At 39.1% G+C, this 72,089-nt stretch overlaps 1 protein-coding gene and 1 pseudogene across 3 annotated transcripts; both read left to right on the forward strand.

Annotated features, from left to right (window-relative positions):
* Positions 1-11,921: 11,921 nt before the first annotated feature.
* On the forward strand, positions 11,922-33,792 carry SERTM1 (serine rich and transmembrane domain containing 1). 2 transcript variants are annotated; one of them, XM_081304349.1, is made up of 2 exons: positions 11,922-12,146; positions 30,890-33,792. In XM_081304349.1, the coding sequence occupies exon 2, from the start codon at positions 31,077-31,079 to the stop codon at positions 31,398-31,400; it is 324 nt and encodes a 107-aa protein (XP_081160475.1). In that variant the 5' UTR covers positions 11,922-12,146; positions 30,890-31,076; the 3' UTR covers positions 31,401-33,792. The 2 variants fall into 2 exon arrangements, with proteins under 2 accessions (XP_081160475.1, XP_081160476.1); XM_081304350.1 differs by having other exon boundaries at positions 11,922-12,122.
* A 22,953-nt stretch (positions 33,793-56,745) lies between these two features.
* On the forward strand, positions 56,746-59,423 carry LOC308630406 (proteasome subunit alpha type-2-like; annotated as a pseudogene). The gene is made up of 2 exons: positions 56,746-56,848; positions 58,723-59,423. The product of its transcript is annotated as a proteasome subunit alpha type-2-like (transcript).
* The last annotated feature ends 12,666 nt before the right edge of the window (positions 59,424-72,089 follow it).

A 72,089-nucleotide genomic window follows, 5' to 3' on the forward strand; every position in this document is an offset into this window, starting at 1 on the left:
AACAGCTTTCTCAAGGAAGTACGAGGGTAGAATTTTAAGCTGCAAGTTGAGATGTGGAAGAAGTAGTATAGGATTTTTTGAGGAGAGAAAACAAGGTGTGAAATAGTTGTTTGGAGGTGAGAGCTTGAATTTGTCAGGGAGGACTGGAGGATTGCTAGGCAGCATGGCGTGCCTTCTATGTGTTATGATCATGGCTAGAACATGAAATCCATCCGTCTGGTGTCACTCCAGCAACCTTGAACTGCTGGGCGCAGGCATGGGGTCAGGGAATATTTTGATGTAACCGAGGTTGGGTTGCTGCGTTGATTGTCTGATGAGCACAAGGACAGGACAGAGGGACAAAAGACTTGAAGGTGTTTGGAAAGAAGTGACTACCATGTCTTCAAACTCTTTTGCTGGCATAGCCCCTAAAAATAGTTTTGAAAAACTGTGTGCCCTCCACACATTTTTAAGGTAACATCTACACTTTTCATTGTAAATTTAAATGTGGTAGACTTTTTGACATATAGTGTACTTTTATGTGTCACTTTTTAAGAAATGTAACCAATGAATTTAAATACCATATAATTTTGGTACCCACCATCATCCATTTAAAAATACATCTCAAAGAGCTTCTTAAATTGAAATTTTACATCTTTTTCTTTCTATTTGAGCCTGTACTTTCAGTCCACTCCCTTCACACCCACCCCCTCAACTGAATTTTATAATATATTTTTGTACTCATAAGATTTTTATTTATCACCCTCACACATTCCTCTGCAACAAAAATATGTATATAAACTAAAGTTGAATGTGATTTTTATATTTGCCATGAGCATAAGGTTCTAAGTCCTAGAAATTTTCTTCTAGACCAAGTTACTATTATAATTATTATTAAGTGCTGATGATGTTGTTTACACATCTGAATCTTTTGTCAAAACATTAAAATAATAATTTTTAATAAGTAGCTGTCAAACATAAAAACTAAGATTTTATTTAAAGTTCTTTTAATAAGAACTAGGATAGTTAAGATTAGTGAGGATACTTTTTGCCAATTATTTCATCCATGGGTACATGTTACACTTTTTGGATTAAATTACAGAAAATATAAACTAGTAACAATATTTTTGCATTGTATTTACACATATGTGCTGAGAAACCACTTTCTCATACCTAAGTGGATAGGAATGGAAGATGCCACCTGGCTCTGAATTCCTTATGAGTTGAAAGTTAAAAAAAAGTGATATAAGGAATATGTTAATAATCTATCAGTTGACAACTCAACTTATTAACTGTAAAGAATTAGAAGTCTAATTTGCACAATAATTTGTTATTCAGTTATTAGTATCATTTATTTTCTCAATTCCTGAGATGTATACCAAAAACTTTACCAAGACTTATCTGAATATAAATTTATACCAGCTATTCTGTCACTTAGAGGTACTTTCTTTAATCCAATCCTTATGTGGAGGTGTGGAAAACAAAGGAAAGGTATGTGAGTTCTCCCTGTATTGTTTCTTACAACTGCATGTGAATTTTATCTCAAAATAAGCCTTTTAATGTAAAAAATTTGATTAAAACATTCATCAAACTTACTGTATTGACAGAGTGAAAATGATTATTTTGCCCACTCAGCCAGGTGGTCAGAGTTAGTCTCTAGTAGCCATCATATTAATGTCATGTACCTAGATACGATGTGACAACAGCACTTTCCCTTGGGGTCTTTCTCCCTGAAGCTATAACCTCAGCCTAATCATGAGAAAAACTTCAAACAAATCCCAACAAGGGACATTCTACAAAATACCTAGGCAGTACTCCTTTAACTTGACAAGGTCATCAAAACCAAGAAAGTCTGAGAAGTTATCTGGGCCAAGAACAGACTAAGGAGATAAGGTGACTAACTGCAAGGTGGTCTTCTGCATGGGCTTGTAGAACAAAAAACAAACAAACAAACAAAAATGTTAGGTAAAAACGGAGAAAATTTGAATCCACTATGGCCTTTGGTTAAGAATAGTACATCAATATTGGAACATTAATTTGTTCATGAATTGTGACAAACATACCCTAACAATGTAAGTTGTTACTAATAGGAGAGCTGGGTATACAATATAGGAGAAATGCTGTACTGTCTTTGCAACTTTTCTGTAAACCTATAATTTTTCTCAAATTTCAGTTTTTATTGTATGTAAAGTCCTATGGCTAAGGACTTTGAAGAGCTGAGGTAAAATTTCCAAATATGTAAAAACATGTATTTAATTTTCAGCATTTCTTGAAGATACCACCTTTGCTTTGCTCTCATATGAGTTTCTCTCAGAGCAATACTTTCATTGATAACAGACTGCAGATAAGAGTCAAAGTCATTAAACAAAAACTGTTATGTTTTCTTCTACCATACCACTTCATATCTGAATTCAGAACATACCAACATGGGGAAAATATACTACTTATGAGACCATGTTGCTCTTTAACTAAAATATATAGAGGACAGGGAAATGAGGAAAATCCTGAGCTTTAATTAATTAATCATCAAGAAAAATGCCCCCCCAATAATATTTTGACATCACTTTATTTGGCACCCTGAAGATGCCATAGTCCGGTTGAATACATAATGGTAAGATCTGGGATGGGGAGGTCTGTACCTTTCTCTGTTAAAGCAGGAGAAGGACACTGTAAATGACTGAGTTCTCAGGTGGATCAATTTAAGAAAAATACTTGACATGAAGGTTGAGAGTTTTCCTTACAACTGTCTTTGCACAAGTCCTTCCTTGGCCAAGTCTCCCCATACCTATGGGTAACTAGTTTGAGGACCACTGAGATGATGAACCCTGGAATCTAATTTTGGTAAGGAGGGAAGTGGAGATGCAAGGAGATTATCAATTGAGAAAAGCCATAGGGTCACTGGATTGGTGGGTCTAATGAAGTGGAAGAAGCACTGGTATGAAAGTACCTGGGGAAGTAGGTAAACAAGGAAAGAGAACAAGAAGAGCAAGAAGATGAAAAATTAGATTTTTAATTTTTTTAAGAAAGGGAGAAAATAAGAAAAGGCAAGACCAACTTAGGTATCTGCATGCTACCTGGGGTGGGGGCACACTGGGAAAGTACTACATACCATATCATTTTCAGGAAGGTCTGAAGTGTTCATGATGACCACATGTCCCCTCAGCAAGCCTATCTTGTTCTTGACTGTGTCCCCTAAACCAAGAACAGTTCCTGACATGTGAAAGGTGCTCCATAAATATTTTTTTATTAAAGAACTGTATTTATAAAATATAGACCACAAAGCACATTTGGGGATAATTTTCTCCACCTACCTGCCTTGCATATCAAAGCAAGAAGTGAAAATGTCATTATCACTGGGTCTACTTTTATTGCATCACTTCCCCAAACATTTTAATTACATGCACTTTGCATGGAAAGACCTCCTTGAACTTTTTTAAGAACATTTTTAACATGTGAAAAACATAGTCCAATATGCAATCATAAATCTCTGAGGTATACAGCTCCCTCCTTCCCCTCCCCTGCAGTGTTTGTGAAAACGGCATGCTCTCTTATTCTGCACACACAATACACTGCTAATATTTACCGACTGAAAGAGTCAGTGTCCAATTCTGTTTTCTTCTTTCCTAGAGGTTGAGCACATTGGCGCAACATGCATATTTTCCCAGGCTACTGATAATTCATTCATTTTTACCTCTGCATCCAGGAGGAGCTACCTGTACACCAGCTCCCCATTTGAAAATCAATGCCATTTAAATACGCACTTCTGGTGAGAATCCCTTCATGAAAAGCCACAAAATAAGGCAAAGAATAAAGCAGAGATGATGAACATTTTTTCATATATTTGTTGATTGATTTTATATCCTCTTCTGAGAAGTGTCTGCTCAGGTCCTTGGCCCATTTATTGATTTGTTTTAGTGATGCTTAGCTTTTTGAGTTCTTTATATAACTAGAGATTAGTGCTCTATATGATGTGTGAGGAATAAAAATTTTCTCCCAAGATGTAGGCTCTCTATTCACCTCACAGATTGTTTCTTTTGCTGAGAAGAAACTTTTTAGTTTAAGTCCATCCCATTTATTGATTCTTGGTTTTAATTCTTGCACCATAGGAGTCTTATTAAGGAAGTTGGAGCCTAATCCCACATGATAAAGATTAGGGCCTACTTTTTCTTCTAATTGATACAGTGTCTCTGGTTTAGTTCCTAGGTCCTTGATCTACTTTGAGTTGAGTTTTGTGCATGGTGAGAGATAGGGGTTTAATTTCATTTTGTTGCATATGGATTTCCAGTTTTCCCAGCACCATTTGTTGAAGAGGCTATCTTTTCTCCAATGCATGTTTTTGGCACCTTTGTCTAATATGATACTTGTAATTTTGTGGGTTAGTCTCTGTGTCCTCTAAGATATCATCTCACTCCAGTTAGAATGGCAGCTATTTTGAAGACAAACAACAATAAGTGTTGTCGAGGATGTGGGGGGAAAGGCACACTCATACATTACTGATGGGACTGCAAATTAGTGCAGCCAATATGGAAAGCAGTATGGAGGTTCCTTGGAAAACTGGGAATGAAATCACCATTTAACACAGCTATCCCCACTCCTAGGTCTATACTCAAAGGACTTAAAAACAGCATACTACAGGGACACAACCACATCAATGTTTATAACAGCACAATTCACAATAGCTAAACTGTGGAACCAACCTAGATGCCCTTCAGTAGATGAATGGATTAAAAAATGTGGCATATATATGCAATGGAATATTACTCAGCAATAAAAGAGAATAAAATCATAGCATTTGCAGGTAAGCGGGTGGCGTTGGAGAAGATAATGCTAAGTGAAGTTAGCCAATCCCCCCAAAAAACAAATGCGGAATATTTTCTCTGATATAAGAAGTCTGACTTATAGTGGGGTATGAAGGGGGAGCATAGGAGAAATAGATGAACTCTGGATAGGGCAGAGGGATGGGAGGGGAAGGGAATGGGCAAGGGGTTAGCAATGATGGTGGAATGTGATGGACATCATTATCCAAAGTACATGTATGAAGACATGAATTGGTGTGAACATACTTTATATACAGAGATATAAAAAATTGTGCTCTATATGTGTAATAAGAATTGTAATGCATTTCACTGTCATGTATTTAAAAATAAAGTCAATTAAAAAAATAGAGCAGATGTGCTCAGCTCCTAACCATCTCTCCGACACTCTTCCATTTTCATATAGATCAACTCTACTATCATTAAACTTTTGGGTTTTTAACATCTTTCCACAAGAGAATACATTTTTGTCACACTGAAGACTCTAAGTACATTTCTCAGTAGTATTTGAGGGTTAAACGGAGGAATCCATAGCAAAGCTATTGTCAGATGATGGAAATTCTGAGTGCACACATTTTGGAGAATTCAGCTTGAAGATCTCAACCCCTTTAGCTTTCACTTTGTCACTTGACCCCATATTTCCTGCTAATTCTTTCAAAGTTGTTTTTTTCTATCCCAACACCCCAAGTTTCCCTTTTGCTTTATGAAATTGTAAACCACATCAAAGAAAACCTATCTTTGAGAAGTACCTAAGTGGCACATTATGAACTGCAAAGCTCCCACAGAGCAATTTAAAATGATGAATATCCTTTTCAAACATCCTTTTCAAAATTGCACATGGACTTCAGCCAGTCACAAGACAGTGATGTGGAGGATGCATTAGAGTCCCCATCTGCTCTTCACATTGCTCATCATTGATTTATAATCCACAGTAAGTCATCTGGCCACACAGGCATTGCGGAGACTGTTACCTTTGAGAAGATTTGTCCGTGCCTTTAGTAATTTTCTCCTACCTGCACCCTGATGTGACTCATTGCTATTCCAGGAACAGTTCTTCCCACTATTCTCAAAGAAGAAGAAGAAGGGGGAAAAAACCTGTGGTACATTTTAAACTTTGAGAAAATAAATAAAGCTCTTTAGGGATAACTTCAGACTACTGTTTTCATTAAAGGAGCTTCGACTCATCTTCACTCCTTTCAAAAGCAGCAGTCCCTTTCTGCTTGAATTCTCATTAACAAAACCACCAATATTTTTCCTAGATCAGCTATCATTTGCTCACTGGGTGACATATATAGATATTTCCTTTTTCACAAGCCACAAGAGAACACACTGTTGCAGGAGATAAAAATAAAGATTAGAGTTTCAAGTAAGTGACCCCAAGCCACAACTACTGCTGTATAATGCCAAGCAGAATCTCAAAGTGGACAGATGTGATGTCCACCGGAACTCTGACCAATTTAGCCCAGCTTTCTCTCCTGTAAGAGCTGAAGGGTAAAGGGAATTCATGCAAGTTCATGCTCTGAAGCTGGTACAAGGCAGGTTGAAAGGTAAGACTGTCTGGCATCGGTGTCCATCATGCTACAGCCACCATCTTGGCCATGTTGGACCCTGGCACTCTTCATACTGGGATGACTACCCATATACCTTATGGGAATATTCCATAAGACATTCCCTTAGAATGTCCCAAAGACCTCTTTTCTTTTATCTACTCTATACCCTCACCTGCCATGTGCCCAATTTTCCTGCCCTCTAACTAGATTCATCTGCTAAGTATCAGACATCTGGTAGTTAAAGAATCAAGTCACATGATCTGCTTAGATGCTAATGATCAGAGAGAAATATCTTTGACTCTTCATCCCCTTCAGGAATGCACTTTAAATAGAGCTCTCTTACAAAACATTAACTTTTCAGCTTAGATGAGGGGCCCCACCTGCTGGGAATTGGAAGAGAAGTAATATCTTGGGAAAGGCAGGCCAGTGATTCCCGAGTTACACTATTTGATGGTCATTTACTAGTTCTCAGTAATCACTGTAATCTTTGGGATCATATAGAATAAATCTTTGGTCACATACAATAAAGATTGAGCTGGTTGCCTCAAATAACAGGAAGCAGTATGAAGATGACATATCCAAATAAGAGCCACTGGAATTTCCAAGGAACCTATGAATAGCTAAGGTCATTTAACTTCATAGAAATGAAAATATAGTTTGTATATATGAAAATAGTTTAGTCTTCAAGGCAGAGCTAGTGAGTGTGTTGGCTTTGTGTTCCTGAAGAGCATGAATTCATTACCTCTCCTGCCATGATGTTCCTCTTGGTTTCTATGTGCCTGATGCTATTGGCCAATCACCATGCCCTCTCTCTGCTCTGCATGGACTCTGATTTCTGCTTACTCATAATTTCAGCCTTTGCACAGCTCCCATGGTCTCTGTCTTTAGCTTAGCAAATGCCCCTAAAAGAGAAGTTACTTATCTGTTAATTAGCCATCTTCTTGTTGGAGAAGAAACATTTCCAGGCTTCAGCTAAAGTATTCTTCATTGCCAGCAGCAGAAATCAATTTGGCTGGACTAAGCAAAAAATAAATTTATTGAAATGATTAGAGAGATACTCAGAAAATGAATGTAAACAAATGGAGGCAGAGAAGCCAAACCACACCACTAAATCGGCTGAGGGAGAACTCTTTGCCATCAACCAACTGTAGGAGTTGTGACTTGTAACTTACACCTGAACACTGGAAACCAGTATTACTGCTTGTCCCTCTGACCACGCTGAGTCCTGGAAATTGAACATTGCTGCAAATTACCACCGCAAAGACCTCTCCCCATCTGAGCTTCCCTGTATCACCAATCACCTCCCAACTCCACAGACTTGATTGCCAAGTCTGTATCACAAGCTAAGGTGAGAGGTAAAGAGTATATGGCCTTTGGAGTTTCATCAGCAGGAAATGGACTCTGCCTGCCTTTGAGTCTCAAACGGTAGAGAATATGGTAAGAGGGCTAGTTGATATAAAATCAAGAAGAAAATGCAGGAAATGATTGCACTAACTCATGATCGGCTGCACTCCCATTACAAATCCATCTGAGCCAATACTCCCTGCTTAGGAAGTCAGGATGTGGCTGCTCACTTAGAAGGACCATAGGAAGGGTGATGATCTTGACTGGCCAGTGTAAAACTACAACATAACCAACAAAGTATGGGAAATTCTTTCATGTACATATTGATTTCAAGGCTTAATTTTTCAAAATATGAATTTATCTATGTCAGTTTTCTTTATTGGACTGTACATATTTTAGGGCAGGGACTTTGTCTTATTTGTTTTTATATCCCCAGTGCTTAAGACACTGCCCAGCAGATAGCAGATACCTATTAAATAAGATTTGTGGCCGAGAAATTTTTCTGTACCATTGGATAACATAAATTTCTCCGAGCTTTTTGAAGGATCATAATTATTCTTATTAACACATCAAGAAAGAGTTAAAAAAGCAAAAATGTTTTGATTTATACTCTTCCAGAGTAATTTTCTTGGAGTTCCTCTACAGAGCACAGATCTTTGAAATTGTGGCTGATAGAATGAGGGAATTGCTTGATAGAAAAGAGGTTGAAGAAGAAACGAGAAGGTAGATATTGAAAAGGGAACATCAAAAGGAGGGCAGAGATGAAGGAATAAAGAAAATGAGAGAAGAGTTAGTCCAAGGAGTATTAGCAACAGAAGTTTCCTGATAATCTAGAAGAAAATTAATAAATGCAAAAAGGATTCTGAATACTGCTTTGAGAGCAGCGAAGTGACACTAATATTTTAAAGTACATACCACATGCAAACATTTACTAGAAACTGGATGGTGTGTGTGTGTGTGTGTGTGTGTGTGTGTGTGTGTGTGTTTAACATTTCTGGCAACCACTAATATATATGGTGGACAAAATCATTTACACTTTGTAGATGAGGAGAATGAGGCTCAAAAATATTATATGATGGGTTTCAGGCACACAGATATTAAGCATCAGAATTTATTGATTCTCTATATGAATCCAAATTCCACACTTTTTTCAACAACCTATTTCTCCCTGAGTAAGACTGAAGGTGGGTGGGGAGGAATAATCCTGCTCACTAGAAACTCTGACTTCAAATTCCCCAGCCTTTGAATGGTGTCTGAGCTGCCTTTATACATTCTATAAAAGAAAATCTGACATTTAAAAATATTTAGATGTTTGGATATGAAATTTTTAAAGGTAACAGGAACTTTGTTTCTGATATCAGCCTAACTGACCTCAATTCCTCATTGTTCTTGGAAGCAATAAAGAAATTTCATATAGTCTCAAATAGAAGATGACATTATTATTCCACTCTTAATAATAAGAGGAGTTTGATTTAATCTCTGAATTTACCAAGATCTCAAAACACATTTACATGCTTTCCCTATGCCACATCTGAGTGATAATTTTTTTAATTTTTTTAATAGTTGCAGAATGACACTGCTGACTTTGACACTACCCAAAAGCCTAACATCACTAAAGTTTACCAGTGGTCATGCTGGGGAAGTAGAATACCCTGACTCAAGAGCAGAAGGATTGCACAAATGCTAACACTACATCAGGTTGAATGGTCCAAAATGTATGTGTACGTAGAACCTATTAATGTGGACCTGGTGGGGAGAGAGGTCTTTGAAGATATAACTAAGAATCTCAAAATGAGATCCTGTTGGATTAGGGTGCACCTTAACTATAATGAAAGTGTCCTTAAAAGAAAAGGGAAGAAGAAACACATCACGAGATGATTTGAAGAGAAAGGACCTGGGCAATGCATCTACCTACAGCCAAAGGGCACCAATGACTGCTAAAATCTATGGAAAGGTATATAATGGAATCTCTCAGAGCCTCCAAAAGGAACAAAGTGATGTTTTGATTTCTGCTCTAAGTCACCTAGTAATGGTTTAAATGGTCATTTGTTACAGAAGCCCTAGGAAACTAATACACTAACAGAGTTCAGGAAAATGTCAAGAAAATTCTTGCAGAACAGATATCAAAGACAAGGAAAAGAAAACTCACTTACCTTGTCTCCAAAGGTAAGACAAGGAAAATGAAACTGCTTTATATCAATCTGAATGAAAAGTCTTGCCAGGCAATGAATAGTTCTCTTTCCCTCTCTGAAACTTGCAAGACATCTGCAGGGTTTCTCTATAGACAAAATGCATTAGCATTACATAGAGTGTGAATGAACCAGACCTTGGGACTGAGGCTAGGAATTTTTTTTTGGGGGGGGGGGCGGTTTCCAGGGGGGGGATTGAACTCAGGGGCACTTAAACAGCAAGCCACATACCCAAGCCCTTTTTGTATTTTTTTAGAGACAGGGTTTCATTGAGTTACTTAGGGCCTCACTAAGTTCCTGAGGCTGGCTTTGAATTCTCTATCCTCCTGCCTCAGCCACCTGAGCCACTGGGATTACAGGCATGTGCCACTGTGCCTGGTTGAGGCTAGGAATCTTAAGCAAAAAGAAGTCTGAGGGGCTGAGTTGTGGCTCAGTGGCAAAGCATTGCCTTGCATGTGTGAGGCACTGGGTTTGATCCTCAGCACCACATGAAAGAATAAATAAATAAATTGAAGTTATTTTAAAAAGTTCCAATTCATTTAAAAAAGAAGAAGTTTGAGGACCACTGTCTTCAAGGTCAACAGGTCGAACTGTCCTTTCATATTTCCCAGGGTTTCTCAGGCGAGGTGTGACAACAACCAGTACTCTACATGATTTGGGGTTGCATAGAGGACTTACGATTTTATTGTAGGTTGAAATACAACTGGTATCTAAAAAACCAATGATTTCATGGGTATTGCTTACAAAGAGGATAAGTAAAAATTCAAGGTAAATTTTATTAAGTATGTAACAGAGAAGGAGGTAGTTGGAACAAACCTCATGGGAACAGCACAGGTGGGGCTTAGGATGCAAATGCAAGGGTGTTGGGAGAGGAGCAGCTCTCTGAATCTAGACCTCTTGATGATATAGCTCATTCCACCCTCCTGCATTTTAGATCATGCAAAGAAAGTTACACATAGAAATGATGCATACACACACACACACACACACACACACACACGCATGCTCAACTGCGCTAAAGAAGGAATGAAGAGACACATCCTTTATTTAACAGGGTGCCTCAAAGTTAAGCCACATGTCCTTGCCTGTCTCTACCAGGAAAACAATTGATGGGCCCAAGTAACAGGAGTGGATAGTGGTGAATGACAATCTGTGTGCAAGTGTAAATGGTCACTGAGATTTGGGCAGCATGGTTTTACATTGATTTGCTTTCCTGCCACAGGTAGATAGGTCTTAGGGTGAAGACAGCAAGGAAGGTAAACTAGAGGATCAAGGAAAAGAAAACCACACTAATATTTCCCAGGGGCTCAGGTCACTTAGGCCACAGAGCCAACAGGATTATGGAATTTCAGAGAGAAAGAGACTTCAGACATCAAATGAGCCAAGACTAACATTTAAGATAAAAAACAGTAATAGAGAGACATAGAGTGTGGGGTGAAAGAGGTGATGGTCACCAAAGTGAGGCACAGTAGTTAAGGGCTTCTTTTCCAAAGGTTCCTTTATGATATGAGATTCTCTATGCCAGTTACTCATAGGGACTTTTATCACTGGCAGCCATAGAAACTGCAATCCTATTCATTCATTTGACGTTTTGGTCGAGGAATCAGAGGGTAGCGAGAGGGGCGCTGAATGAGGGAGGACTCAGATGAAGCTCATCATGGAATAAGGTGATGCCCCCACGCTGCACAGTCAGAGCTGGGCTTGTGATGATGCACTGTCGTTGTTTGAGGGTGGGGGCTGCACAGGACTCATAAAAGATGCAAGAGAAGAAACTTGGCAAGAAGTGAATGTTTTCGCCTGCAGAGAGGCCCCTGAGTCCCCAAGAAGCTGCACCCCCACCCCATAAACCCCCACAAAAGTTCAGCGCAGCACACCTGTCCTCCCCAGATGGGGTTCCCTGCGCAAACGCCTCCTCGCCCTCCGGGATTTTCCAGCCGTGGCGCGAGCTCCTCCCTCGCCAGAGCGGGGTGCTGTCCTAGCGCCAAGCGCCCGCCAGAGCAGCGGCTGGGGGGCGGCGGGGGTGGGCCTCGCTCACAGCCATTGGTCTAGGGGCCGGGAGGGGCGGAGGGACACGGTGAGGGCCGTGCAGAGCTAGCAGCCGCGGGCCCACTCGCGCTGCGCCCGCTGCCCGTGCGCTCCGGCCGCGCTCTGTGTCCCTGCGCTCAGCATTCCCGGGGACAGCTTTGCGGGCACGAATCTCTGAGACAGGGGCGCCGCCCCACCCGAAGCAACAAAGCCCGGCGCAGGTGGGCTCGCGTCGCGACCAGCAGGTCAGTGAGAGCCTCCCGACCCGGCCAGTGAGCTCAGGCAGAGTGGGGAACCCGAGACGCACTGGGTGCCAGAGCACGAGGGGCTCCCGACTCCTCACCTTAGGACGGCCTTGAGTCCATTGGCCTCCGGAGACTCCTCCCAGACTCTCTCCAGGCTCCTTGAGATTTTGCACCTTTCTGGGAAACACCTCCCGAATCTATCCTTTCCGTAGCTGACTGCGTTCTTAGGGTTCCGGAGCAGCCTCTGCAGCCCAACTCTACGGGTCTCTGGGAGACTCCTCCGGTTACAGCCAGAGCCCCCGAGGGGGGCCGGCACGCAGTGTCCTTGGCCCCGGGATGACCCACCTCCTTCTCAGACGCAGGGATCAGGAAGGTCTGCTTTGAGTCTGCCGCTACAAAAGGTTGATTTCTGTGAGCAAGTGTAGTTTTACACTTTGCGCAGTGTATTTCTAGCTGCATTTTGTTTGGCCTTTGTGATGTGTGTGGTCATTATTTTTGTGTTTGTTTTACGCTTATCTGAATTTTTAGGGTCTTCTGTCCCTTCCCTGAGAATCGCCACACTCACCACTGGCCGCTGACTTTGCGCCTTAGGGGTTAGTGTAAGGATTTTCACCAGTCTTCCAAGTGGCTCCAGATTCAGAGAAGTTTTTCCCAGCTTTCGTTCCCCAGCTGTGGTTTCCCCGAGTTCCCGTGAAAACCCAGAAGTAACTGCACCAGCTATCTATCCCCTTTTCCAGGTCTGATGAGACGCTGAAATCCGCAGAGGTGCGCGGATTATGGGCAATTGTTAAATTCTTATTAAGACAGGGTATATTATGTGCTCTCCGCCAAGGAGCACAAAGACCCATTCATTCACAGAAACATCTTGTTGAGTACCAGGTTTGAGAACTGTGCCTGTGCGTTTTGCACAGCCAGATGCCCCGAGAGCTCGGGTTTGGTGTCAGATTCCAGATACGGGGTCTGTTTCTTAATGTCCTTCATTTCCTCTGCCGGTTAATTTTCCTTCAGAAAATTTTCTGCTAAAGTAAGTACTTCGTTGGTTCTTTGTGCTGGGTCATGAGATCCGATGGCTAGAGGACGTCTCAAAGCCTTCACATTTTTTTTTTTTTAATGGCCACACTACAGGTGAAGAGTATGGGGAAATGGGCAATGGTTACTGTCCTGCGACTGACCAGAGGACCACTCCCCAAGATGTTTCTCCTAGGGTGCGCTTCACTTTAGATTTCCCAGATTCATTGTTCAGACAACAGCCTGTCCAGAGGGAAAGAAGCATGATAAGAGATTGGCTTTTCGTAAAAGATTTGCCTCTTAATGCAGTTTTGCTGCTCAATGCATCCTCCTTAAAAAAAAATAAAATAAAAGATAATATTTTAAGTTGCTTAATTATGCAGCTAGTCTGGGCGTTTTGCATTATTTATGATCTGGCTCATAGTGGTTCTTAAATACCTTTTTGCGATTAAATATGCTTCATTTGGCTAAACAGAGAATCATCATGTCCTGTATCCCCACCATACGTAGGGCAGGACAGCACCCTTTATAATCAGCAATTGTTGTTGATCAGTAGTGCAAGTGACTTTTTGTAAAGTGCATGTGAATGAAGCTGCTTTGTCACAGGCAGCATTGACAGCACGCCCTCAGGGCATGCCCTAGTCACCTTCAAAAGGTGTACATGGTGGAGATAGCAACCCATCTGCCAACCAAAGAAATGATCCGGAAATCCTGAGTTCCAGAAAGTGAGTGGATTATTGTGTTTGTGTGTTTTAAGTATGGATATCTTACTTATTATTCCTCTAAATCAGACAAGTGCTTTAAGAAGCTCAATGCACATTCATGGTTGTCATTAAAGAAACCTGATGTAAGGTGAGGTCCATTCTCTTCACTTTGCTTCTGGTTAGTTCAATTCACCAGATTTTACTAGATGTTTATGTATGATATGATCACGCATATCAGGAGTTGAGAGACAAATGATGTGTGAACGCGTGTGGCAGTAAATCCATCAGAGATTTATTTGCAGGTTTCTTGAATTTCTTTTTCTCTCTCTCTTTTTTTTTTCTTTTTTAATGAGGGCAGATGAAGGATGGCAGAGATGATTGGTAAGCATGATTAAGCATACTCGTCATTAAGTAAACCTGGAGTTATACATTCATTATAACAATGAAAAATTAACCCATCACAGGCAAAATTCTCTGATTCAGCCTGTGTTCTAAGTCAAGTCTGAGCTCATTTAATGATAACTCTTCTCTCTGGGATTACTTTTCTCCCACACTTGTATTTTAATACTCTTTTTATATAATGATTTTATGTTTAATTCATTATTAGGGAGAAGAGACAAACGTGGAATATATTGTATTATTATATTACTATATAAATATAAGTTATCACAGGCCTGATTTTCATACACTATTATTACTGTTCATAATGACAGCTAAAAGAAAAAAAATAATAAAGCCTTTAATGGAATGGGCAATCCAACAAAGAAGTAGCTCAAACCGTAAGTGCATGAGTTTGCAGGATTCCTTTTAGCCAATGTATGTACCTAGAAGATTGATTCAAGGCAGAGGTTTAAATGAAGAAGTCCTTGGTATGCATTTGTGGCTTAGCCTTTAATTTGGTTTCGGAAAATTTATCTGTGCATCCACTAGCCATTTCAGGTGTAGAATATAGGAGACTGAGCCAAATTCTGTGATCCCTTCACCTCTGATTCTGATTTTTGAGATGTGTCTGCAGAATATAGTATTCTCAAAGGCTCAGTCTCCTGACACAGACTGCCTCATTCAGGAGTTTCCTAGGTATATGGCCACACTATGTTCACACTCAGAATCAGGATATAGCCATTATTTATCCTTTGCTAAGTTTGGAAATTAAAGGGAGATAGAGAAATTCTGAGCATTCAAGTAGCCATATACACTTTAACACCGATCTCTGAGCATGAAATGGCACAATTCAGCCAAAACAGTGCCAATGTTTCAAAGCTGTCAGTTCATATCAGGAACAGTATATGCCATTAATATTTCCTGAGTTCCTAACTCTTAAATTCCCACCTATTAGTTTATATTTAGATGGAAAAGTAGTCAGTCCAGGTTTACTATTTTTCTTATGGGTTTGGTTGTTGATGCTGATATTGTTATAGACAATAGTGAAAGGATCTGGAAAACGCAAGCCTAGAATAGTTGTTAAATGAGTCACTTAAGAAGGTAACAGACCTGTATCCAACCTCTGATGGGGAACAAAAAGAGGAGTGGCTGAAAGAACTGGCTCCAAATTCAGAAACATAGGAAGACGACTTACTTACCCATAGTTAAAACATTAACTCCTGTCATGCTGGGAGCTCCCAAGGGAAGCCAAATTAGCAGCTTTCCTGATTAATTTGCTACAGTAGTCTGGTAATTTATCAACTGCTACCCATTAAACTGGTTTTGGTTCTTACTCACTTTCAGTTTCCCAGAGATCAGGATTGTAGCACCCAGATATACTCTTCTTGTCTTTTAAATCGAATGTACAAACCCCCCTATAAAATGTAGCTTTAACTCAAAGCACAATAAGTTCTATTGGAAAAACTTTCTGGCCTTAGACTGAGAGTCTTAAACTTTGAAAGAAATGGTGCAAACGAGCCATTTCAAAGGTTTGTGTTAAGTATTGACAGTATAGAAGGAGAAGCAAGTGGAGGAGGAAGAGGAGGAGGAGGAGGATCACAGAGAAGGAGAGGAAAGAGTTCTGGGCTTAAAAACCAGGAGCATTTCACTGTGTATGCCATAATTAAATTTTATTTCTATTTCTTAATGAAATACCTTTATTATTTTTCTGATTATAAAACAGTACATGTTCTTTGTATCAAAATTTAAGTACAGAAACACACAAAACAGAATATTGACATATCCATAATACTAGGTTCTAACAAAAACATACGTTAATTAAAGCTTAGTGCATAGGCTCTTATTTTGTTTTTACATCCACAATTGTGCATGTATATGTAGTAGGAACTATAGTAGTCTTACAAAAGTATAATTATGCTATGCAATATTCTAAAACTTACATTGTTTACCTAGCCACAAGACAACAATATGTGTTAGGCATCTTTCCATAATAGAAAAATATAATCCTTTGATGCTAGTATCAGAATACTCCATTGTATGATTCTTCCAGCATTTATTTAACCAATTCACCTTCAGTATTTAGTTGCAAATACGTTGTATTTTTTACCTGTAAAAAACTTTTATTGCCAATTAACATTCATGTATAAAAGTATACAAATCATAAGGACATAAGCAGTGATTTTTATGTTCAATTTGAACACATCCAAGTCATTAGGATCCAGCTAAAACAGAAAATATTTACCAATACCTCTGTCTTGCCCTTCATATGCCTTGGCCACCTGTCATTTCTAATAATCCTGTATGAGCTTTTTGACTTTGGTGTCCATGCTACAGGTGCTAAGTTAAGGGCACTAACTTAACGTAATATTGACTTGGAAAGGGTTCTCAGACTTTGGGAAAAACTACTTACCAGCAAAGATGGTCTAGTACAACTAGTTGGTCAAAGTTGTTCTAGTCCAAGATATTTCACTTTTCCCCCTTATTGCTTTATTATCCTTGTCAGATTTGATCTTAAATTAGCCCCTTGGGCCCTGATTTGCATATATTTTAATGGTACTAATCATCCAAATAGAGGAAAAATTCCTGGATAACAGAAGAAACTGAATAACTTGGTTTTCATCTACTTTCCTCTTGTTGGCTATCCAATTTGCCTATGAGTATAGAGTGGAATTGAGTTTGGAGAAGGGTTATTTGGCTTCCATTTTATAAGTTTCTGACCAACTCGAGTCTTCTGCAAATCTTTTTCAAAAGCAGACAAGGCATTAACAGTGATCTTCAAAATACACTAAACTTTTTTGGCCCCTATGTCCTGCTTTTGGAGTGGATACTGGGGCTGAAAATCAAGGGATTCCACATGCTAGACAAGCAGTGAGCTTCATTCTCAGCCTTTATTTTGACTCAGGGCCTCACCAAGTTGCCCAAGCTGTCCTTGAACTTGTGATCCTCCTGCCTTGGCCTCCTCAGTAGCTGGGCTTACAGGTGTGTACCACCACATCCAGCTACAGTTTCCTGAATTTTAAGGATTTCTAGCTCTCTGATTTCATGAAAACTTTTTTCCTTTGGTTACTATTTTGTTTAGTTTACTTTTTGTTTTGTTTAAGTGGAGGAAAGTTAAGATTGAGAAAGACTATAAAGAAAGAAAGAATAAATTAGATATACAACAAATGTTTGATGTTAGCAACACCATAAATGATAAGAGAAAAATACTTCTTTTGTACTCATCTGTCTTAATGTGTATTACTCTTTTTCTAAGAAGCTGAGATTTTTGTATGCATTCCCTAGCACAGAACTGCTAAGTATTCCTGTTTATACCACTGTGGCTATGATCTTCCTATAGTGCTACTCAAAGCATGGTCAATACCCAGTGCTCTTAAGATGCTGAATTTGTGTCAGAATTGAAATCAAATAAGTCAGTGAGCACACTTTAGTTAATTTTATTTTTGGTAGTGAGATTTTTAAAACTTTTATTGGTGTCTATCAATTACACAGAATAGTGGGTTTCATTGTGGGATATTCATACATATATATAACATAATTGATTCTTGATGCAGGAAACAGTGTGTGCATTGCAAGTTACTGGACTCACAAGGACTTATGACCAACATGTCACTGAGGGAGCCAAGTGGCTACTTCTGGTGGCATTAGTCTCAGAAGTGACAATTTGTAGTCAAATTGAAAAAATGTACAAAAATGCAAACATTTTTTTTTTCTGTGCTGAATTTCTGTTGAATATTTCAGTTGTTTCTGGTTGGGTTAGTCTTAAGATAGAATGGCTGACATTACTGTGGCTTATGATATTCCTCAGTGTAGTGAATTACAGTGAACCTCCCCTACAGTGATTGTGAAGTAGGTTTTTTTTTTTATCTCCACAGATAAGCATAGTGCCATAGGTTGTGATTATAAATGATTTGTAATTTTCAAAGGATGGGATTATAATGGAGCTTAACTTAAAGAATATTTTTCAATGCATTTCATTGCATACCCAGTCAGAGCTTTACTGATTCACTATGGTAAACTCTTAATATTTATTGTGCTCTTCGAAATACATTTTTGACAATCCTCTAGCCATGTTCACAAGTATGTATTTCAGAACTGACAGCTGACTCTTGCATGTCTTCCTCAAGGGTCCTGAATGCTTGTCCTAATAAAATCCCAGCTTTGTTAGATATTGTTAAAAGACACAACTGGTTGATAAGAAAGTATGAGCAGAACTTTCTCTGGAAACTATTAATTTTATTTCTATAGCTAAAATATTTATAAAATTTATGGAAGGTCCATTAATATTTTCTTATTGAATATTTACCTTTATGATTAATTTCCATGATTTTATGCAAGATAATTCATTCATTCATTCATTCATTCACTCAATGAATATTCTTTTACTTATCAAAACAGACCAAATACAGGATTTCTCTCCAAGAAGCTTCAAGTTTCTCCATTATTTTGTTATTTCACTCATGCAACCATCCAACAAATGCTCATTGCTTATCCTTATGCTGTAGTCTGTTCTGGTCTATGGAGAGAAACCCTAACCCTAACCCTTTCCTAGGAGTTCAGTCTATCAAAGTAGACAGACAGGTAAATACATATAATAAGTATAATGAAATGCCAGAAATGCTAGTGTTGAAAGGTATGGAGTCCTGAGAATACAGAAGAGGGAGCTAACAATTTGCATGGAGAAAATAGGTGAAGATTATAAGATTAAATGTAAGTATTTAAAAATGATTAGGATATTAAACTTTTAACAGCTTAATATGCCTGGAACATCATTCTTAAATGCAATGATAAAAATGAGATTGGAAAAGGAGCCTATAACCAGATAATAAAAGACACATAACAGAGGTCATATAGTGTAGGAGAAGTCTTCTAGATTTCTTACTCAATATGGCGACTGTAAAACTTACATGTATAGACTTATGCATAAAATGACAATATTTTACTCCTCTGGGTGGTACATAGTTAACAAGTATTTATTGAATGCATGAATGCATGAATCAAAGAACATAGCTCTTCTTAACCAAAGGCAATAGCATTGGCCCTTAATTGTACAATGAGCTGTTTTTTCCACTGGGGTCATGAGGTAGTATCTTTATTGTTGGTCACCTATTTCCACTTGAAAGCATTATGTGCATGTTTAAGTGACATTTGGTCAAGATTATCCTTATACAGTAGCAGTTCATCATATTCCAGTTTATCAGAGAATATTTTTTGTTCCATCAGTAGCTTTATCTCTTTAAACCTAATTCTCATATAAAGTGAAAATTAACCAAACATTATTTCAAACCTTCTTTCTCACCAATGTCACAAGACATTTTATATACAATTTATGCAGCTCTCAGCTTTTCAGAATTTGACTTCTTTACAAATACTTGAAGACTCATCATAAATTCTGCTGTCTCAGTACAGTGATATTTTATGTTAGTTAGTAGAAGGTAGATTATGCTACAATAACAAATAAGCCAGAACATTGGTGGCTTAAAACAACAGAAATTTATTCAATGTTGACATTAAGTGTCAGTGGAGTCAGCAAGGGATAAAGACACTCACTGTGATCATTCAAGGATGCAAAAGAAGATGGGCAGGTAATTTCACAATTACTGCAGCAGAAGGAAGGGATATGCAAATCTCATACCAGCTCTTACATTTCCTATCTAGAGGTGATAAATGCCATTTTTCCTACATTTCATTAGCCACCCACCCTAAATTCAGAGAGAGTAGGAATATATGATCCTACAACATGTCTAGAAGGAGGAACCTCAGAAACATTTCATGAACTGCTTTAAGGACTACAAGGGGCATCCTCTTCAACTCTAGACCCCCGGAGAGAAGAAATAAAATGAATATAGAATATGGAAATATAGATTTAAATTTCATCCTTGCCTCTAAGTGGCTGAGTAACGTTGGGCAGGCCTTTGTATTTGCTGAACTTTAATTTTACCATCTTTTTAAAAAGGTGGGGGACTTGGGAGGCTGAGGCAGGAGGATCACGAGTTGTTCAAAGCCAGCCTCAGCAAAGTGAGGTATTAAGCAATTCAGTGAGACCTTGTCTCTAAATAAAATACAAAATAGGGCGGTGGATGTGGCTCAGTGGTCCAGTGTCCCTGAGTTCAATCCCTGGTACAAAAAAAAAAAAGTGGGAGATAAGAATAAATAAGAGTTGCAAAGTTTAGAAAGAATATGCATGTGCGCGCGCGCACGCGCACACACACACACACACACACACACACACACACATCCAGAATTGGCATATGCTTTCTATTTAATAAGTGTTGGCAGCTATCACTTATGTTGTGATTGTAGTGGTGATTGTGATTTTCTTAAACTGGTTTGTCTGGACATTCTTTCTCCTATAATGGCATCCTGTATTTGCTTTCTTCCTATCATGTCCTGAAGATAGAGTGCCATTCCACAATGACTTAGGGATGCCCACCCCCCAACACACACCTTTTTTTCTCTACTTCCCACCAATTTTTTTGCCTGATGGGTCCTCACATCCCAGACCATGCCATGGAAATCTACCAATGAAGAGCAGATATAAAAACAGTGAATGAAAGTGAATATGTGTTCTGAGCAAGGCTACTTCTACAACTGAAGAAAAATAGCACACAACTTTGAGTGTTAAGGTGAAGAGCTCAGTCTTAGTCAAAGAGAAAGTCAAAGTCAGTTATCTTCTATAAAAGATTGCTCATGATTTCCTGAGCAAAACCATACTTATCTACATTTTTAGGAGAATGTGTGACTATTTTTTCTATAGGTCACCAGTGCAGTAGTCTGTTTACTACAAATAATTCTAAACTATTTTTCAATTTCACTTACTTACATTTCTAAGTTGAAATACATTCTGGGAGAATTGAGCCCACACTTGCTTATTGCTTCCATATTGTCTTTGACAGAGTCTGGTCTTGAGTTGTTGTCTAAAATGACAACAGGCTGCCGGGGGTTTGCATTCCTCCCACACTCGATAGCCTGCCATAGTGTTTTGTTCTGTGTTAGGAGGAACATGCAGACATTTTCTTTGTTAGCCAGACTTTGGAGTTTGCTGCATCTCCTACGGGAGAAAGAGCATTTAGGCCAGCTATGCTGCTTTGCTCACAGCAAGAATTAGCAGGACCTCGAGAAACCCCACATGAGGGAACATGCTTTTCTTATGGACACAGCATCCTCTCTTTCCTGCCTTTCCTCATCTACCTAGAAACCCAGTACTTTTATCACCTAGAGAGAGCATTTTGTCTCCTCATAGAGATGGCATTTCCTAAAACTTCATTCTAAAGCCTGATTCATCTGGTACTCATCATTTCAGGGTACCTACCTTTAAACTCCATTGTATGATTGAGGAAAAACACTACTAAAATCAATGCTCCCAGTTGTTGTTTTTTTTTTTTCACCAATATCTGCATTTTGCAGTGAATGGGTCCAATTTCTAAATGATTTATTGTTTCTATTTCAAAATATTCTGACTCTGGACTGTGTATTCATGAGTTCAAGTTTAGCCTCTTGCCATGTCAGAGAACTTACCTAAACCAGGGTGATCCAGGATATGGTTGCTAGCTATGAGTTGTAAAAAGTGAGAGGTCCTCACTATTTGCAGACTCTTTACTTTGGTTGCCTAGATCAAGTCTCCTATTTGTATTTAATTTCAGTTGCTGTCATACCCTAGGTCTTTGCTTTGAACCTAGACCTTGTTGGCTATCATGGGCTTTTCATGAATTTTACTCCTTAGTTCTCTCCTTAGTACTTAGTACTTAGTTCTCTCCTTAGTTTTACTCCTTAGTACTCTCTGGACTGACAGTACTGCCAAAGCCCCTACCTTTGGTTATTTAAGCTGCAAACGGATAGCCTTGGATGCTTCTCAAGCTGATTAAGAGGAACATAACTGGGTCCCTGGGTCCAGGAGTCCAGTGGGAGGCGGCAGGATTGAAGTTGTGAATAAGAATGACTGGTGAGTCACTGTGCCTATCTTCAGACAGCATCTCTCATTGCCGTGGATCCAGTTTTCGGGTCATAGGAAACTTCTTCTAACTCATCCTGCAATGCTTTACCTGTGGGTTAGTGAGCATCCTGAGCTAATCAGCAAGTATTTGTACCTTTCTGGTACTACTGAAGAGTCCTGCTTTCATTCTTGTATTTCTTCAGAAGCTTCTTACATTTTGGCTGGCTTAGTGCACATTATCCAAGCATGTTTTCTTGAAATCTTTGGGGATAAATCATTTTCTCCACTTGTATGTTGAAAAATTTCAAACATACTGAAAGGTGGCAAGAATATGAACAATGAACGCCTCTGTAGCCTTTGATTACATTACCAGCTGTTAACATTTTGACACTTTTGCTCTTTCATTTTTCTTGCTGTGCCTGGATGTATGTGGATGTGTATATTTTTCGTTTTGTTTTGTTAGACTGAACCATTGAGAGCTAGTTGCTTATTTTATGGCACCTTATAGTTAGCTATTTCAACATATTTGATGTTCAAAAACAAGAACATTTTCCTATATCACATTTAGGAAATTTAATACTGATTTAATACAATTATCTAATGTGTAGTCTATTTTCAAATGTTGACCTTTATAACAAAACTGTTTTTTCTTTTAACCGATCCAAGATCCACAAAGACTTTTTGCATTGCATTTAGGGGATAAATCTTGAAATCTACATCTTACTTTTTTTCCCTCTGTGTATTCAGCTGACTACTAAATAATGTCCTGTGTCCAAAAGTGGATGTATCTGAAACTTAGCTTGCCTAAGCCAGCAATTACTAAGCATTATTCTTTTTAAATATCTATTTTGCTGTGAAAGTGTCATCATACTTTGAATGTCATCCATAGAAGACTGGAAGAATGAGAGAATATATTTGGCAAAATTCATATGTATATGTTATGCTAAACACTCGACTAATATTCATATGAGATGGGCAATTTACAGACCCTGTAATCAACTTGGATTCTATTTGTAGTTGCATTATGAGCGATAATGGTTCATTAATTCAAGTAAACGGTATGCTAGATTTAAAATGTTACTAAGTGACTCTATAAGCTTGAGTCCCTGTTAGGAAATACAGAGATATATTTGTGATATTCCAGTCCATTTTTAGGGAATAGACTCTAAAGTACCCTACTTCAAGCAAACCCATGAGTACAGTTGTCAATGGATATAAACATAAATAGTGGCCTTATTGTTGTGCTAATACTGAAGTTTTTTTCAGGCCACCAATATCATGACTTCTCTCTTCAAATTGCGCCTATACACTTGATTTTATAGAGATGTAATAGTTTTTAGAATCTGGTGTATTCTTTTGTGCAAAGATAATAGACCATGAACTGAGGCATGTGTGTATTTATAGAAGGAGGAAGCAGTAGAAATAAAGAAGAAAGGAAAGAGTGATGTTGGTAGAGAGGGAGTAACATCGTCTCCTATTTTCCCCTTGTTCTGAATGGCTCAATGACTGGTGGCTGCTTAGATTTAGGGTGGACTTCATCAGTGGTTATAGCACAACCAAATTTCCAAGATATTCTTTGCTCCCTTAGAACAGTTTTGGAGGCACTCAAAGAAAGCCTAAGGATAGCTAGTAGTTTCCATGTAAAGGACTGGATTTTTTTTTCTTTCAGGGATTTATGACAATCACAAGTAAAATTTGCAAGAACAAAACCTTTCCAAATATCACACTATATCAGGAAACTGTTACAAGCATATCTTGACTGGACAGAAATATTTGTAGCAGACAGATTATTTTAACTATAGAGACAAAATAAGATGCAATAGAAAAGGAACAGACATCCTTCCATTGTCCCACAACAACATGGTTTAATGTGAATTTTTAAAAACATACCTAGTCTTGCTTAAAACCAAGCAAGTCTTTTTGAATGCTATGATTCTATATGAATGCTATGAATTAACTAATTCAAGTTGCTCTGAGAATAAAAAAAATGTTTGGTGAATATACATCCCAAATATCAGCAATGATCAAAGCTGGGTGTAGGGAGAGAATGGAGCTTGAAATCCCTCATTAAATATGCCATAACATCTTGAAAGGCCATCTTGTTTTTTACCTTCTTTATTCCCACTGATTCATCACGACCTTCCCTGAGATTGTGAAATCATTATTTCTCTGGCTATTTGCTTTTCTGTAAATGAAGCATTTAGCCAATGACCTTTTCTTCTGCTCCCTAAAAATGACTTTTATCATTCCAATACTTTTTAACCAATTATATTCACATCCCATTCAGAGCTTCCTTTCAACCTTGAAGATGCTGCTTTTCTCATTTTGATTTAGACTAATTATGTTAGCCAAGATGGGCCCAGTCTCTCCCAAAGTGCAGGAAGTCTCCTTCTTGGTAATTTCTAAATATTATAAAAGAAAATAAAAATGCAGACTGGTGGGTGTAGCTCCATGATAGAGAGCTTGCAACATGTTTAAGGCCCTGAGTTTGGTCCCCAGCACAAGAAAGAAAGAATTACAAATTGCTATGCCTGCAACTGGCTCTGTAATGGCTTTCTTTGTATCTGGGAGATAACCTGCTTAAATTACCTATCTTATTCTAAAACCTTATTAGTTTAAAATTCCAAGATCATATGTTTTAAAAATGATTATTCTTGCTAAGGTAGTGATTTGGACATGAAACCTTCTCATGGAATATAAATATACTACAAATTTATTAAGAATAATAGTTTGGTGCTAAGATGTGGCTCAATGGTAGAGTACTTGCCGAGCATGTGTGAGGCACTGGGTTTGATCCTCAGCACCACATAAAAAATTAATAAAATAAAGGTATTGTGTCCATCTACAACTAAAAAAAAATATTTTTTAAAAAAGGAATCATAGTTTGATTTCGTTTCTGAAAAACAGCATTATAAATGCAAGTCCTCATACCATTTGAGACTGAACAAGCAAAAGCCAAACCAGTTATATTCACATCCCCTTTTCTCAATGATTTCTTGTGTTTTTTTAAACTATTCTCAATTTACTGCTTTATGTATTGAGCAAAGTATATCTGAACATTCTGCAAATTATACCTTAGTAGATAATTAATCATTAAATAATTTGGACAAAATAAGTTGTCTGACATAAAAATATTGAGAATAAGTGGGGGTTTTCCCTGTTATTGCTGTTTTGCTGAAAAATTATTTTGCAAAGCTTGAGGTTATACCAGGTCATCAGAAGTCATCACCAAGAGACAGAAGATTAGATTAAATCCAAAGCAACTTAATGACCTGCCTTTAAATTTATTTTGAAAATAAGTCACTGATACCAAGCTATTGCTTTGTCATCTCTCTAATTTTCACCAACATACAATGAAAAAGTTTAGATAATATTTTCTGATCATTCATTTGAACTGTAGGTAAAGAGGACTGTTAATTTTAATTTTTCATGTTACATTATCTGTCCAGATCTATGAATTTCAATGAGCTAGTTACAACCTCCACCGCTAGGCATTTCTTCTTATAAGATGACCTTCTAGCTCAATGTGTGATAGCAGAGGGATGCAGTTTATTTCCCAAACTTTATTTTGGTTTTTACCGGACTCATAGAAGGAATCATAATGGGAGTTCACATGAAATTCTACTCTCCCAAAGCACTGAACTGATAAGTAACGGCAGTTTTAAATAGGCGAATATGTAGAGGGCTGAATCAACTTAAGAGTTAGGATAACTTAGAAGACAATAAACTTTTTTTTTTTTACTGTTTCAAGCCCAGGGGTAAATGTTTGTCATTCCCTGCGATGAAGATGTACTTTGAGAGAGGGTGGTAGGAAGGGTGTAATGTCAACACAGATTTTCTCCCATCCACCATGACCTAAAAGGCCAAAGCAGAGAAAAAGCATTAGAAGAAAAGATGATCCTGTGAAGGCTAAGGCAATGGCTGTAAGGTTTTATAGAAACCATGCTATTTCCTAATAAGCTAGAAACAGCTGGGCTTGGATGTTATAATTTCCCTTCTGGATTCTGGAAATGGTGGTCTCTATGTGTTCCTCAGAGAAAGAGATTCAATAAATCATCTAAAACCATTAATTACGTTATTATATCTAATTTCACATTTGTGTACTATAAAAAGCATTTTGCCATGTCCTGTTAATTTTTTATTGCACCACTCCTCATGGTTTGGGGAGGATTACCTTTGGAGTGTGATACAGTAGGACTCATAGATGAAATGTTGATGTGACATTGTGGATCGTAACAGCTAGGTTCTTAAAAGAATATTGCAAGGGGACAAAGCAGCTTGTCCCAGTTTTTTTACAATAATAAAGGAAAAAAACCTTTACATGCTTGTTATTCACATAGAGATGTATTTGAATAAAGTTCTCATGGTCAAAATTGTTGTACCACATTTGAAGCAGACCAATAGGCTGAATTTTATAAACCACTGTGCAATAGAAGTCAAGGCCATGGCACGCATGGGCTCTGCCCACATGCTGTCTCTCTGCCAGGGGTCTTGCAATGCTAATGAGAGAGGACTCTGAGAAGAGGGCCAGACAACTTTTGTTCCATTTAGAAGGAATGAAAGGATGAGGTACATGCTCTACAGTATGCCTCTGTTCTTGCCAAAGATTACAATCCTCATAACCACCCTGTAGGAAGGAAAATGTTATAGTCAACTCTGCCTGTGGAGACAAAATGCCTGACAAGAAACACTTAGAGGACAGAACTTTATTTGGGGATTCCCAGATTCAGGGTCTCAGTCCATAGATGGTCAAGTCCAGTGCTCTAGGCCCAAGGGGAGGCAGAACATCATGGTAGAAGGGTGGAGGAACACTGTTCCGTTCATGGAAACCAGGAAGCAGAAAGAGGGAAGGAAGAAGGGCCACAGGGAAGATAAACTCCTCCAGAACCTGCAGTGACCCACCTCCTCTAGCCACACCCCACCTGCCTACAGTCACCACCAGTCAGTTCATTCAACTAGGATGAACTGATTAGGTTGCAGCTCTCATAATCTAATCACTCCACCTCTGAATATTCCTGCATTTACACAGGCGTTCTGGGGAGACACCTCACATTCAAATCATAATAGAAGCTTCCATCTTCCAGGAAGGATGATAACCTGGTCCTATGACATGGAACAAGATTTGCCCTATCTATGCTGTCTCTCTGGGTCCCCTCTCACTGCTTTTTTGTAGATTTCTTCCTAACACACATTTTCATTCCAGAAACAAACAGAAAGCTGGCTGACCATGAGCTAAAACATTTCCACAGATATTCATTTATAATGTTGTGATCCAGATGTCTCATTTTTCCTTTTTTCAAAAATCACTCTCTGAGGATGGCTCAGGAAAAAAAAAAAAAATCCTTGCATGGCTTCCGGTGTCACCTGAAATGAGAGTTTGCCGGCGCTGCCCCAAGATGGGTCAAAGCTATACATTTGAGATGAAGTCTTTCTTTAAGCCTTATCTGGGAAAAAAGAACCGAAGAAGCATCATCTTGAAACACTCATTTGATTTCATTTCCACAGTGCCACCTGTCACAATACCTAAACATGTAGAGTTTGGTTCATCCTGAGCATTATGCAGTCACTGTCGAATAAAACATTCACCAGACAGATAGAAGATAGGCCAATTTTTTAAGCTTCAATAAGGAAATGAGAATTAATGTTGGCAAATTAAAATCATCTCTGACAATGCATATACTCTGTTGTTTCAGAATATAACAATGAAATGAAATTTGTGTCGCTGTCATTTTAAATTAAGAAGTCTGGAAATGATATGACATCTGGAACATTGAGAAGCGATATTTAAAGGAGAGGATATTTAATTGTGAAATTTCAAATAAAGACACAAGTTTCTCTAGTTTATATTCTACCATCTTCCAAAGCCAAGGAGATTGAACCCTTTCTCCAAATCTTCTTCACCTTGTTTTCTGTGAACTAATTCATGTATGGTGAAGAATGTGACCCTCAGGAAGTGGAAAGTACTCTTGGATATTTACTCTGTAAAGAGATACCTTTGTCACTGCAAACAGTCTTGGAGTCAGCTGGTAGTTTTGTTACTGACTTACTGATGCCACAGTGATATTGTGCCTTCAGCCCCATCCCTAGAAAGCAACCTCTTTAACATGGGCTTACCGGGAGAGGTAGGAAAGATGAGTATTAATTATTGTTGTGTAAATGGGAAAACTGAACTCTCAGGGCTGGCTGTGGACTTGCCTAAGGTAAATGGCAGATAGGAACCAATTACCCAACTCTGTGATTTCCCTCTTCCTCCCACAGTTGAGAAAACCAAGAACATGGTTCAAATATGGGTTCTGATTACTTCTCTGTCACCGACTAGCTGTGCATCCTGAGTAAATCACAATATCTTTACACCTCAGTTTTCTCATCTGCAAAATGGCACTATGTTCAAGTCAGCTTTTCATTACTGTGACAAAATGCCTGACAAAAACAACTTAAAGGATGAAAGGTTTATTCTGGTTCATGATTTCAGAGGTTTCAGTCCATAGTTAGCTGGCTCCATTGCTTTGGGCCTGAGAGTGGATCACAGCAGTACAGTGGAAGGGTGTGGCAGAGGAAAGCTACTCACCTCATATAAATAAGAAGCAGAAGAGGCTGGGGCAGTCAAAATAAACCCTTTAAAGGCACACCACCAAAGACCTGCTTATTCCAGCTAGGACCCATCTCCTAAAGTGTCCACCATCTCCTAATAGTGCCACCAGCTGGAGACCAAGCCTTCAACACATAATTTGGGGAGGAACATTCTAGATCAAAACTATAACAGGCACAATTACCACCCTACCTGCCAGAGAAACAATAGATTCATAGTGCTTACTTTCTTTCCCCATGTTAAAAAATAAAATAAAAAAGATGACATACAATTCTTACTACCAAAACAATTTAAAAATTGAGACCAGATGGTATGAGGACTGGGGTGGCCAGAAGCCTAAATCCCTGGTTTTTATCTTCTAATTACAAATGTAATTCATATCAAATCAATTGGCATCTTTGTTTCTCTATCTCCTCTGCTACACTTTGGTTGTACCAGAACTTTTTTTTTTTTTCTAACTCAGTCTATTAGGTTTCTATGCTACTTTTTTTTTTCCTGTACACCATGCTGCCTCTGAGACACTTTACCGTGTTCACTAAAGATAAACAGCTAGAACGTTTGTGTGCAGTAAAAAGATTGGTATTGCCAAATCAGTGTAACATATTTGCAGTCCCACTGTGATTATTATTTTTTTAAAACTGGTTGTTAGAAGCGTGTAACAGCCTAATGGAATTAAAATCACCAGGCAAAGCATAATGAGGAGTAGGAGTCAAATTATTTTAGGAACTACTGAGACTTTGTCCCTGGCCTACTCCGAAGAGCTCACAAAGACTCTGTGTGACAGCTGACAGGGACAGCCTTCTCTGAAGTGTCCTCCCTTCCAAGGGATCATTAGTGCTGCTCAGCTCTGGCCACAGTGGCAAATGTCAGCCACTCAAAGAATCAGCTGCTTAATTAGATTTGGAGAACAGAAGGAAAAGGCAAATTTTCAAGGTAAAATGCCAGATATTGTGTAGCAAGGGAAAGCCAGGGGCAGAGTGGAGGTTTTCCATTAGCATTTCACCACTGCCTGAGGTGAGTTTTAGAATTCTACAGCAAAATGATCTAGTGCCAGGAGCCAGGAAGAGCATCTTTTCTGGACTTCAAGAGAGTTCTAGAGTTCTCTACCTGGAGGGCTGCTCTTCCCTCAGGCTGCTTAAATCACAGACTGAACACAGTGAAGAGCCTTATTTTTTTTGCACCTGGTAAACAGGCACGGGCGCACATGCGCATACACACACACAATTGTGCACTTGCTTGCACGTGTGCAGACACACACACACACACACACACACACCCCTCATTTTGGTCCAATCTTTGCATTTCACAGACTCCTTCCATGTCCAATATCTTCATGAGGAGATGGGGCAGGTGTTGAATCATTTTTCAAATGATAAAAGTAAAGCTCAGGAATTGTGGGAAAGTGTGCCCAGCTGCTCAAAGATGATGGGGAATTCAGGCCTCAAACCTGTCTCTTGACACAAACCTGGTACTCTCTCTACCATTCAGAGGCAATTCAATTTGCTCTTCTTCCAGGCAGGTTAAAGTTTTGTTTTGTTTTTTTAATTCAATGCCTGAGGTATCTAAAACAAATTACATGAGTACATTTAAAGAAAATAAATAGAAATATTCGCTGATCTCGAGCAAAATTTTTATAAAGAAATCAGCATATTGTGAACATCCACCAAAAGCACATTTGTGTGTTCAGGGTTCTTCAACATGTGCTAGAGGGAAACACTGGTCAGCAGTTGTGCTCTGGACTGCAGGATGTACAGAATTAATTTTCTGGAGGAGGGAGATTTGGAGCTTCTTGGGTTCTTGTCTCAGAGCATTCATTTGAAGCATCTGTTGAAATCTCAGCAGATGGGGCACATCAGAAATATATTTTTCTTTATGTTTTATCTTTAGTTCCTTAAAGAAACCTGGCACCTACTGCACTGTGGGGAGAAATAAAAGTTCACTTTATATCATCACTTGTAATATAAAGACATAAGCATTACTTATTCCTAGGGGAGTTACTTCACTGTTTTCCTTTCCTGGTCAGTTTTATAGTTAAGCTTTACTGAAATAAAAACTAAAACTTTGATTTAAATGTGGTATTTCTCCCCCCAAAAATGCACTAAGTGGTTTTTGTTTGTTTTTATTTCTGCAGATCTTGATGGACACCTGATCCCCTGCTGCTGCCTTTGTTTAAAAACCCAGAAGTTTTGTTGTGCTGATTTCCCAGTCTATAATTTCTGCTGTGGCCACATGCAAAAGCAATGCCAATTACGTCCTTCTTAACCCCTGTGTGAAAATTTGACTTTAATATACCTGTTCATTCCTTCTCCTTCATAAAGATGTCTGAGCCTGACTCTTCATCTGGATTTGCAGGGAGTGTGGAGAATGGAACTTTCCTTGAGCTGTTTCCCACATCGCTGTCCACATCGGTGGACCCGTCCTCAGGCCACCTGTCCAATGTCTACATCTATGTGTCCATATTCCTCAGCCTTTTAGCATTTCTGCTTTTGCTTTTAATTATTGCCCTCCAGAGGCTCAAAAACATCATCTCCTCCAGCTCCTCCTACCCCGAGTACCCAAGTGATGCTGGAAGTTCTTTCACCAACTTAGAAGTCTGTAGCATTTCCTCCCAAAGGTCCACTTTTTCAAACCTTTCATCCTGAAGAAAGTGGAAGAATCCTTAAAGCAACAGCAGTTTCAGTTTTCCTTTATGGGGAGTGTTGAGTCATTAAAGAAAGGACCTCTTTGGGTTAGACCTGTTTTCCTCCTTCCTCTTTGATTTCTTTTCTGTTCCCCGATGCTTTTCATTTCTGAATGGAGAAGCAGATGCTGACAGAAATGCGTGCAAACTTGGAGGTGCAGAATTTCACACAGACCGTTTGACAGATCCGGAGCTGGCTTCTTGGAGGTTGACCAGCATTTTGTTGTATGTTCACTGGGAGCCTTCCTCAGGAAATGCTGGGTATGGGCTTTTGCACTTCATTTCTCTTACAAAACCAGAAGATCAACTGAGCCAGCAGCACCTGGCAAAATTGAATTATTAAGAAGATATTCTCCAAACTTGAAAGATAAAGCAGAGACACCAAATTAAAAAAAAAAAGAAAAAGTGAGTCAGTCTAGAATTAATGTGTAACATTTCTAAACCGGGGGTAAAAAATACACAAAATGTTTTCTTTAATTTCACTTTAACAAATGAAAGTCGCATTTATGGATAGATATGACATTTGGAAAAGTTTTGGAAGAGTTTGACTTTCAGTAGCAAGACAAATATGCGTCATGAAGCAGTTTGTAATGTATCTGTGCCTCCTGGGCTTTTTCTTCTACTTATGTTGCAGTTATAATAGCCCTCAATTGTGGAATTCTTTATGATAATTGTTATTACTGTTACTAAGAGAAATACCAAAAGAGACACCAAGGATTTTTTATTTTCTGTCTATAATTTCTGTCAGTGGGAATTAAGCCTAGGGAAAATATTCATTTAGTTGTATTTTATACAGTCATAACTTCTGGTAGTCATGTATGTTCCTTTATTCAGCTTCCCAGTCTTTATAATTTTAGTGCAGAATTATATTAAGGCTCCAAGGCATCAGATGTTTGTTCATTCACTTCAGGTTGCAAAACTTAGAGATTAAATTGCTGATATACATGTTTTTATATACCCTCTGAATGTTCTGTGTCTCTGATAATTAGTCATTGTATGTTAATAGAATATTCTGCATTAGGATTCCAGGATGTGTGCTTATATTAAAATTCTAGACCCTCCAGTCGTCCCTGCTGAGAGCTTTAGTTATGCCAGCAGCTGCCACACTGTGATGAATCAAGTACCTCTGAACTTGGAGGGGGGTCCTCAAAGTGAGATGCTCATGAGCATAGATGCTGAATGTGGAAGAAATCAAGCTGCCCCTAAAAGCAAAACAAAGCAAATGCTACAGCTTCTTAAGAACAAGAATCTTAATTTAATTTGAAAAATAAATGGCCCATAGCATAAACACTGAACTTGATCTGCGGAAGCCACTGCACCAACATGCCAGTCTTCCCGTGGCAACGGAATCAACCTTTGCTCACAACATTTAATGGTCTTAAATGGTGGAGCTTCAACACGTCCTTAGGTTGGCCTGTGCAGTCAGCACTCTATGGTCACAAGAATGGGAAGAAGGATCCACCATGTTCCGGGGTCTGTCTTTGTCACTCTGAAATGCTGAGAGACTGAGGACCGGTAAGGAGGATCAGAAGCCTTTAACTTCCTGTTCTTTTTTCAATCCATAAGCTTCACTTAAATCTAAGCCTGTTTAACTACTCATATACTCCAAACACCATACAACCTGCACAGAGTTGCTGCCCTTAAATGTATAATCAGTGAAAAATTTGCCTCTGCTGCCATTGAAAGCATTATGTAGTTTAAAATTTGGACTAGAGAAACTCTGCTGTTTTAGATCAGTATTAGCATTCTCTGAGTATATGTATGTATGTACATGGATGTGTATATATAAATATATATGTATTGTGTGTATTCACACACACATGCAGACACACACACACACACACACACACTTACTTTCATATGCTCCTAGTTGAAAGTTGTGTGAGAGCCACACAGGAGTACAGAGACACCTATGATGCCACTTTTTCTTTTCAATTATTCTTGTGTTATTTCGTTACTGAGAGGCAAAGGGACATGGGTGAAGTGACTTTAAAAAATAAATGGACACGTGTTCCACACAGAACAGTAAAATCTGATTGTGATCTGTCCTAAGGGGTAACTTTATAGCCTTTCCTTCTGGAAGAGATATAAAGCCTTCTGACAGCAAAGCTCCTTTAAAAAACAAATCAAATCAAATCTGCAAGTACACTCCCACCCCTCTCCTGCCGCACGATTTCTTGCACTCCATGTTAAGTGGAGTAATTAGGAACAACATTCAAAATGGAAAATAGGATTTGTCATTACCAGCTTGCCAAGGTAACAGATTGTACAACTTGAGATGAATTTGTGTTGTTTAAGAAGTTCAGAAAGGTTGGAAGATGGGTTTATAAATAAAGAAGTGGAGTCCATTGAAAGCCTGGTTTCTTCTCTGATTTTTTTTTTCTTGTGCAATAATCTGCTCTCTTCTCTCCTAGAGAGGATGCTTTTCCTGGAAGTTTTAAGTGTGTCTATGTCTACACAGTGTGTCTATATCTAAATGTCCATAATATCGTATACGTCTTTATGTTATAGTATTATATACATCGTTCCTTTTCAGTATGTCCTCTCTGAAGTGGGGTCAATAATGTTTGACCCAAATGTTGGTCTCTCCCCACTCTGCAAGGGTCACTTCCTCTGGGACAGTGAGCTTCACATTTCCCTGATGAGAAGAATCATCTGGGGGCTTGTAAAATACACTGGTTCCCAGGCTACCCCCTGCCAGACCTCCAGGAGTGGAGCCAGGGAATGGGGATCTTTAAGAAGGACCCAAGTGGTGCTGCTCATGAGCAGGGCACACATGGCGGAAGCCTCAGGTTGATTGTTCGGGCATACTTGCAGGGGGGCGGGGGGTCTTCCCTCTCAGCCACTGTCCACATAACTGCAGTTCTCCAAGGTGAGCATTCTTACTCCCGACCCCAGCTCACAGGCCTCACTGGGACCTCTTCTGCTGGAGACTGAACTCCAGGCCACCCTCCTGGAAATAGATAACTGCTGTGTTGTGATGGATTCAGTGGAAATGGGATATGAACAAAGTCCCATCTCTTCCCTGTTTCCCCTCTTAGATTCCCTCAGCTCCACTTTTACAAGATGATGTGCATTTAGCAGACTAGAGGAGTGAGAGGAACTGAAGAGATTTATAATGAGAGAAAAAAAAATATTACATTGTGCTTTGAGTAAGACTATCCACTAGTCCAAAGGAAAATGAGGCAACTTGAGTATGGAATATTCAAGGAACAGCATGCTTCTAGACTTGTTTCCCTGCCTTGAGGTCTGCCTCCCACTTCTAATTAATGCCATTTCCCACCCTCTGTTCTCCATTAGAAAGTCCCTTAGCATCCTTTATAGGACTTTTTGCCCATCTCTGCTCTATTTTTCACAAAGCCCCTAGAGTGATCTTTCTTAAACCTAAATTCCCTGCTTGCGGTCCTTCGATGGATTCCCACTGCACTCAGAATAAAACTCAAGCTCTTTCTATAATTTCTTAGCAGAACCTCAGAATTCAGAAAGCCTAAGTTATTCAGGAGAGATCTCACCAGGCTGTGTGGGAGTATGAGTCTGGGAGGAGTGTGTGTTGGAGAGGAGGCCATAACAGAAGAGTCAGAGGGGAGCTCTGGGCTCCTGGTCCAGCTATTTTCATCAGCTCTTCATCACTGAGAAGACAATGTGCTTCTTTTGCTTCCTAGTTTGCTAATGGGTGGATCTTAAGATCAAATATGTGTCTGTGTGCATGCACTTGCACACATGTACACTAACATACTAACATACATTTGCCTTCACAAACACACTTCCCAAGAACAGACAATTATTCTCAATGTGCAAAGACACCACCTGGATTATTAAAGTTGTCTTTGTTCAATTTAACCTTGTCCTCAATAGCAATCAGAGAACCCTACCTTTCCCTTACTTATCCTTCTACTTCAAAATACAAAAAAGGGCTGGGGATGTGGCTCAGTGGTTCAGTACCCTGAGTTCAATCCCCAATAGCAAAAAAAAAAAAAAAAAAAAGGCCTAAGCATCTACTGCATTGTAAGAGACATTTCCCATTAGTACTGTTTTTATTGCAACAGGGCCCACTAACCCCTGTAATCACTTTTAACTATCAGGATACCTCATCAAACCATCCCAAATGTGGCTTTTCTTTATCTTTGACTGGATCCAAGCTGAGGTAGGGTATTTATCACCCCGAACATTATAAGGAGACATTATTATCAATAGGCATCTATTAAATAAATGAAGACATCCTTTGGCACTCGATAGAACAAACAGACTTAGTTCCTGCCTCATGAAGCATATAATCTGGTAAAGAAGATACTCAGAAAAACGAATGAACACCAACATGCATAATTGCAATTTCAATTAGCTCTATGAAAAGAATATGATTTTGAGATGATAGACCAAGAGGGAAATTCACGTAAGAAATGGTGGTCAGGAAGGGCCTTTCTGATGAGATCATATGGAAGTATTTGAAAGGTTTGGGGAAGAATAATCTCTACAAAAGAACATACAAAAACACCTCAGCTCATATGGTCAAAAAAATTCAGAATGTTGGGGTGCAGAGCCTGTGGATGCACAGGTAGGCAGGGCCTGGTAATTACAGGAGGAGCCTGGATTTTATTCTAAGTGCAACTGGAGTCCATTGAAGGACTTTGAGCAGAGAATTTAGGTTTAAGAAAGATTACTCTAGTTGCTTTGTGAAAAATAGACCAGAGATGGACAAAAAGTCCTATTCAGATCCACCCCTGGTGGGATATAGGAGTGGGTGGAGAGTTGTTCTCCCTGCTACAAATATCTGTTCATCTTCTAGCCATGGAAACGGTCTTAGCTAAGAATGAGTTACCACACAACCCCCTCCCTCCTCCACTGGTTTCCAACATGCACTCACCTCGCTCTTCTCTCTCTCTCTCTCTTTCTCTCTCTCTCTCCCTCCTCCTAACACACACACACACACACACACACACACACACACACACACACCTTCCCAAATTCTTCCTCTCCTCTATTCTCTTGTCCCTATTTGGCCCTTATTTAAAGTCTTTAATTGTCTGTAAAATTGTCTGTTAAATCCCTGTAACTCTTATTCCAGAATTTTTAACATGATATGTGACTAATGTTCCAATAAAGCTAATATGGCAGTAAATTTGAAGCTTTTAAAATCTTGCTTCTTTTAAAGTCCCATTTCTGAAAAAACTATCATTTTTAGGTACTATGTGGTCCATTCTTTAAGATTCTAGTCCTTTTTTTTAAGAGAGAGAATTTATATATATATATATATATTTTAGTTTTCAGTGGACACAACATCTTTGTTTGTATGTGGTGCTGAGGATCGAACCCAGGACTCCACGAATGCCAGGAGAGCACGCTACCGCTTGAGCCACATCCCCAGCCCAAGATTCTAGTCCTTTTGATTCAGACAAAGGTTTGTTCAAATTCCTGAGTGTTACCTCTGTGATCTTAGGCAACCTCTCTGAGGCTTTATAAGTGTTGGTAATGAAGAGAATAATAACTCCTTTCAATGTTGTAAGGATTAAGTAGGAAATTATGTGTAAACTGACAACACATTGTTTAATACACGATGAGTAATATTACACATGCAAATGTCAAGCAAACATCATTTAGAACTTCTGATTTTGGAAAGTTCAAAATTTCCTATTTCTACCACCACTTTCTCTGCTTTCCTGTATCTAATTCCTCCTTCATTCTTCCTTTCTTCACTTAACCTAATTGCTTATACATGGAGCCCTTCTTGCTCCATTGGCATTTTCTTGCTTTGCCTATGTTCTAAGTCTCTGCATGGCCTCAGCAAAGACATGCAGGACACATGGAGAATTCAGGGCAACTGTCTCTCCAAGTAGCTCCATTAGCCAAGCCAGCCTATCCCCTTCCCATGGACTGTGGGTGTTGGGGACAGAGTCATGTGTCACAATGCAAGCAATAACCATGGAGACACAGAGGAAGAACCAGGACTGCTGGTAAGCACTCTGTGGTTTCAGAAAGCATACCAAATGCGTTGGAAGGACTTGAGGTTGAAATCAAACTTGAAATCATCCAAGGAAAGTCAGAGAAGGGGAGATGGTACCTACTACTTCAGAACCATACCTAAGCATCTATCACTGTGTAAGAGACAATTTTTATTAATGCTATGTTTTAAAGCAACCGAGCCCACTAACTCCTGTGGTCACTTCTAACTGCCCAGAGGTCTCATCAAACCGTTGCAAGCATGGCTTCTCTTTATCTCTCTATTTGCTCAAATTGCCCAGAGTTGACTCAATTAACTAGCACATGCGTTAGCCGGCTCAATTAAACTGCAAGCATATCACTAATTTCCAAACTAGCCTTATTGTCTTAAGAATATTTAAAGTAGTCATCATACTGCTTATTCCTAGCATTCAAAGATGTAAAATTCTTGAAGGATTTTTGCATATTGCTACTTATAGATTACCAAATTTCAAAAAAAGAAGCTTAAAATTTCTTTATAATAAAATCTACTCAACTCCAAAGCTATAGTAACTCAGTTTAGATGATTCAGAAGCTAATTCAAGATCTCTTGGTGCCTCAGTATTAGTATAAACATCATCTTTACACTCTGTGTGAATAAATGCCAGTCCAGAGGGAATTCTGGTTAAGAATATGTCAAATTAGTTTACTAAGATGCCACTCATAAAAACATTAAAAGTATCTAAACACACTACTAGGAATAAAAACAGCCTGGTTTAGTTCAAGGTGATTCATCAAGCAGAAATAAAAATAGCAATTAATAATATTATTGCTAGAACTTATATAATCATAATTATATGTCAGGCCCACTTGTGAGCACTTCATTTCACTCCATGAAGTAGGTTTTATTAATATTCCCATTTTACATATTAGGAAACAGGAAATTCACAAAGGTAAAGGTGGCAGAATGAAGGCTTCAAGCCAAAAAGTCAGGTTCTAAGTTGCAAATATGCTTCACTTTTAAATTTTATTTATTTATTTATTTATTTATTTATATATGACAGCGGAATGCATTACAATTCTTATTACATATATAGAAAAAAATGTGGCATATGTACACAACAGAAATAGACATTTCTAATAGATATGTTTGGGGAAATGTCTACTCAAAAAGTTGGTGGAGGAATAAATGGGTAACCAAACTTTGTAATAGATCCCAGACCAGTATAAACATGTACTTGCTGCAAATGGAGAAAAGAACATCTGGTGTTGCTTTTTTTAAATCTAAATGTTGACACAGATCCCACCCAACCTCCTCACTCCTTACACACCAGAGGCCAAAGCTATGCAATCTTGAACAAGGGCTCTGCTTCTGGAGTGCGGATACTAAGGCATCTTTGCTCCATGGGCAGCCTGGGAACCATGGAGACACATCACACAAGATACAGTTGAGACCTTTCTGAGAAGATGTCATTTGAGTTTCAAAAGAATCTCCCCCAAAGTCCCAAAATTATGGCACAAAGGATGATCTTTCAGAAGATTAGTGTGAAAATGGTGGTTGGACCTCCATTATTCAAATGCTTAGATTCAGCCAAGATAAAACTTCAAATTAAAATACAGATTTCAGATTTATCTGAAAAGAGAGAGAGAAAGAAAGAGAGAAATTACATTGAATTGAACTCTCATTACTGTCTTTCACCCACTGAAGGAGGTGTCCATGTGACCAATTGCAAGTTCAGAGGTTCTGAAGTTTTTTTGTTTGTTTTTTTCACATAATTGAAAGGAATGCACACTTCAGTGTCCTGCCAACCTAGTCTCAGATGAAATGGTTAGAAACTGGATTTGACTGTTATTAGAACTTGCTGGATGTAGATTATCTCTACTGGAAGGAAGTATAAGGTACAGCAGACAAGCAGAGGAAGCAACCTGTCCCCAGGATGAGGAGCCTTGAGTCAGCCTTTGCCCCATGGATGGAGCTGAAGAAGGCATTTTGGTAAAACAGCCAAATCCAAAGGCATGAAGGGACAAGAAGGCTGAGTATATGGAAGGGGTTGCTGGACACACATAGTAGGAGATGGATCAGTAAATCAGCAAAGAACCACCTTCAAAGTGCCTCAACCCTTGACACCTGTTGCAGCATCTTAAATCCCAGTGTCCTTACATCTGAACAGAACCTCAGAGCTTAGCTAGATACTCCATGCAGCACTTTGACAGGATGGGATCTGAAACCCAAGATGGAGGACCAGTGGCTCCCTCTCTCTCTCACCTCACCCATGTGCCTCCATTTGTGAGGATCTGCGTGGACATTTCCTGTTAATGATTCCAAGATGATAAAATGGCTAGAAAGAAGGGGTATCCACCAGCTAGGTCAGTGGGTCTCCACCAGCAGGACTGCATAGGCAGACCTTGTATCTTGCATAGATTTGGGCATTGTCCTGAGGCAGCTCTCATAAACAGGGGAATATCGTGATCATAGACTTCACACGTGTATTTGAATGTAAAAGTAATAACAGAGAAAAGTGTGTCATGAGCTTTAAAGACTTTTTTTTTTTCAGTTCTTGGGCACACAAGGTGGCTTAGTAATGTCTGTAGAATGAACAAAATACTAAAAGACAGGCCAACCATGCAGGAACAAATTCCCTCTGCTCCCAGGACAGCATTGGAACTCACTGACTCACAATTTCAGTAGCGCCATCTAAAAAAATCAATGGAAACCATGTGAATCAGAGGCCCTCTGAGGATCTTTCCAACGTGCCTGTGTCATTGTGGCAGCTGGAGAAATATTTATTTGCTTAGAAAAGTGAGTGGAAAGTCATACCGGGAGTCACATCACCACAGGGATCACCGTTTGATGAAGCAAGGCATACCACATGCCCTGAAAAGGTCCGAGAGGACACAAAGGAAGTGGTTATAAGCCAAAGAACCAAAAATTACTGAATAGGAAAAAGGATCATATTTGGCTCATGAAACTTGGCCTCTCTGAGACTAAACCTCTGTACTCTGCTAGTGCAGCTCTCAATCTGCTGTTCATATAAATATCAAAGTATTTCAAGCTTATTTGGACTCTTTGCTTCATTGATCCTGCAGACAATTTATCCTACATAGCTTACTGGGCTGAATGAAATCCATAGTTCTGCCTGAATTCTTTTTCCCCTTTAGATATTTTTGCCACCTCCTGCTTTGGGCTTCCTCCAACTTGTAAGAATAAATTGTTCTACTCCCCTTTCCCCACTTCCTTCTGATACCTTCCTTCATAATCCCCAAATGTTCTTCTCCAGGATTTTCATCAGGCTTGTCAACTTTACCCGGGAAAAGGAGACCTCTCACTTAAGCACATGTCCATATCAAAGTACCCTGTGCTCAGAGTCAGCCACCCCTTGACTTTTTCTTCTGTGTCTTGGGCTCCTGAAAACTATCTTACATGGCAATCTCAGCAAAGCTAAGATCTTAGAGACATTTGTACTCAGATCTATGAAACTTTCTCTATAGAATTTGTTTTTCAGTTACATTGCCATGAAAAAGTTCTGAAAGAGGATTTATGAAACAAATGTGCTTTGAAGCTGAGTAAATATCTGATAAATTTCTTTAGAATGCATTAGAATGATCATATTTGCTTTGGCAATGGTTTGGCATACTGCTGTAGCACTACCTCTGCTCCAAAATATAAATAAACTATGTAGTGATGTTTCATTCTAATCCTAATACCACTCTTTTTTTTCCTACTTGAATGCTACAATCATTATTTCAGATTTGTTTTGAGGTACTAGGGATTGAATCCGGGACTTTGCTCATACCAGGTAAGTGTTCTGCCACTAACCTATAATGCCAACCCCAGTGTCTCAAACTGTACACAATAATTTGGTAGAAAACAAAATCAACAACAACAAAAACAATGTTCCATATGAAGAGCTGCATATTTATTTATTTGGTGCCAGGGATTGAACCTAAGGGCACTTTACTACTGAACTACATCCCCAGCTCCAATTTTTTTTTTTTTTTAAGATAAGTTAATTACTTAAGTCCTCACTCAGTTGCTGAGGCTGGCTTTGAACTTGTGATCTTCCTGCCTCAGCCTCTGGAGCTGCTGGAATTACAGGCGCATGCTACCACACCAGGCTAGAGTTGCATTTTTTAAGTGTGTTTATTTCCTTATAATACGTGGCTGAACTTCCCTGGTCCTAAGTTACGTTTGGAGAGAGCAAGTGGGGAGGATGGCAAGACCTGGGGGAACATGGCTTAGAGTCACCAGGAGCAGGCAGAGTGATTACAGAGGGAAACTATCAAGTCCCCACAGGAGGGTTCTTGGGTGGACACTTGAGTGAGCCAACGCCAGTGCCCACAGCAGCACTAGGGGTCTGAGCTATCACTCTCCTCTGAGCCTCCTCAGCTGGACTTTGTGAGAGTTGCCTGCTCTGCTCAGCCTCCAGCAGTCTGGTGTCTACACAAGTGCACCGCATGCATATGGTGACAGAAATTGCCATGCTCTTTGTCTTTAAATCCAGTGTCCACATCTGTGTCCTTGCCCTGTCTGAACTCCCTGTGGTATTTGACAAACTGTTGAATATCCCTCCTCAAAACTCTCCCTTCCCCTTGTTAGAAGGCCCCATATACTCACCTGACATTGTTCTGGCCACTCCTTTCTGGTACCTTTCTCTGCATCTTTTTTTTTTTTTTCCCAGCTTTTCTTTTAAATAGAAGAACGTCTGCATCACAGGTACTCAGTCTTTTCTTTCCACTGCACACCATCACTCCTCTGGCCTCATTTCCATCTACTTGCTATTTTCTCTCAATGACCAAGACTCTAACTACCTTCTGCCCCAAATTTAGCATCCCCAAAACTATATTCCTCATCTTCCTGTCCTGTGGCCCCAACCTTGCTGGCTTCCCTTTACTTGACTCTACCTGCCACCCCAACCTATATTCAATCACCAAGTCTGGACCCTCTTAAATTTACTCACTTACACTATTACCATATTTCAGGCCACTTAGCTAATAGCCTCAACCAGTCTTGGGACTTCCACTTTCATCCCCCTACAATTCTTTATTCAAAGATGCAAAGTAATCTTTCTAAAATTAAAATATGACCCACCATTTTACCACCCCCAGTGGCTTTCCATTAAGTGCAGAATAAAGATACAGTTTCTCTAGTGGTTATGAGGACTTTGGATACTCCCCCTCAGTCCTTTATCTCTTATCACTATTCCACCTTTCTCTGTCTCCCCACCTCTTGCTTGCATAGACCTCTCCCTTTACCTGGGCCACCAGTTCCTCTCCCATCCCAAGTACCTGGCTAGCCCAGGCCTATCCTTGCATTTTGTTCGATGTCAACTCCTCCCTGGTGTTTTCCATGACCATCCCAGGCAAGGCGTCTCCTGTGGGTTTCACCAACCCTGGCAGGAAGAATGCTCACCACTCTGGTGGTTCATCTGTGTCCCCTCACACAGGATGCTCTGACCTTTTTGCAGGCAAGTCTGCAGATTATCCTCACAGGCCAGGCACAAAAGCCTCCCCCAGTAAAGAGTCCACAAAACGATTGAGTGACAGTTTAAGGAAACAGAAGTAAATTTTCCTTGTGTGTATCAATATACACAATTCATTTACAGTAACAAACCAAATAAAACTCACTTCTCTTGGTGGGGGGTACTGGGGATTGAACCCAGAGGCACTTTGCCAGTCAGCTAAGCCCCCAGCCCTTTTTTATTTTTTATTCTGAGATAGTATCTTGCTAAGTTGTTTATGACCTTACTAAGTTGCTGAGGCTGCCCTTGAATTTGTGATCCTCCTGCCTCAGGCTCCTGAGTTGCTGAGATTACAGGCATGCTCCTGGCTAAAATTCACTTTCAAATGTTTGTTTGTGAGCTACACAATACCTCATAAAACAAATGAAAACAGAAGGAAAGTCTTAATTTAAGTGGTTTTTCTAGGTTATTTACCTGCAGAAAGCTCAGTGCCACCCCTTTTAATGTTTGCATGTCCCGATCTAAGGATTTGGCCTGTTCCTTTTAGGTTTAGGTGAGGCAAGGGCAGCAGTATTCAACACCCCACCCTGCCCCTGCTGTGAACCGCATGTGCTCCCACTCATTAATTTGTTCACAGACCCTCTCTCTTTCTCACTGTTGAAGGAAGCTCTCTGTGAATCAGCAGCTTGCAGCCTTTCTCCTTCAACAACTTAGACCTTTGTATGCAAAGCAAATTTAAGGCAGCTTCCCTCTGTATACCACTAGGCAATTCAGTTAGAGAAACACTGAAGACTCTTCACACTCAGAAGGCACTTGCTAGTGCTAGCAAGTTTGCTGAATGGCAATATGTAAATCAATGGAAGTGTAACTGATGTGATACAGCAATCTGTATACGGGGTAAAAATGGGAGTTCATAACCCACTTGAATCAAACTGTGAAATATGGTATATTAAGAACTATGTAATGTTTTGAACGACCAACAATAAAAAAAAAAAAAAAAAAAAAAAAAAGGATTGGGAACATAGCTCAGTGGTAAAGCACCCCTGGGTGCCATCCCCAGTACTGAAATAAATAAATAAAGAAAGAAAGTGGGTCTATTGTAGACAAAAAAAAAAAAAAAAAGAAGGCACTTGCTTACAAGCGGCAGGTTTTTTTTTTTTTTTTTTTTTTTTTTTAAAGGTGAGATCACAGTTCAGCTATGCTCGGCCACGTTGCAAACAAGTCCTCATAAAGGAACTGTGCTGTTAGTACTCAGTGTTCTGATTTTCCTCCAATAGGATAAAGATGATATTTTCCTTAGAAATAGCCTAGATCTTGTCATTCAATATAATGCAAATATAATAAAAATATAAGACTCTGTTAAAGATATGAAATCCTTTGCGTTCAACAAGATGCATATGGAAAACTGCTGAATTTGAGAATTTGGGGTTTCAGATTATGTTCTGAATGCATTAATAGGTTGTAGAGATGATCTGTCTCTAATGCATGTGAAGACTCACCCTATATAAGACTGTGAATGAATGTTTACTGAATCACTATACAGAGTCTATCCTGAATTTTTACTTCTTCATACTTCCTTACAGAATGAATACAGAAGATGACAAGATTGACAGCCTCAAATAATTTTAAATCTATATCTGGAGAGTTGACAAATTTTAGGTCTGTAGTACAATAATATAAGTTCTGTGATCTACTAAACAATTACCCCGTATTGACTATTAGGAAAGTGCAGACCCTGACCTTGTGTTACTGCTAGTCTAATGAAGGTGAGGAGGAGGGAAAGCAAAAGAAAAAACAAACAAATGTGTGCTGGGTATCTTCTGGGTGTCAGATGCTACATGAAATGTTACATATCATTTCTTTAATCTTCACAATAATCTCACATGGTTGGTATTATCCTCTCTAACAAAGAAAGAAAGGTTCAGAGAGATCCATTCTCCAAAATTACATAAGTGATAACTTGTTACAAAGTAATGTGACCAGAGCTTCAAAAGCCTGAGAAGGGGTCAGATCCAAGTAATTGAGTGAAAAGAAATAGGAAGGTAGAAGGATCTTGGTTGGCTGGACCAAATGAGTATGACCATCCCAATTTTGATATCTCTGAAACTCATTCCTGAGAACACGTCTTACATGGCTAAAAATATGGGTCTGGGTGTCAGAAAGAGCTGGAGCTGAAAATATAAATAAGATCCTTTGGGATTAGGACAAACCCAGGTAAAAAGGCTGAGGATTGGATATAGGGGTTAAAACGAACCACAGAAACAAAAGCAATTCATGAGAGACACATGAAAGAAGAGGAGTTTACCAAGACAAAGAAGGAGCAGGAAGACAGGGTACCATGGGATAAAAGCTGCAAGTAAGATTGGGTGTCAAAGGAAGGCTGTGTTGAACTTTCCTGCTAATATGGGATGGCTTGGATTGATTTTGGGCTGAAGAGAAACAGCCCAAATGGAGTGGAGAGTAGTAGATAGGCCTGAAGGGGATAGTCTTCTCCCACAAGATGGCAGATCTGGATTTGTCTTCTCACCTTTTTACCCCAGATATAGCGTAGCACTATACATAGAGCCTCAGAAATGATTGTTGAGTGACTGACTGAATAACTTAATTAGTCAATGCTTAAAGATGTGAGGTCCAAAACAAGAGGGAAAAGAAATAAGTTCAGAAGATGCTCGGCTCTGGACAAAAGGAAGGGGATCACCTCTTCCTGAGACAACAGAATCCATGCCATGCACACTACTCAGAATAAAGGAGGCACTTGAATGTTGGTAGGTGAAATGAATGAATGTATTTAAAGCATTATCAAAATATAGCTCATTGGTTTTCCTCAATTTCACAGTTAGAAGGCTTTATTTAAAAAATAAGTGAAGCACACTAAGTTGAACATGAGTTATCAACAATGATTTTATAATAGATATGCTAAAATGGCCTTGTCCTGATTTTTAACTACAAATGGCATAAGCCTCTTGCTGTTAATAGTTTGATATTACATGCTTTATAAAGAAAATGGGTTTTTGAGCATTGTGAAAATCAGATTTATTTAAAATATGACAAATATTCTCATGCTGCTGTAATATAGGATACATTCATGGATAAATAAAAGATGAGATGCATAAACTAAGAATGAAATGTGGAAATTTACCCTTCTAACTTGGTATTAATCCAATGGGAGAGGATCCATAGGAAGAAAACAGACAAAATGTTAAGAACTTCTTTTTAAAAAAAAATAATCATACAGGACTTTAGTCCTACAGCTATGTTGAAAGAAATAGAAATGTGTAGAGAATTTAGAAATGGAACCCAAGGGCTATCTTTTCCATTCATTTCTCCAAGTGCCATCAGAGGCAGTACTATGACCCTGGCCCCAGATAAGAGCAGAGTCTGTCCAGAGTGTATGACCTCTGTCACAGAAACGCTGCCTGTCTTATTTCCCTCTGGATCTGAGTTTTCCTTTCTGATTGGTAAGTCTGAATTTCCACACATACTGGTTTCCACATTCCAGATGAAAGATCATGGGCTCCCTGTCCAGACTTTCACTGATTAGAATACGAAACCAGCCACTTTCCAAGGCTGAGAAGGCTGAGATGACTATCAGGGAACACTGGAGATTGTGTATCTTCCCAGATTGTTCAGTGGATAAACTTGTTCCATTTTTTCCCTAGATTGCTAATCAGACAAAGTTCTCCAAGTCCCTCCCTCCTCAAATTTCTCAAGATTTGATGTTCAGATAATAAGTGATGATTTTTTTTTCTTTTTCTCTCCATTCCCATTGTCTCTATTTGGTCAGCTAGAATCAAATAACTGAACAATTTGGAGAACAGCAGCAATCTCCCTATATCTCACTATTCTGAACTATACTGCCAGATACGTTTCTGAATATAGTCATCATTTATCATTTTAAGGCCCTGTTGGGAAACATACAAAGGTACCTATTTCCTTCTACATCAAGTCTTAATTTATTCACACAGCTTTTTTAAAAAGTAATTTTTTAGTTGTAGTTGGACACAATGCCTTTATTTTACTTATTTTTATGTGGTGCTAAGGATTGAACCCAGAGCCTTGCACAAGCTAGACGAGCGCTCTACCACTGAGCCACAACCCCAGGCCCTATTCACACAGCTTTTAACGTCTTCAGAATTGGGCTCCAGTTCTACCTCTTTATGCTTCTGCCCTCCAAGGCATGCTCCTCATGGATAGAACCATCTCTTTTCTGTACAAAGTCATTCTCATCTCTTCCCTACCGCCTGTCCTTGACATTTCCTAACTCCTCCAACAGTGGGAACACCTTCCTTCCACTTCCAGCCCCTTCCCAAATTCCTCCCCACTTCCAGAGAGTACTCTGAGTCTTCCTGCTGTTGCTGACTGCCCTCTTTCTGACCATGGCAGAGTCAAAACCAGGTAACATAATAAATTGCTGTAGACTATAGTTTTCCTACTGTTAAACTAACTAGAAGAGTACAAAGATTCTCAATCCATAGAAAAGATAAATTCCCAACCCACAGAAAAGATAAATGTTTGAGATGGAAATTTCATTACACTGATTTAATCCATGCACACTTTATACATGTATCAAATTATCACACTGTACCTCATAAATATGTACAAATAACATGTGTTAATTAAAAATAAAAGTTAAGCTGGGTACAGTGCCATATGTCTGTAACCCAGCTACTCAGCAGGCTCAGGCAGAAGTATTGGCAAGTTCAAGGCCAGTCTGGGCAACTTGGGGATCCTGTCTCAAAAAATAAAACAATTTTTCATAAGGGCTGGGGACATAGCTCAGTGGTAGAGCATGCATGAGGCCCTGGGCTCAACCTTCAATACAGCAAAATAAATAAATAAAAATAAACTAGGTAAATGGGGGTTGGGGATAAACTTAATTGTTCTTACTGGGTCTTCCTTGGGAATTTGTCTTAAGAATCTCAATATTCCCTACCTTACCTAGGGAGGGAAAAAGCAAGTCATGTACATAACTGCTGGATCTTATCCTAGAATAAGTCTCAATTGCAGAGGAAGTAACTTTCCTTTTGCTCTGAGGCCCCAGTGTTTCTCAGGTTGAACATCAGCAACCTGAGAGTCATGCTAACATTCTTTCTACAAACCCAATCCTCACATACACCCTTAACAAATGCAAATCTATATTGGTTGATTCAGAGAGACGCTTCTATTAATTCATTCAGCATTATCCAAAATGTAATGTTTGCCTCTGGCAGGTTTTTGCTGCTTTCTCAGGAATGTGCAATTGGTTTGGAATCTGTGCCCTATTTGAAGTGTGATAAAAAGCTAAAGAGAATAATTGATGGGGAAACTTATGGCTGCAACAACATTAAGACTTGATCATCCTGATTACTTTATATCAGCTGCTAGCCTGGACTAAACACACTGTGTTCGTCTGACCTGAAAGTGTTTTCATGACTACAAAGGTACTTACATTTAGTACCTGTTTTAATACTTTTGGGTCATTCAAGAGAGGTATGGCTGAGGAGAACAGAACTTGGGATTCTTGGCTTAGCTCTTCAAGACCTCAGGAGCTTCCAGAAGGTCCAGGCCTTTCCTGGACTCTCCAAAATCTTTCTTCGATCATTTCCAGTATTAGAATTAGCTTCTCCCTGGATTTTTATTCTAAATGTTAATTATACATTAACAGAAGAACCAGAAATAAATAGCATTTATATTTTTGGTTTTCTGTGATTATTTATGTCTCTGTCTTCAGAATGAAATCATTTCCTTCCTGCCTAATCAGGGATGAATTTGGGTTACAGAGTATAGCTGTGGACCTAAACTAGATTACAAAAAGGAAAAATAATTTCACAGCTGACTATGCATGGCTCCATTGCTATTACCAGTTCATCTTAACTGAATATAGTCCCTGTGCTTCTGGGTGAACCACACATTTATTCTTCAAGATCAAGTTCAGATGTATTTCTCTTCATGAAGCTGCTCCACTGGAGTTTAGCATTCCCACTTCATATTCCAACAGTATTTTTTTTTTAATTCTTGAAGATACAGATGTTTATTGAGCACCTACTTCCCAGTCTCTCATGCCCTTGCCATAATATACATTGTGGACATTACCTATTGACCTGTCTGTCCTCTCGTGCTCATCTTCCAAAAGGAAATGCTATGTTTTACTCCTTTGCATACCCGCCTCCTCAATGTCTGCCACACAGCAGAGATCCAGTGGAACAATTTACACCACAAACATAAGAAGGCTTGTGGCTCCTGAGTAGTGCTGATTAACTTCGCTAAAGATGGGCGGTTGATTCTTCTGGGCTGAGTTTTTGAAGTGGAAGGGTTTATTTGAACATCTAGCCGTGGACAACTGCAGGAATGGAATATATAGAGAAATCGGTTGGTGACCTAAAAATTTGAGCCTTCAACAGAAACCATCGTCATAGTTCCCAAGTTTGCTTTCTATTCCCTCTGTTACCAGTGCCTCCAACTTTTCCAGGAATTCTTCATTTCTTGCCTGAATTTACTAATAACCTCTAAATTGGTCTCCCTAACTCTATTTTAGGATTCATTCCTTTCAGTCTACTGTCTTACATCTCTAGTATGGCCTCCGGCTTGATCTTTGTAAAAACAAATCCAATATTTGTTTATTTAAAATCCTTTAGGTACCTAAAATCTTTCAATGATCACTTGCATGAGGGAAAGAATATAAAATCCTGAATTTTTCTGAACTATTTTGAATTTTCCTGGTCTCAGAAGTATTTTTCTGTTCTGCTCAACCATAAGTTGAGGCTGACTTACGAAGAAACTTCTACTTGTACTATTTCCAGAGAAATTGCAGGAGTCTTTCCACTTTTATTCATATCTAGCAATATCACCAATACCCAGTTGTGCCAAAACTCTAACAGTGCGATGCTCAAAACTTTGCTCTGGCCTTTGTTGTCAGAATGTCTATTACCTGTCCTCACACTGCTACCTGTCCAAACATTTTCACTGTGTAATAATTTTGAGGCAACTACTTCACAGGCTGTCTTCCTTGCTGCCCACCAAGTCAGTAAGAGAAAAGTTTTCCTCCTTTTTTTAATGTGTGCTTGCTTCAACATATTTTATAAGTTTTATTCAGTGCTATCTTCTGAAAGTCTAGAATAATGCCTGACACACAGCATGTGTCCATTAAACATGTGCTGAATAAGTGAATTTGTATCTTCAATGTTCAATATAATACTTGTGCATTAGAGAACCACAATACATGTTTTTTCAAATGTGTTTTAGTTGTAAATGGACACAATAACTTTATTTATTTTTTTATGTGGAGCTGAGGATCGAACTCAGTGCCTCACACATGATAGGCAAGTGCTCTACCACTGAGCTACAACCCAGCCTTACAATACAGGCTAACTGAATAAATTAATGTAGTGTTGAAAGGAGTTGAGATGCAGAATGACATAAAAGAAGAAAGTATATAAAAGTGTCATTCTAGGTTCTACCTTCTTTCTCATGGTCTATGTCTAATCAATCACCGAGCTTCCAGTTCACATCTTAAAAACCTTTTTGGTATTTTCTTTTCTACTACTTCTACTATTCCATGCAGGCCCTTGCTCTCCCTGTCCAGCACTATTATCATCTTCTAGTGCCCATGCTTTCAGACTTGGTCTCCTCCAACTGATCCTTCTCTGATTAGTGATGCTTCTGAAATACCAGGGGCATCACTCTTTTGATTGATGAATCCCATTCCCAGAGGGATGAAGTTGGGATTGCTTTGCAAGAACAAGTCCCTCCATGACCTGGTCTCTTTTCAGCCCCTTTTCTACTTGGTGCTCCTCCTACCTTAACCTACCTGTGCTCGGCACACTTGCCATTCAAACTGTAGCTGTTCTTCAAGCACATCTCTCTCAAGCTTCTGTATCTCTGTTCTTTCCTTGGAATAGCCCTCATCTACTTTGTATACATGATATCTTTTAACTGCCCTTTAGAATTTACCTTAAATATGACTTATTCCTTGAAATCCTCTTTAATTCCCAAGTAAACTTTGTTGTTTCTTCCCACACCTCCCAAAACACTCATCAACCTATATAGTATCATGTGTCTTCAGTGAGTTCTTTGAAGGCAGAGATGATGTCTTAATCACTTTTATATACCCACAGCTTAGCTCCATGGTTGCCATCCAATAGGGGCATAGTAAGCATAAAATATGTATGTATGCACATATATATTGATATCTCACTATGCAAGTTCTTAATAAATAAATGTATATAAAATAAACAAATTATTGGTAGTAAATAACATACACATATACATGTGTATATAATTTTACATGTAAATGTGAATGTGTGTTTACTACCAAGACCCTGCACATTAATCTGTACATATTGAAATCCTTAGTGGAAACTATTTAGCTTATTCGTGTTTACAAAGTCCATCTAGTATATTTCACATTTTAATGACAATTATGAAGTCTTAATTGACCCTTTCTTTGTGGGTTTCCTGGCAAGAGGTCAAGTATTTTAAGTATTTTAGTAGGTTAAACCTTGTGTTTTTATATTAAAATGCCCTTTTCTAGGCTGACCTTATTTTAACCCGTGTTTTTCTTCTTCTGCATTAAGCACAGTTTACGTAAATTGTAGGAAGCCAGGTTTTATAATGGATTCAAAATGATACATTAATGTTCCTCATTTATTCATTCTATAAAGTAATATCAATGCTTCAGCAATTCTCTTTGAGTTCTCACTGCAACTGGGTTCATGGTTATCCTGAAAGGAAAGGTGAGATTCCAGTATGCTCTTTTTCTAAATTACAAAAGAGTAGGCTTAGGCATTTTTAAAAGCCCTTCAGTCTTTCTTCATAAGTTATTATTAGGATGAAGAGTAACACCTTCCTGGCACCATTTTTAGTAGTTCCTGCAACTATCACTATCACTTCCTGCTTAAAAAGTAAAATGGAAAATACGATAATATAATTTTAAAAAAGAAGAAGAAGCTGGGTGCGGTGGCGCATGCCTGTAATCCCAGCAGCTCAGGAGGCAGAGACAGGAGGACGGCAAGTTCAAAGTCAGCCTCAGCAAAAGCAAGGAGCTAAGAAACTCAGTGAGACCTTGTCTCTAAATAAAATACAAAATAGGGCTGGGATGTGCTCAGTGGTCAAGGGCCCCTGAGTTCAATCCCAGGTACAAAAAAAAAAAAAAAAGGAAACTGACTTGAGGATAATTTACCAAAAGGGAACTGATAATATTAAACAATCTAGGTAGAATTTTACATTATGATCCTGAGAGTTATCTGTGAAAGCAGAGTCAAGAAAAAAGACAAAATTATATTCAGGAAGGAAACAAAGTTTGAAATGCAGAAGATATAGTATAGGGCCTAGGTGACAGAGCAAGGCAAGGGCTCTGATGGGCAGTGAAGACCGTCACTTTAAGCACCCAGAAACAAAGCACTGAGTGGGGCAGGTGAGCCTTGGCTGTTCAGGAAATTGTCATGAACACTCCTTGTTCAGGGTCCTGCCTGGACACATTCCTTAAAGGTACCATACCACATTCATCACCATCTGTGCACTCAGGGTAGCATGACAGTCAGAACAAGGTCAACATTTCTCCAAGTTTCTTTAGGAGAACTTTTACAGCTTCTGCGGGTGCTTTTGAGATAAAACACATGCTCCCTGTTAGACCTCTTCCACAGTTTAAGTATGGCCGGACCTCTGCAGACCTGGATAGCCAGGTTCAGGTGGTTTACTACCACTCCACTTCCATAACTACTGCTCAGGTCCTAGGGGAACTCATGGCCCAGGAAAGGTTCCAGCTGTTCCAAGCCTAGGAAGGCAGAACAAAATGCCAGATGGATAAATTTTCATAGAGATGGGAAACAGCCAATGGCAGCCCATGGGATGAGACAAGGGAAGCCAGTTCTTCAGTTTTCAGCAGGGCCCCATGATATAAATTAGAGAGTGGAAACTCCCATGATTCCTACACACCAGGGGTTTCCTTGCAGGTACTCCTGTCCTGCAACTATCATCTGGTCTCTGCTGAACAAAAGGGAAACTTGGCCAGGCATGGTGTGCATACCTGTAATCCCAGCTACTTGGGAGGTGGAGGCAGGAGAACCCCAAGTTTGATGCCAGCCTCAGCAACTTTTGAGATCCTGCCTCAAAAGTTAAAATTAAAAGAGCTCAGTGGTATAAGTCTTGCCTAATATGCAAGGCCCTGGGTTCAATTTCCAGCCCCCACCCCCGAAAAAACAAACAAAAACACAAGAGTGAGGCTCATTAAAGGGATTATAGAATGTGTGACATGGGGCAGAAATGTCTAATATCCTGTGCACCTGAAATGTGAGGGCCTAGGGCCCATTAAAAAAGTTAAAACTTATTACAGTAAGCTTCACTGGTGGGAAACCTCAAAGTCAAGGCGTCCAGTGAAATGCCCCCAATCAAAGTGCCAAAGATTGAAGCCCTTGATTTCTAACTCTTCATTCATGCTTACCTTGGACACCAACAAAATTAATATCTTCAAATAAACATAGTCTAATCAAGATTGAAATAACTTCACTTAGTTAGCAGTGTGAAAATTCATCATGTCCAATCTTCACTATAATTTTCCCTTCATAAACCCCCTACCATAATCCTGTCTCCATTCTAGCTCTTTTAGTTTAGTTATTATAAGATCACTTTTTTTTTCCTTTAGCTTCCTGAGACAAAAGTCAATAGAAAAGGACATGTATTTAGGAATGGAAGAGGTTAGCACTGATAAAAGTGGCCGAGGGTAATGAATATTTAAAAGCCAAAAGATAATTAATGAGGATTCCTGCTTTTGAAGCCTCATTTTCCAGTCCAAAGCAGGAAAGCAACAAACTTAAGTTAAAATTCTCTGTGTATCATCATTTTTAACACGGCCAGACATTGACAGTTGGCTAAGGCTATATAAGTGGTGGTTCTTCATCTTCCCATAAGAAATAACTTCAGGGCTTCCTGATCTTGGGATCTCTGTAAAGGCAGATGAAGCCATGGCCATTTTAAGTTGCCACAGTGATATTCCTAGTCACCTTCAAATCACAAATGAGTGGGCCGATGAATGAGATCATCCCAAGGTCAAAATATGAATCTGGAGAAGTTTGTGTGCCTTTTCAGTATGCTGATCCTCACCAAACTCTCCTTGGCTCCTGAGTCCGATCCTTTTACCAGCCTCTCATGGATCTTACCTGTCCTGCAGGTATGTTCTTGCCAAGCTTTCCAAGGGGAGGAGCTAATCTTCCCTTAATCTTCACTAGAAGATAAACAGAGGAAGCAATAAGAACTCTCATAATACCATGATTTTGGGAGCTTATTTTGTAACAGTGGCCTTCCAGAGGCAGTATCTCCAACAAGTAATTCTGGGTCAGAAAAATTTCCAGTTCTTCACAGGGACAAAGAACCAATACAGATGTGATAGAATAGATCCTTTCTGGCAGAAAGGTCCTTGCCAAGTTCCTCAGAGGCATCTGAAACTCTGTGTATATGTGGAAATCCTACAGCAGTAAGGAACTGTGGACCACTCACTCCTTCACCCTGTCATTTGACAAATAGTAATGGGAAGCCTACCATGTGAGGACCTGTCCTACGTGATAGAAATACAAAGGGAATCAAAATAGATATGTCACTGCCCTCACCCTACCTGCCTACAGTTACCACCCAGTTAATTCCTATCAGAATTTAGCACATTTGACAAACAGAAACAGAGAGGCTGGAGCTTGCTGGGAGAGAGGGCTTAAATATGTTAGCGAGAAAAGCAGGGAGACAGAACATGTCAATAGTAAATTGTATTAGAACGTAAGCCTTGGAGTTTATTCAAAGCAAAATGAAAAATTATCAAAAGAGTTGAATAAGAGATTAGGCTAGCAGCTTCGGGAAAAGGATTGTAGGTGGATGTTTTAGTCACCTTTTGCATCACTGTGTCCAAAATACCTGACAAAAACAATGTAGAGAAGGAAAAGTTTATTTTGGCTCATGATTTCAGAGGTTCAGACCATGGTCCATTGACTCCATATCTCTGGGCCCATGGTGAGGCAGAACATCATGGCAGAACAGCATAGCATTAAAAAAAAAAAAAAAAGCAGCTCAGGACATGACAATAAGGTAGCATAGAGACCTGTGCTCACCAGGAAAAAATATAAACCTCAAAGACATGCCCCCAGCCACACCCTACCTGCCTACAGTTGCCACCCAGTTAATCCCTATCAAAGGATTAATGCACTAATTAGGTTAAGGCTCTCATAACCCAATCATTTCACCTCTAAACTTTCTTGCATTGTCTCCCACATAGGCTTTTGGGGGAATACCTCATATCTAAATCAAGACAGTGGACAAGAATGACCAGAAGAGCCAAGCTATTAAAACAGGTGAGGCAAGAGATGATGGTTGTCTAAAATTTGGTGGAAACACTGGATAGATGAGAGATGGGTTTTGGAGTTAGAAACAACAGGACTTGATGCATTGGAGGTATGGATTGAAGAAGGGAAAGGAATCACAGATGACTGACAGGGACTCTCCTGTGCTTATAATTCCTGATATTCTCTTGAGCTCTTCAGAACCCACGGGCCTTGGGAGCCTGTAGTTGGGAGTTCTTGCCTGGATCCATTAGAGGCTTCCTTCTCCATGAGCAAAACCACTGAAGAGACTGATTTTAAATTTTCAACAGGGATTGGAAACTTCTTCTGAAAAGGCAGACAGAAATCAAAAAGCTCCTCCCTGTGCCAACTGCATTGACATTGACATGAGAAACTGATGCATTGCTTTGCATTGCTTCAGTGGAAGATTCCTACTGAACAACCCATAGCAGTTATCAAAAGATTTAAGAAAGATGTCAAAGAAGTCCAGTAAAATATTGGTGACTAAGAATTCTGATTGTACAGCTAGGCACAGTTTATTTTTCTCTGCAAACTTTGGTACTTCATGATTGTTTTTTGTCTTGAATGCGACATATGCCTATGAATGGGCTTAAATATAATTACAAATAAACATAGATTCTTTTCCAATAGTTATCATCATCACTATCTGGTACATCTCTGAAAGCAATCCCTGATATATTTTCCCCCATTCCCTCTTAAAACAATGCCATTGCCAAAGTTCAGTGAATTAAGAAATCATAACTTATTTGGAAACCATTTTTAATATTTTACTTCTCTGAAAACACTTAAATAAAATCTATTTATATACTGCAGATAGTATTTCAATATCATTACAATAAGGTAGTAACTACTACTGGTCAAAAGAGGGAGTGATGAGTGTAGAAAGGTTGTCACAAGTCCTGCTGTCTTTGGACCTAAGACAAGACAACATATCATGGTGCGGAATGCATGATGGAGAAAAGCTGCTCACCTAGTGGCCAGGGAGAAAAAAAGAGAAGAAGAAGAGTCTGGGGTCTCCATATCCCCTTTAAGAACACTCTCCTGATTACCTAACTTCTTCCCATAGATCCCACTTCTCATAGGTTTCATCACCTCCCAACAGAGCCACATAGGGGACTAAAGCTTTAACATATGGGCCTTTGGGAGACTTTCCAAATTCAAACTATGGTAATAGCTTCCTCAGTCATGTTTTTTGGCAAATTCAAACCTATCTGATTCTCAGCTTCAACATCACTCTATCAGGACCTGGGGGTGAAGAAGGCATTTCCTGTCTAACACCAAATTCCTCATTACACTTCCTTCTAGCCCCCTGTGCATTCCTTCATTGTATCCACCCAAACTATTATTATGCAGATAATTATTGGAAATTTAGGGGGTGGGCACTGATGTTAGTGATGTAGTGATCATCTCCCCAACTAGACTACAAATCGGAAGAGGGAAAATTATTTACCTCATACCCCGGCACTAACATAGTGTCTGGTATGCAACGTGGTTCAATAAATCTTTGTGGAGTGAATAACTTAAAATACAAATGCTAAAAAACACTTCAAGGTGGCTGAGGGTCAGACAGCAGCTGCCTTGTGAGATTAAAGGAGGGAAACATCAACCTGGATTTGGAATGGTTGCTATCAATGCCCTGAGGAGAAGAGCTGAGATGAAGGTGGACCTAGAAGGAAGAACAGGATTTGTTCCAGATGTCATGGGGGAAGAAAATATCCCTGGTGGGAGGAATTGGATAATGTGCATGGCAAATTGAGGAGACATAAGGACAATGGTGTGGTTGAAAGTGAGGATCTGAAGGGAACTAGTAGGATTAAGAAATTGGTCTAATTTAGGCAAAGAGCATAACATTTATCTCTAGATCCCATTAAAGGTTTTTGAGCCAAGTAGGGTTATGTATACAAACCTGAGTTTTTAGCATTCGAACTACAAAACAGATGAAATAAAGGGTTTTATTCCCATAATGAATATCTTTTGACTTTGCTCATTTTAAAACAAATCACTTTGGATAAGTTAAAATTTTTGTTTATAACTAAAATAGTTTGGTTACCACTTAACTAAAATGAATTTACTAAGAAGAAGATAATAATAATAATAATAATAATAATAATAATAATAATAATAATAGACTAATAATAATTAAAGAGCAGAGAGAATAAGTTTTAGCCACTGCTAACCAAAGATCATTTAAAAGCTAAGATAAAATAGTACTTCAATCCTGAGGCATGAAAACTGACATCTGTGATTTGGTTTACAAATTTTTACTTTACACAAAACTTTTCAGGACCACATCTGCTGCTTTTGGTAAAATGTCTTTCAGATTCTAACAGCTCTGTAGAGGAATATTCCAGAATATCTTTATTTTCATCAATATAGTCAATCAGTGACTCTGCTAATGGAAAAATAGACATTTAGCTCAGTGTTCAGCTGAGGACCTGGCCCTTCAAATGAAATTGATGTGTGCCATCCAGCCCCCTCCCTATCTCCCCAGACTCAGTGGATTTAGCTTCTACTTGTTGATTTCTCTTCTGCATCTCTTACTGTCCTGCAGAGTTGTCTATTCTTCACACCACTACAGTTCCCCAAATGTAAAACAGGCAGCAAATTTTATTTTAAGAGCTGGTGAATTGATAATATATGAGAAAGAAATTATTAACATCCATGAAATTTGACATTCCCATTGCCTAAGACAAAACCTTTGATGGTTCCCTATATAGGCACACTGACTCCTAAACATGCTCTTGAATCTCAGACCAATGCCCTCTTGAAGAGTAATTCTCCTTTCCAAACTCCATAAAATGCTGCTTCATCCCACTTTGGAGAAATCACATCTTTTGCCAAGAGCTCAGACCCACTTAGAAGTGCTCACTTCTACCATTTCCTCAAATTTAAGTTATTTAGGCTTAGTGGCAGCCCCACTAAGACCAACTAAATCTGATCTTTCATGCTATGGAAATAATCATTAAGCTACCACTTCTCCAAAATGCTTTGAACCATAAGGGTCTAGGATTTTGGAATTTTTTCAAATTTTTTACATTAACATAAATATAAAGAGATACTTCGGGGATGGAACCACAGTCCAAACCCAAAATTCCTTTACCTATACTAGTACTATCTATACTAGTCACTATAGTCACACTCAAATGGTCTTTAGTAAATTATATTAAAACATATGCCTTTCTTTGTAGATTAGCCTCTTGCAGATTTTAAAATATTACAAATTTCTGAAAATTCAATGCAAATTAATCTCAAACTAAAATTTTTAACCTACAAAAGTGCATACCTTCTTGAAGTCCATTAGAAAATGTTGAGAACTTTGCTAGAATCACAACAACATAATTGACAGGTGTAGAAAGTACATAACCAATGAAAATTGACAAGACGATGGACACAAGAGACAAATCCATAGAAAACATTCACATTCAAGTACTTGGAGAGTCCTGAGCAAAAGCTGAAGACATTTTGCAAAAATGACCCTCTTTATGTTTATGCTTTGAAGGTCAAACTTGAAGGGAAGCAAGTTATATTTATGAGCATGTGATGCTGTTAGAATATTCACATCTAAAAAAGTCAACAATTGGGCTCTCCGAGTAAGATGACAAGCGCAAATACAGCTTTTTGCTGACTACATTCAGCCCATCTGGTAAACTTGTCCAGTTTTGAATATGTTTTGGCTGCTGTAGCTGGAGGATCCCCTTCAGTGGGAATTAAAGCTGCAAATGGTGTGGTATTAGCAACTGAGAAGAAACCGAAACCCACTCTGTATGATGAGCAAAGTGTACACAAAGTGGAACCAATTACCAAACATATAGGTTTGATCTAGTGTCATGGATTACATGCCAGATTATAGAATGCTTATGCACAGAGCTCAAAAACTTACTCAGCAATATTATCTTGTTTACCAAGAACCCATTCCCATTGCTCAGCAGGTACAGAGGGTAGCTTCTATGATGCAAGAATACACCCAGGCAGGTAGTGGTCATCCATTTGGAGTTTCTTATTTGTGGATGGAAGGAGGGATGACCATATTTATTTCAGTCAGATCCATCAGACTTTGCCTGGAAGGCCATAGCTGTGGGAAAAAAACTATGTGATTGGAAAAACATTCCTTGAGAAAAGATACCATGAAGATTTGGAACTTGAAGACGCCATTCATACAGACTTCTTAACCCTAAAGGAAAGTTTTGAAGGGCAAATGACAGAAGATAACATTGAAGTTGGAATCTGCAATGAAGCTGGACTTAGGCAGCTTGCTCCAACTGAAGTTAAGGATTACTTGGCTGCTATAGCGTAATAATGAAGTGATTGAGCAATCCAGAATTTCAGATAATCTATCTACTTAAACATATTTAAAGAATGTTTTAATTTGCAGACTGTGCATACTTATTTCTGCATGGTTTAATGGACTGATGTTTTTTAAAATGACACTTACAAATCATAATAAACACTTAAATTTAAAAAAAGTCAACAATGATTCATTCTTTACCATCCTAAAAATTAGCATATAGTTCGAGGGTCCCTCTCAAAACTCACATTTGGAAGCCCTAATCCCAATGTGACTATATTTGGAGATAGATCTTCATGGAGGTGATTGATGTTGAAGGAGGACATAAAGGTAGGGCCCTCATCCAATGGAACTGTTGTTCTTACCAGAGGAGGAAGAGACAGAAAGGTCACAGAGTGAAGGCCATGTAAGGACATAGCAAAAAGGCATCAAATGCAAACCAGAAAGAATAGTCTCCCCAGAAGACCACCCTGCCAGCACCCAGATCTTAAAGTTCCAGCTTCCAGAGCTAGATTGTGATATTCTGTTTTGGAAACCCAAGAAGACTAAAAGAGGATACTATTGAATTATTTGACAAGGGCCATTCTTACCAGGTAGGAGTTACAGTGGAAAGTTACATTTTTACTGAGGGTTTCCTGCCCCAGGAACTGATGAACATTTAAAAGATGTGATCTCATTTCATACCCATATGCTTCAGAAAGTAACATTACTTTCTCCATTTACAGGTTAGGAAACAGAGGCAAAGAAAGGTCACCATCAGTCACTTGCCCAAGAATGCCAAGTGTGCTAGTCAGCTTTACATCATTCCAATAAAATACCTAAGATAATAACATATGAAAAGAAAGGTTCGTTTGTGCTCACAATGTCAAAAATTGGTTGGTCCTTTTGATTTGGACCTGTGGAAAGGCAGCACATCATGGCAGGAGCATGTGACAGAGCAAAAACCACTCACTTCATCATGAGCCAAAGCAAAAAGATTGAGGAGAGGGCTAGGGTACCTTAGGGAGCACACCTCCAACGACCAAAGGCCTCCAAAGGCCTCCCACTATTTCCTACCTCTTAAAGATTCTATAACATCCTGACAAAGATCAGTAGTATAGCACTTGCCTAGCATGTATATGGTCCCGGGATCAACTCCCAGCACTGAAAAAAAAAAAAAAAAAAAAAAAAAAGAACAAAACAAACAAACAAATACCACCTATTTATTTTCTAATAGTATTTGTGGATCAGCAATCTAGGCACAGCATAACAGGATCCTTTCACAAGAATGCCATTGAGGTGTCAGCTGGGGCTATGTTCTCATCAGAGACCACTCAACAGGAAAAGATTTTCATCTAAGCTCCTTCAGGTCTCCATGTCCTTGTTGGCCAGACACCACTTGAACTCCTGGAAGCTGCCCAGCTCCTTTTCATGCGCTTCCTACAAGTGCTCTCAAAATATGGCAGCTTGCTTCCTCAAGGTCAGCAGGGAGAATAGAATCTCTGTTGTAGTCTGCTAAGATGGAGGCTTATACAACATAATGTGACATAGGTGTGAGTCATCTCACTTTTCTGTAAAATCTAACCTAATCAAAGTAGTGACATCTTATCATCTTTTCCTTATTCCATGGGACCTGACTCATTGGGGTATGTTTGCCACTGAGGTGATTTTAATGGCAGCAAAGATTAAACCACTGCTCTAAAGCATTCTGCTCTATTTCTTTTGTGCTGCAAACACTACATATTTGAAATTCATAATTTTTACCTTTATTCCTTACCTCTCAATTTTAAATGGCATGGAAAATGAATAGAAAAGGAAAACACTACCTCCTCCAGTTATGATTACATACCTGAAATTGCCAATATTCAACCATGTTTGGCTGACAAAAACAGTAGGTTCATAAGGTTCAACTTAACATTATCCTTCCCTGATAAACCATGTGCCTGAAAATGCCTAGATGAGATCAAAGATTCATTTAGAAAAAGTCTGAGGCGCTTCTCAAATCATAACCTATTCTCAATGAATGGCACAACTATGGCGATTCCTTAACAAATCAAAACATATGACATTCCATCTATAAAGTATAATCACATTTTCAAAATGAATTTCAGTGAGACTTAAAAATTTACTATAACTATTCTGTCATGAATCTAAAACACTGTGCTGCAGAGGCAAATTTTAAGTGATTTTCAACTTGAGATGTTTACAAAGATAATGTACCATGAGTTAAGGACTACTTGAGTAGAAATTATAATAATTGGCTAAAAGAAGCTTCAGTGTGGTCTGAACAAAAAACATGAATTTAGATTAAGCATTTTCATTAACAGAGTACTAAACCATATCGCTATGGAAGTTGTCTGGGGTGGGTGGACGTTCTCATTCCAGGCACTTCCTGAGTCTGAGCAGTGGAAGTCTCCATCTGGGGGAAGTTGAATTGGAAGATGGCGACTCTAACTTACTTATGTGGCAATTTGCCTTGAGATTTCTATTTAAAGTGGTCTCCCAGACTCTCTCCTGGGAAGAATTAAAAGTGGCTAATTCGTCACTCGTAGGCTTGACTGGAATATCAGAATTAATGGATATGTTACAAGTTCAATTTCAAAAAATAAAAGCCTCATTTTGAAAATATGACTATATTGGGGCATATATATATATATATATATATATATATATATATGTTTTAACTTTTGTGTCACTGTGACCAAAAGACCTGATAAGGACAACTTAGGGGAGGAAAAATTTATTTTGGCTCACAGTTTCAGAGGTTCAGTCCATGTTCTGCTGACTCCACAGGCTGGGCCCAAGGTAAGGCAGAACATCTTGGTGGAGGGGAATGGCAGAGTAAAACTGCTCCACTTGTGGCATCCAGGAAGCAGAGAGCGAGATTGAGCTGTCAAGGGCAACATATAAACTCCCAAACCCCAGTCACCTACTTTCCCCAGCCACATCCTGTCTACCTACACTTATGCTCAGTTAATCCATACCAGTGGATCAATCCACTGATTAGGTTAAAGCTCTCATAACCTAATCATTTTACCTCCCAAAATTCTTGCGTTGTCTCACACATGAGCTATGGAGAGACACCTCATATCCAAACCATTAAAATGTCTAAGGATGTTTCCTTTGCCTGGTGAAAGGTACGACTTTCTATTAAAGTAGTCAGACTCAGACCTTCAATTTTCCTCACTGAAGGATCACTGGCCTTTTGAGAGGTTATGTTACCCTTGTGACAGAAGTGTCTGTAGCACAAAGAACCAATTCTCTCTAGGGAGCTTTTCACTCTGAGAACACACTGTGATTTTCTCTCACTTGTAAGTACTTTAAAACTGTATCATCTATCATAGTTACTTGCCCCTGGCCAACTGAATTGAAATGTGCTACAAATGTAAAATACACACCATTTTCTAAGACATAGTTGAAAAAATAATCAAAACATTTCATTAATAATTTTTATATCAGGCCTGGGGTTGTGGCTCAGTGGTAGAGCACTGGCCTAGCATGTATGAGGCACTGGGTTCAATTCTCAGGACCACATATAAATAACTAAGTAAAGGTCCATTGACAACTAAAAAAGAAAATCTAAAAAAAATAATTTTTATATCAATTACTTGTTGGTATAATAATACCCTATCATATGATGATACATTGAGTGTGTCAACTTGTCATCACTGTGACCAATACTTGAGATAAACAACTTAAAGGAAGAAAACTTCATTTTGGTTCATAATTTCAGTTCAGAGTTGACTGGCTCCATTACTTTGGTCCTTAAATGAAGCAGAACATAATGACAGAAGGGTGTGGCAGAGCTTATGGGAGGAACCAAAGTATTGGAAGGACAAGATATAGTCTCCAAAAGCATGCCTTCAGTGACCTGTGTGGCGAGCCAGACATGGGCTGTGTGTGTGAGCTGTGAGCAACTTGAGCACACAAAGCAGACTGGACTGACGATGCTGCTCTATCTGGGCTGTGCCCGTATGTGTCCCTTTCCCTTGCTCTGCCTTTGATCCCCACACAGCACATGGCCTTCCAAGATGTCAGTCAACCTGCTGACAGCAGGACATCACAAAGGTAGATTCAACCCCCTAAAACCTGACTCCTCGCCTCATTTGAATGGCTTCTCCCCAATAAAACCCAGGTTCAAGGCATTCTCCTTCTCTTCTCTTGCCTGCCTTGCTTCCATTGTGGGAGCTGCGGCTGAGGAGCAGTCACTGTACCCAAAAGAAAAGGTACTTTCTGTGTCTGTGTCTTTATTTAGTTTCCAAATTTACTTGACCCTATTTGTGTCTTTATTTAGTTTCCAAATTTACTTGACCCTGATTGGTTTAGGCTTAGTTGTGTGTCGCAACAGACCTACTTCCTCAAACCATGCCCCAAATACCTACAGCTTCCACCACCTCCCAGTAGTACATTCAGCTACCAATGAATTAATCCATCGATGACCAGAGCCCTCATGATCCAGTCACCTCCCAAAAGCTCCATCCACCATTACATCTTTGGCCACCAAGTTTTCAATACATGAGATTTCAGAGATGCCGACTTTGAAGGTATGGACTGGAACTTTAGGTTCTGGGTGCTGAAATGAAGTGTTGCCCAACAGAGCAATGGGAGGATTTACCAGAGTAGACCAGGTGCTGAGCAAAGACAGGCAAAGGAACCACCAGGGCCAAGTGTCTATGAGTATTTCAGAAGGGAAGCTGTAATTTTCAAAGTGCGATCCTCAGACCAGGAGCATCAGCATCACCCTGAACTTGTTAGACGTGCAACCATCTGGCTCTGTCCTCCATCTGCTGAATCAGAAGCATGGGGAGGGGGAGCTGATAATCTCTGTTTCAGGGAATTCCACTGGTGTTCAAATTTCAGAACCACTGTGACATCTCACTAAACATTCCTCCTGCCTGTGGGTTGGAATTAGTCATCGTCCCACTTAACAGATGAGGTATGGGAGTCAGCTTTCCATCACCATGACAAAATACTTTAAGTGAATAACTTACAGAGAGACAAGGTTGGTTTAGGCACATAGTTTTAGAGGTTCCAGTCCATGATGAGGTGGCTCCATTGCTTGTAGGTCTACAGTGGTTGTGCCTGGTGGGTGTGGAGCATGTGATGGAGCAAAGTGGCTCACTTCACAGCCAGGAAGCAAAAAGAAAAAGAGGAAGAGATCAAGGACCCACAATCCCCTTCTTTAAAGGCAAGCCTCCACTCTGCCCTGCCTCCTAAAGCCTCCACCACCTCCCATTAGCACCTCCTTGGGGACCTTTGGGGTTCACGTATCCAAACCATAGCATGAGGAAACTGTGTGATAAAGAAATTACACAGCTATTTAGTGGCACCAGAAAAATGAAGTTTTCAACCCCTGTTTTTCTCATCCTAGAGAATATACCCTCAATTACCTGTCAAATCAATGAGAAAAAAAGTCAGAGAAGAGAAACAGTTGCTCTGAATTAGTGGTTGAGTTTTGGGAGTCACCAAACTAGGAATCTGATGAAGCTCTGATATCTCTTTTATAAAAATCTACTTTTACACAACAGTTACACAATTTGGGGCATCTGCTTGATGAGTTGAGGGTTCTTAGTCCTCCAATTTTATACTCACTGCTCTAGATCCCAAATTAACATTCTTCACCATAACCTAGCAGCCCTACAAGAATAAGGTTTTGTACTTAAAATGCTTTCTACTAAAGATATACTGAAGGGGAAATTTGGTCTTAAATGTGAGATGATGGTACCTTATTCAGCTCAAGCTTCAATAATAAAATACCATACACAGGATGGCTTAATAAGAGAGATCTGTTTTCTCACAGATATGGAGACTGGAAGCCCAGGATTAAGGTGTTGTTGGTATGCTAGGATTCTGGCAAGGGCTCTTTGCCTCATTGCTGATGATCAGCTTGCTATTGTGTCCTCACAAGGCAGAAAGAAAGTCCAGGTGCCTCTTTCCTTTTCTTATAAGGGGATGAGTCCCATCATGACAACCCACTCTCATTACTTCATCCAAACCTAATTATCTTTCAAATGCCTCATCTCCAAATGCATTGGTGGTTAGGACTTTGCAGCAGTTTTGAAGAGACAAAATTCAGTCCCAGCAGATGGATGGGAACCATGTTTCATCTATTTGCTTAACAAGGAATGAAGCAAGTGACTTATAATCCAACTGCTTATTAGTGTAAGGAGTAGTAGCATTAAACTGATTTTGAAACTGTAAGGTGCAGGGTCTCCATGGGGAAAGAGGACCTTGGACACTGGTCATGTGTGGCACTAATGTTAGAGCACTGCTACAAAACGATTAAAGGACCTTGCTAAGAGTGTCTGTCTTTCTTATTTGAAGATGATGCTAATGACAGTCTTTCTACCTGTGATAGCTTTGGAAGTAAATTAAGCTGAAAAAATTGAGGTACAATAAGCATGGCTTTCTGTTCACAGTACAGAAGGCATTTGCAGAGCCTGTAGCTGTTTGATAAGCACAGCACAGCTCACTTTTAACCCTACCTGGAACTTTTATAATTTATTCCCAGACAATGGAGATCAAGTGCTTGGGGAGAGAGGCTGGTCTCTTTTTATCAACCTGCAAAAGTAAAGCTGAACATTTATTCCTTCATAAAGGGGGAAATAAGCTACCTCAAACTATATTGGTAAATCTTTATTGTTTCTTTAATAAGTAATTTCACGTTTAAGAATAGGAAAGTATTTAAGAGTGAATACATACCTCTATTCATTTGGCATTTATCGAATGCTTTGATGTAATAGGCAATTACTGATATAAATGGCTTGAATCCTGAAAGTCTGTGCTTGGGAACATTTTCCAAAAACTAATAAATTTAAAATTATCAATTGTAAAATGATTTTATAATCATATTGGCACACATGTCTGTACACACATATACATAAGTAGATTTATTTTCTTCTAACGCCATCAAGGACTAATTAAAATACATTTTAATTTCTTTTTTCTTTCTTTTTTTTTTTTTTTTTTTTTTTTTTTTTTGCTTTTGACCCCATCCTGCAAACCTAACCATTATTTACAGTACTATTTTAATAGGGGAAATGCAATTAATAGCAGAGACCTATATAAACCTTCCCTTGGCGGGGGGCGGGGGGGTGTCTATATTTACTAACTCTGTGACGACTCTTTGAAGCAGATCAGGGATTTTTCTCTTGATCAGCTATAGAAAGGAGCAATTTTCTTTCCCGCTGGCAGCTAGTTTTGCTACTGAAAAGAAATTCGCCCCCTGGTGGTGATCATGTATAAACATGAACTACTTAAAAGCCCCATGTTTACTTTAAAACAAACTGCTTTATGCATTCCTTCCAGGCCATCTTGAGATTTCTCTTGTACACCTTTCTATCCCCAAAGCTTCTAAGGTTTTAGCATGCATCTTGAAGACATTCTGCAACTCTGCTGAATAATTATCAGGGACACCAGCTCTTTCCTAATAACTGGCCCAGAGTAATGATATTCTTGCAAGCTCCTGCATATAGCTGTTCTTCCAGTATGAGTACACCATTTGCTTTAAGGTGATTCTCAATCACATTACTGAATTACTGAATCTCAATCGCATTACAAACTAGTGTCTACATTGAAATTCTGTCTGGAGTTTTTTCAAGCACACCCCCTCCTATCTAGGGTGATACGCACACTCCCATCCTACCTGTTATATTCCTCCCGTCCAATTGCCTTCATTTGTTGAAGATTTTGCCACTTAATTCACAGGAGCCCTGACTTCTAGGATCTGTCATAATTGTAGACAGTATTAACATCCCGTGAACAATTAACTCAAACTTCTGACCTCCTTGACTTTTAAAACTTTTGCTTCCATTTTGCATGAGCAATCCAAACTCAGTCTCACTCTGACCGGGAACTGATTCATTCTCTAGTTGGAAAGGTCGATATAAAAATAATCTGTGATCATAGCTTCTTAGTCTTTTCACTTTCACCCACTGCCCCTCTGGGTCCTCAAGTCCCTCAAGTGCCCATTCCCTTCATTGTTTTCCCTTCCCTGACTAAAAGCAAAGGGGCATCTCTCCAACCATTCTACTGGACCTCAGTTTCCCCCGGGGCTATCAGCTGCCAAACTGTGACTTGGCCAAATGTAATGGAACTTTTCTGCCCCTCTAGACAGGTATTGTGTGTTGCTGGAGGAAACCACAGGATATGGTGTACTTTTAGTCCCCAATCTCAGTGAAACCCTTGAAGAACTATCAGAAAATTGAAGAGAATTTTCCTAGTAGGAAAGTTTAAATATTTTATAATTTGCTTCATTCTATAGAGATACTTGTCTTTTCTATATAATAACTCAGAAAACATAAGTGTGGTTGATAAGGGCACCAAAAATATACAGATTCAGAAACACTTGGAAATGATATGATTTTATTCTGGGTTTTTTTTTAATGAGAAGTAATTTACCTGCCATGATGCAGTTCTTATCTCATTTAAAAATCACATATATTGACCAAAACCATTTTATTTCTGAACTTCCAGTATCATGTAGGAAATCTGCTTATGGGAATTATGCTTAATTCAGTTCTGTTAATGAATGGATGTGAAAATGTTCTCTGTCTGTATCACTTCTCATTCAGGATGCAAAGTACAAATCTTACTGCAACATGACAAATCTCCTTGAGGGATAGAATCTAGTTTCAAAACTGAGAAAGTGTCATATTAAGTTTTTAAAATTTAAAAGGATAGAATGTGAATTCCAAGTGACAATGTTAAAGGCTAAATATTAGCAAGTCTTTATTTCTCCATCAAATACAAAAGGAAGTGCAATCTATTCCTTAGAACTTCACTATCTCCATTTTGTGAGAGAGCCCGTGGAGGGGGCTACCACTTCCATCATTTCTGCCCCTTTAAATGTTCAGGAATATCACTTGACTTACCTAGCTAATAATCAGATTGCTATTGAGATATGTCTGTCCCAGGCTAAGTAATGACTGGAAAATATCAAGGTATAGAGGTACAATTCCAAGAGCATAAAACACAAGAAAGATGTGATATTCTCCATACTGTTAAGGCATTTTGGTCAGGGATGGGAAGGTTGGAGAATGAGACCAGCCAAGAAAGAACTGCAAATCACTAGGGTTGGATAGTGACCTGCTTCTTGTTGGTACTCTTAGGGTGTCCATAGGCCTATCCTTATATGAATTGAACTTCTTGATAGCCCATTGAACTATGCAAAAACACAGAAGTTTTGCAGATCAGTCTTTCCAAAAGATAATCCTTACTCCTATGCCACAGCCGCATGTCCAATTTTATACCTGCACCTCTGGGCAAACTTTTTTTTTTCACTCACCATACCACTGAAGTTATTGTTGTGAATAACTTACTAAAACACATTAGTTTTGTCCTATGTATAGTAAATTAAAAATCTCTATTAGGCATCGTCCTTTGTATAAATTAGGATCACTTCCCCTGTACTTCCTGCCCATCCCAACTTAATAGTTTCAATTTTTTGTGTGGTGCCAGCCACATCCATGAAACATCATGGTAAAGGTTGAAGCAAATGGATTTGATAGTATTGGGTGTCTGGGCACCATACACACTTTCAATACTAGCAAAATGAACATTGTTGCCATCAATGACCCCTTCGCTGTTTTCAGCTACGTGATGCACATGTTTCTAGATGATTCCATCAATGAGTTCAATTCCCTTCCCGTTCTTTAAGGGTGGGAAGAGGGAGTTCATCATCAATAGGAAGTTCATTTCTATCTCCCGAGAGAGATTCCACCAACATCAAATGATATGATGTGGGTGTGTGTGTGTGGAGGGGGGTCCCTTGATGTCTTCCCTATCTTTGAAAAGTCTGGGGCTACTTGATGATGAAGCCACACAAGTCCTCATCACTGCCCTTTCTGTTGATCCTCACATAGGTGCAATGGGAGTGGACAAGAGAACTCCCTCAAGATTGTCATCAATGCCATTTGAACCACTCCCATATTACCCTTGTGCCCCAAATCATTCATGAAACTTTCACATCATGGAGGAATTCATGATCACACATCATGCCACAGTGCGATCCAAAAACTGTGGACAGACCCTCTGACAAACTACGGTATGATCATCATGGTGTTGCCTAGAGTGTCATCTTTATAGAAAGGAAGATCAGATACCCACATTCCCACTCACAATTTCAAGGTTTGCTCCTGTGTGTGTCTGATCCCATTCCTTCCAGCTTGTTCTAGGACTTTGTTGCCTGAGTTCTTGCAACATCACATTCACCCCTTTCCTCTCTACTAGGATCTTCCAGTCTGCCAAAAGATTTGCAGACACCCCAAAGTTAAATCATTTGATCCTTATGCCCTTTTATCTCGCATCCTCTTTTTAACCTTCCCCACCCAACAATTCCAGTGAACGCTATACTCCATGTTCCTTCCCTTTTGTTATGAAGACATTTCTCCATAGCCCCTTTGGCTTCCTTCTTCACTATTTTGTTACCCCAGCTCTCAAGATTACCTAACTTTTTAAAATATGGAGGTCTTACTTTTTGGTTCCCATTCAGTGTAACCAACTTATCTTGGCACCAAACCTCTCTCCTCCTAGGAGGATGCAATCCCTTTATTTTTTCTGCCATCTTTCCAAGCACAGCCTTTCAGATGCTTATGAGGATGACTCCTCTTCTCTCTCTCTTAACCCTCCATATGTCTTTGGTCCTCTTCTCTTTTATTGGATATCTGACTTTCACAGTTTTAACCATCATTCCCATGTGGAGGATGAGTTCCATTTGTGAGTATTGACCTCTCTGCCAAACTCTGGCTCTGATTAAGGCCTATCTGTGCTTCCACCTACAGACACCACCAGCACAGGGGCATGTCTACAATGAATTTTCATATCTTCTCTCAGGACACCTTTGTGTCTATCGCTTGCCTTCCCCTTCAAGCAGAACCACATTAAAACCACAAAAGAGAGATTTTAAAAAACCTCCCCTCATTTTTAAGCCTTCCAAAAATGATAATTCCCTATATTCCTTTGACAAACAGATTTTATAAAGCAAACCACAGAGAACGAAAGAGAAAATGATGGGTTTTACATCTTAAGGTAGACATAGTTCTGTAATCTAAGGCTACAAATCAAAAGAATCTCATTATATGAAGAAAATCAATTCTAGAAAAGCAAATAAAGTGTATTATGTGGAGTCTTAAAATACAAGATGGGCTTAGGAGTGCTTACCTTAGAGGGATCATTTATTCAAGATATAAGGCAAAACGAGACTTAGAAAATAGATGCTGTATAAGTACAAAGATTGTTTCTATTCTGATTATGTTCATTTAATTCATTTACTCCATAGGGATCATGCTACTAAAGATTTCAAAAGATTTACTATTCTTCCTATGTTATACATTTATTTTTAACCTTTATTGTGTGTTTTTTTTCAACTTTTTACCTTTTGGACTAGAGCTTTTTGTGCAGAAAATCCCCACTGGGAAAAAAAATATTTCTGAAGAATTCTTTCAAATATGAACAACATAACATCTATTCTGGATTTCTAGCTGTTTTTTGAATAATAAATTTCCCTACAGTTAAAAATGGATAATTAAAATCTCTTTTAGAGACTTGATTTAAGAGAAGGGATGCTCCAAAATTAAAGAGGAAATGAAAAAAAAAAGTGGAAATAGAAACTGGTCAGAAGTGAATAACAATTTCCCATTTCCATTTAAAAGAATCTCTCAGGCACTAAGTTTTCAACAAATTACCTAGGAGGCTACTCTATTTGCTTTCCAAGTAGTCTTCATATTTTGAATAAAGGAAATGTAAGCTATTCTGTTTTGGTTCCATAAGATAAATAGACTTGAAATGCAATTCAAAAGTCATGGTGCAGTGGGGTTAAGAAAGAGGAGAAAAGCAAGGTTGTGTTGATTTGGAGCCACTGGCCAAATCTCTCCTCCCCCTCCCACCATGATCTCATCCTGGGAGAATCCCAGACAGGCAAGGTCATGACTGCATGCAGGTTTATGGTTTCTGTGCCTTCAAAGCCTCTCTGTCCCTCAACCCTGCCAAGCCACCAAGAAACTGTCACATCTTAAGGAGCTAGTGCAGCTCTACAGGGGGAGCTTTTTCTTCCTGAGGGCCTCTGATAAAACAAACCTCAAAGGAAGATGCCCTTTACCCACACTCACAGTGTAGCAGTCAAATATGTTGAAGTATTTGGTACCTAAGCATAGAATACTGCAGGAAACACTGGGAAAGAACTTCCCAAAACCTTACCCATCCTCTCCAACAAAATCTCGAAACCTCATGGAAACCTATAAAAGAGAATGACAAGAGGAAAATAATTGTCACTTCATTTTTCTATACTAATAATGAGTACATTTCCAACTACAGTCTACAGCATTCACACCAAATGAAGGCAATTTTATCACATGCCATCTTTATAAAATTTTAAGTTCTACTTGAGAGGTCTGCAGAAAAAGCACAAATCCAAGGAAAAAATACCAAACCCATTAATCACCCATTTTTAGTAGACGGAACTTCGTTTTTTAATATAACCTCCATTCCCAAACTCAGTTTAATGAGGAAACTAAAGTATTAAGGACATCCATCTTCTTAGGCAAGATTTCAAACTTTATGAAAAGATCAGAGTTAATCAAGAAAGCCCATCATTAGAGGTTAGCTGGGGCTATGAGAGTTTGTTTGTGTACTCTGGGTAGGTTCCAAGTGGCATTTGGCTGGATGTCTGTTTGCTGACCTTGGACACTGCTTATATTAAC

This window comes from Spermophilus citellus, assembly GCF_964194105.1.
Source record: "Spermophilus citellus genome assembly, chromosome: 1".
NCBI lineage: Eukaryota > Metazoa > Chordata > Mammalia > Rodentia > Sciuridae > Spermophilus > Spermophilus citellus.

Coding starts and splice junctions, on each gene's coding strand:
- SERTM1 (XM_081304349.1), top strand. CDS start 31,077: ATGTCTGAGCCTGACTCTTCATCTGGATTTGCAGGGAGTGTGGAGAAT.